The 69,415-nt window shown below is 36.0% G+C and overlaps 8 protein-coding genes and 1 long non-coding RNA gene across 23 annotated transcripts; 2 read left to right on the forward strand and 7 right to left on the reverse strand.

The window, feature by feature from the left end:
• Positions 1-2,576: 2,576 nt before the first annotated feature.
• On the reverse strand, positions 2,577-4,469 carry LOC113078528 (uncharacterized). 2 transcript variants are annotated; one of them, XR_003281547.1, is made up of 5 exons: positions 3,755-4,469; positions 3,513-3,686; positions 3,398-3,433; positions 2,744-3,298; positions 2,577-2,650 (listed from the first exon to the last, which is right to left on the reverse strand). It is a non-coding gene; the product is annotated as an uncharacterized LOC113078528 (long non-coding RNA). The 2 variants fall into 2 exon arrangements; XR_003281546.1 differs by having other exon boundaries at positions 2,578-3,298; positions 3,755-4,468.
• Positions 4,470-6,943: 2,474 nt separating this feature from the next.
• On the reverse strand, positions 6,944-8,007 carry LOC113078547 (C-X-C motif chemokine 11-6-like). Its single transcript, XM_026250847.1, has 4 exons — positions 7,880-8,007; positions 7,614-7,740; positions 7,413-7,502; positions 6,944-7,238 (listed from the first exon to the last, which is right to left on the reverse strand). Exons 1-4 carry the CDS (start codon positions 7,935-7,937, stop codon positions 7,223-7,225), a joined length of 291 nt encoding a protein of 96 aa, XP_026106632.1. The 5' UTR covers positions 7,938-8,007; the 3' UTR covers positions 6,944-7,222.
• A 2,252-nt stretch (positions 8,008-10,259) lies between these two features.
• Positions 10,260-11,319, reverse strand: LOC113078537 (C-X-C motif chemokine 11-6-like). The gene is made up of 4 exons (XM_026250838.1): positions 11,175-11,319; positions 10,931-11,057; positions 10,732-10,821; positions 10,260-10,570 (listed from the first exon to the last, which is right to left on the reverse strand). Exons 1-4 carry the CDS (start codon positions 11,302-11,304, stop codon positions 10,564-10,566), a joined length of 354 nt encoding a protein of 117 aa, XP_026106623.1. The 5' UTR covers positions 11,305-11,319; the 3' UTR covers positions 10,260-10,563.
• Positions 11,320-18,143: 6,824 nt separating this feature from the next.
• LOC113069226 (C-X-C motif chemokine 11-6-like) lies at positions 18,144-19,185 on the reverse strand. The gene is made up of 4 exons (XM_026242233.1): positions 19,110-19,185; positions 18,875-19,001; positions 18,628-18,714; positions 18,144-18,498 (listed from the first exon to the last, which is right to left on the reverse strand). The coding sequence occupies exons 1-4, from the start codon at positions 19,165-19,167 to the stop codon at positions 18,486-18,488; spliced, it is 285 nt and encodes a 94-aa protein (XP_026098018.1). The 5' UTR covers positions 19,168-19,185; the 3' UTR covers positions 18,144-18,485.
• A 1,891-nt stretch (positions 19,186-21,076) lies between these two features.
• LOC113069235 (C-X-C motif chemokine 11-1-like) lies at positions 21,077-21,897 on the reverse strand. The gene is made up of 4 exons (XM_026242260.1): positions 21,809-21,897; positions 21,579-21,705; positions 21,402-21,494; positions 21,077-21,297 (listed from the first exon to the last, which is right to left on the reverse strand). Exons 1-4 carry the CDS (start codon positions 21,864-21,866, stop codon positions 21,285-21,287), a joined length of 291 nt encoding a protein of 96 aa, XP_026098045.1. The 5' UTR covers positions 21,867-21,897; the 3' UTR covers positions 21,077-21,284.
• Positions 21,898-24,165: 2,268 nt separating this feature from the next.
• On the reverse strand, positions 24,166-25,630 carry cxcl20 (chemokine (C-X-C motif) ligand 20). The gene is made up of 4 exons (XM_026242247.1): positions 25,528-25,630; positions 24,807-24,933; positions 24,540-24,650; positions 24,166-24,418 (listed from the first exon to the last, which is right to left on the reverse strand). Exons 1-4 carry the CDS (start codon positions 25,592-25,594, stop codon positions 24,358-24,360), a joined length of 366 nt encoding a protein of 121 aa, XP_026098032.1. The 5' UTR covers positions 25,595-25,630; the 3' UTR covers positions 24,166-24,357.
• A 2,790-nt stretch (positions 25,631-28,420) lies between these two features.
• On the forward strand, positions 28,421-41,414 carry LOC113078555 (protein RUFY3-like). Of its 11 annotated transcripts, none has more exons than XM_026250889.1 (17): positions 30,132-30,491; positions 30,688-30,889; positions 33,868-34,041; positions 34,146-34,263; positions 34,358-34,459; positions 34,560-34,683; positions 34,848-34,912; positions 35,022-35,087; positions 35,186-35,255; positions 35,934-36,026; positions 36,220-36,303; positions 36,439-36,606; positions 36,882-36,979; positions 38,760-38,879; positions 39,842-39,968; positions 40,431-40,507; positions 40,684-41,414. In XM_026250889.1, the coding sequence occupies exons 2-17, from the start codon at positions 30,712-30,714 to the stop codon at positions 40,694-40,696; spliced, it is 1,677 nt and encodes a 558-aa protein (XP_026106674.1). In that variant the 5' UTR covers positions 30,132-30,491; positions 30,688-30,711; the 3' UTR covers positions 40,697-41,414. The 11 variants fall into 11 exon arrangements, 9 of the variants coding, with proteins under 9 accessions (XP_026106640.1, XP_026106655.1, XP_026106649.1 ...); XM_026250895.1 differs by having other exon boundaries at positions 30,132-30,489; positions 30,692-30,889; XM_026250903.1 differs by having other exon boundaries at positions 30,132-30,489; positions 30,695-30,889.
• A 271-nt stretch (positions 41,415-41,685) lies between these two features.
• LOC113078605 (G-rich sequence factor 1-like) lies at positions 41,686-45,118 on the reverse strand. 2 transcript variants are annotated; one of them, XM_026250935.1, is made up of 9 exons: positions 44,760-45,118; positions 44,540-44,669; positions 43,443-43,598; positions 43,235-43,369; positions 43,006-43,144; positions 42,432-42,550; positions 42,249-42,334; positions 41,971-42,106; positions 41,686-41,864 (listed from the first exon to the last, which is right to left on the reverse strand). In XM_026250935.1, the coding sequence occupies exons 1-9, from the start codon at positions 44,973-44,975 to the stop codon at positions 41,809-41,811; spliced, it is 1,173 nt and encodes a 390-aa protein (XP_026106720.1). In that variant the 5' UTR covers positions 44,976-45,118; the 3' UTR covers positions 41,686-41,808. The 2 variants fall into 2 exon arrangements, with proteins under 2 accessions (XP_026106720.1, XP_026106715.1); XM_026250930.1 differs by having other exon boundaries at positions 44,540-44,681.
• A 783-nt stretch (positions 45,119-45,901) lies between these two features.
• On the forward strand, positions 45,902-52,393 carry LOC113078620 (MOB kinase activator 1B). 3 transcript variants are annotated; one of them, XM_026250951.1, is made up of 7 exons: positions 45,902-45,950; positions 46,040-46,113; positions 48,230-48,396; positions 49,220-49,313; positions 50,328-50,461; positions 50,684-50,847; positions 50,963-52,393. In XM_026250951.1, the coding sequence occupies exons 2-7, from the start codon at positions 46,100-46,102 to the stop codon at positions 51,038-51,040; spliced, it is 651 nt and encodes a 216-aa protein (XP_026106736.1). In that variant the 5' UTR covers positions 45,902-45,950; positions 46,040-46,099; the 3' UTR covers positions 51,041-52,393. The 3 variants fall into 3 exon arrangements, with proteins under 3 accessions (XP_026106736.1, XP_026106730.1, XP_026106746.1); XM_026250945.1 differs by having other exon boundaries at positions 45,945-46,113; XM_026250961.1 differs by lacking the exons at positions 45,902-45,950; positions 46,040-46,113 and adding an exon at positions 47,504-47,558.
• Positions 52,394-69,415: the final 17,022 nt, after the last annotated feature.

A 69,415-nucleotide genomic window follows, 5' to 3' on the forward strand; every position in this document is an offset into this window, starting at 1 on the left:
CAAATGCTTTTATGACTTTTTAAAGAGTTTGGTTTAGGCTTTTTTATATTAATTATAGTTGACTACTTGTCCCTCAGCACATGACAAGCTCATGTCAAAGGCAATTATGAAGTCGGCTTTACCCATGATTTATATTTATTAATTGGATGTCGGGTTCTTAATTTTTTTGAAGATATTCAAGGACAGAAGTAACCACCTATAACATAAAAGTGTGAAATAGGTTACGTCCTTATCTGATCTTTTTGATTTGAAGCGTTTTATTGGCTACTCGTTCAGTTGCATTTCTCTTATCTGTGCCAGGCAGCAACATGCCCATCTTCCACCCAGAGCTTACCATCAAAGCACTGGTTCTCTACTTTAAGTTTCATAGAAAAGAGAAAAACATATCAGATATCTTGAGCTTGAGCCCTATCTCTTTGATTGTTTAGAAGACACTTTCAGAAATGCAGAAGCAAATATATATATTGTTTTCCTGTAGCTCAATTGGTAGAGCATTGATCTATCAAGGTTGGGGGTTCGATTCCCCGGGAACACATGGTAAAAAATTGATAGAGAGCAAACTTTTTTTTTTTTACAGCAAGCCGATTCTGTTTATACCAATTTTTTTACATTAAGGGATGTACATGCACTTTGTGGATCTGCTTTTGACACATGTAATATTTTATTTATGAAAATGAATAACCAGAGGAGCTTGTTGAATCCACATCATGGTTTTGGTAGTTCATAATATGTTATTCAAACATAATCTGTGCAGACCTGGGGCCTGTTGCACAAAAGTAGGATAAGGGATTAAGCCAGGATATCTTGGTGATCCTGGCTCAATTGATCCCTAATCCGGTTGCACTAAAGCTGGATAGGGGGCAGGAGGATATGTTATGGTATAAATTACCATGGAGATTTATTCTGTGGAGCTAGCCTGCTCCAGACCAGGCTAAATTCCAGGATCTATTTAATCTCATCCCTAATGTCAGTCAGCAGTCGCCACAAATGGAAACCAATAGTTATTTCACTGCTCACTATGCATTGTTATCACATATAACTAGACCCACTGTCATTATTTAAACGTTTGTGATCATTAATTTCAATCACTTTGGATAAATAATGATTTTTAGATGTTGCTATCATTAGATAGTTTACAGTTTCCCATAGACTATAAGGCTATATATAAAATGATAGAATATTAGGGCCACAGAGGGGAAAAAAAAGACAAATCATAATATTGTAACCAGTTGTTTTAAAGGAGGACAGTTGTTAAAATGACAGATGTGGGGCATTTCGTGAAATTGTACTTCAGTATGGTTTCATAAACAAAGACATGCTGATGTGCCAGAATATGAAGTATCACATTGTCATAACTATCAAAACTGTAAAAAGAATATGTTGCTTTTCTGCAGAAAGAACCATCCTCATAAATTTATGACTTTATCCTTTTTCCTCAGTGGGGCCCTAGTACTCTGTCATATAAACAAATACACATTCCATATGAATATAAAAACACAATGTGTAACATTATGTTCCTTTATTGAATAAGGACAAAACAAAGCAGGTAAACTATCAGCTCCTTTCGAAACTGAAGTCACAGTGACTCTACAAGATGGAAAGCTCAGAATCAAAGCATATTATACAAAATGATACGTACACATTCAAAGGTCTGTATATAACACACCCTGCATGTCTGCACACTAAAATAAATGCAGGACAAATCCATACACATCAACTGAACAGACAAATGAATGGATGCAGTAGCCTCCCTGCAGCCTTGTATTACACACAGTATACCGCACAAACATCATAAGAGGCCAAATTCCTAAAAAAGCAACCCAAAAAAACCCTATTTCCTCTGCCACAGCAGGACATTTTTTACCTAAATTGAAAGCACACATACGGACTAAAATAATTCAACACATATTGGTCCCTCAGCAGCCGACCACTGTCGTCATCAGGGAAGATTGCCGGATTGTCCCAGTCCATGGCTGGTGGCACTCTGGGGGCCCTCTCCTTCCTCAGGCAGGCCACATTGTGGAGGACAGCACAAGCCACAGTAATAATCACATGCCCTAACAGGGTTGACCCTTAATTTGTGAAGGCAGTGAAAGCGTGCCTTCAGGAGGCCAAAGGTCATTTCAACTCTGGCCCTGGTCCTGGCATGGGCATGGTTGTAGGCCTGCTGTGCTTCCTGGGGGTCTGTGAAAGGTGTCAGGAGAAAAGGCTGGCAGCCATACCCCCTGTCTCCCAGCAACACACCAGAGAATTCACCTGTCAAAACAAAATCTCATCATTACTACCTCATAAACACAGTGATGTTCTTGACACAGCCATGATGGTTATAAATAGGGGTTGTGTGGCTTACCTTGTGATAGGCACTGATAGATTTCAGAGGCCTGAAAGATTCTGGAGTCATGGACTGAGCCAGGCCATTTTGCCACAACATTGCTGATCACACAGTCAGCATTGCAGACCATCTGAAATCATAAGATGAGGAATATTACACCAATCAATGCTCATCATTGGCAATGCAGAGTGTTCGTCAATGGACAATATCAAAAAGTTATGTTCAGCTGAACATTAATGCTGTGAAAGGATTTCCTATTCACAAAATCTGCCTCATGGGCACCTGAGGGGGCTTTTATCCTTATGTGTGTGCAGTCCACTGCACCAATGACATTGGGGAAACCGGTCACACAAAGTAATGAGTATCCTACTATGTGTTAACAGTTGTCCTGTAATTTGTAGATCCTCTTACCTGCAATCCTATAGAACTCCCCTTTCATGTCACAGAGTCTTCTGTGGCCAGGGAAGGAGATGAAGACATCTGCTAATGCTTTGATAGCCAGACACGCACTCCTTATTGTGCGGCAAATTGTGGCCTTGTTCAGCTGTTCTGCATCCCCCACTGAGTACAGGAAGGCTCCACTAGCAAAAAAGCGCAAGGCCACACAAACCATTTGCTCCACACTCAGTGCATGGCTCCGTGCAGTGCGGTGCTTAATCCTGGGACCCAGTAGTCTGCATAGATACCTGATGCCATCTGCAGAAAACCTGTATCTTTCATATAGATGGTCATCAGGGAAGGCCAGTGGGTCCAACCGGTCCCTGAAGACCCTTTCTCGCCAGAAGGCTCTCCTCAGCACAAGTGCTTCTTCATCCACCACATCTCGCAAGAATGGGCATGCCATTGTCAGAGCAGAAAGGAACACACAATTTTGGGCCTTCATATAGGCTAGTGGCCACACCTGGTGCTGGGGAGGTGGGCAAAAGAGGCCGGTGCCTTATAACGATGACTTGGTTGTACTGATTGCTGTGAAAAAAAAAAAATACCTTAGAAAGATGCCACCGTCCTGTGTGCTCACAATAGGAGCTCATATGTCATGGCTCACTTGACTTTACGAGAATATACCTAATTTTTATTTTGAGCTGTGTCATCTTCTTGGAGCTGGGGGAGGAAAGAAAAATAATGATTAATACATTTGTGTTACAGTTAGCATACAGTGTACATTGAAGGCATATCTCACCTCCCTCTCAAGTTTTTTTATTTCAAGGTCCAGTTTCCTAATTGTCCTCTTTTTTATTTCGGACTCCAGTGCAAGATTTTCTATCTTTTTCTTCTTGTACTGAATGTCTATGTCTGCCAGTTCTATTTGGCGCCGGAGGTGGTTGCCATACAACTTTCTGATAGCTTGTGAGCTCTGTGAACAAAATACAATTAGCGCAGCTGGAATTTGGCAGGATGTGGTGTCCTTTTATTAATACGCACTATGTTGCCAGGCTGGTTTTCCCACTGTATAGCATCTGGGTCCTGTAAAAGAAATTAGATTTTTTGATTTTGATGAGGACTCCTCACCATTGTAGAGTAAATAGTACTTTCACAGTCTTAACATGATACCCCATGCCTTCTGGAATCCAGAGAGATGGTCTCCTCCTCATCATCGTCTCCATCATGTGCTGTTGCTGCTGCACTGGGGCTTTCACCCTATCACATTTAATCGGATTCATATTGAAGCTAGTAGACAAGACATGCCAGGCCTACAGTATGCCTTTGATGGAGTACTCACTGGATCAGCATCTAGAAAATATTAAAGATTTTTTTTAGATATTTTTTTTTACTGAAAACAAGACAAAAATACTAAGTAAGAAAGACATTTTTGCAGTGCAGTGAGCAACCGACCTTGGGTCCTTTGAAAGGCGCTATATAAATTAAAGTGATTATTATTATAGCTCATCTATGTATTCAAGAAAATTTTATTTATATAGCACTTTTCACAATTGTTTCATTCTGTCAAAGCTGCTTTACATTAATAAAAGCAGGGGAAACACAAAAAAAACCGGTGGACAACATAATAAGCAGAGTACAACGGCTAAGATTAAACCGTACTGAGCGTAGTAACGTAAAATAATAATGTAAGGCTTTAATAATAATATATCATAGCTTTATACAGTGTGATGGAGTTACGTTACACAACTTCACTCATATATGCAGTGCATTTCAATAAAAAAAATGTAACCGTTTCATAATTACAGTACAACTGCGTTTTTGGAGATGTGAATTAAATATTTGATTTGTAATTGTGATGTTTCAGCGGAGCGATGAGTGTGTAATTGTGCACTACTTTCGCATTCAGGCGGTCTGCAATACTTTGCCACGCTTTTTCTCTTTGCTTTATCACTGTGGCGGTGTTGCTTTTCTTCTTAATTATATCTTTTACCTCCTCGTATGCCTCCATGAGGATTTGTGCTTCCGACGGGGAAAAGTACACGGCTCTAGTTGCCATGGTAAATCAGTTAATCTGTGATCTGTGGCGGGCTCTATTTGAGTGAGCCGTGAGCGCGCACCTATCCAGGATTGGTTTCACCTGGCTTAATGAATCCGTGTCTGCTCATCCTGGCTTGGTCTTTGTGCAACCAATTAAGCCTGGACGCACATATTTTGGCTTTATTGAGCTCAGCTGAGTCATTTATCCCTGATGTCTTAATTCTACTTTTGTGCAACAGGCCCCTGGTGTTTCATTATTTAAGTGAAACCTTTATATTAAATAACACATAATAGCTTTATATCAGCCTTCACAGATGCTTATTTGGTAGTTACACTGTTTAGCTTTTCTTTCAACACTTTTCAACAAAAAATGTTTTTTAATTTGGTCTTCTGAAGTATTCTAATTTGTTTAAATTGTGAATTGGTGGGTTTTTGTTAAATGTGAGCCAAAATCATCACAATTAAAAAAACCAAAGACTTAAACTACTTCAGTCTGTGTGCAATTAATTTATTTAACAAACGAGTTTCACAATTTGAGTGGAATTACTGAAATAAATGAACTTTTTCACAACATTCTAATTAATTGAGAAGCACCTGATATGTCTGTTGTCGGTATGACCCAAGGAATATGTTGAGACCAGTTTCATTACAATACCCTAATGCGATCAAAAGTTATTAGCATTTTTGGAAATTTCATAACTAAAGGTTAATGAATGGTTTATTACTATTGGCCAATAGGTGGCGCTGTTACCAAATTGATGTGACATGGTCAGTGTGAGGTGACAACAAACACATACAAAGTTTGGTGTAAATATGGCAAACCTTTGAGAGATACAGCCTCAGATGCAGTTTGGCATCTATTCCGCAAATTCGTTCATGCGCTAAACGAAAATCGTTTTGTGTATCGACAGGAAATCCATTACTTCTGCCAGCTTGGTCAGCAGATGATCCGAGCCAAATTTGGTGAAAATCGGACCAATGTTCTAGGAGGAGTTCGAAAAAGTAGATTGTCAACATGAATCAAAATGGTGGACAGGAAATTCAGCCAATATTGGTAAAATTGGTATCTGTGTTTTCATCATGATCCAAGGAATCCATCAACAATAGATTACAACAGGTTAATATAAGCAACACTTTTTGAGTAGGGGAAGTTGTGGCTAAGTGGTTAGAGAGTTAGTCTCTTAAACCTAAGGTTGTGGGTTTGAGTCTTGAGCCGGCAATACCACCACTGAGGATGGGTTAAATGCAGAGCACGAATTATGAGGATGGGTCACCATACTTGGCTGTATGTCACATCACTTTGATTACCATGAGGGTATGGAGCTGAAGGCTAAGGTGTTTGTAAAATACAGCATTTTAGAACATAATTCAAAATGGCTGAAGCCTAAAATGTCTGACGTGGGAAAACTGGGTATCATTCAATTTGGCATGATGCACTGAATCTAAAGAGACCAGTTTTGATTGTGATTTTTGGCCAAGGCAAGTTATGAGGTCTCCTGACCACTAGGGGGCAAAGCGCCAAAACAATGCAGGTAGTCACACCACTGGCTCTGCACCCATTTATCCAAAAATCTTTACTTCAGACTTATGTTCCCTCTAGAAGCTTGCATTTTGCATGTGAACATCGCTTGATTATGCATCGCAAAAAGGCAGAAAATCCCTTTTACAAACTTTTAAATGAAATGTTCCCTCCTGGTGGAATGACCTCCTCAACTCAATCCAAGCAGCTGAGTCCTTAGCTATATTCAAGAATCTCTTCTCTTTCAGCTTTATTTGACCCTCCAACTTTAGCACTCACTATTCTAATTCTATTCTTTAAAAAAAACTTGTCCTTTTTAGACTGTTCATTTACTAACAGCTCAATATTAATAATAAAAAAGAACTTCTCTAATCTTTTTGTATTCTATCTGTTTTCTTTTTATTTATTATATAATACAAATAATAATAATAATAAAAAACCTTGCTGCGTGTACTGCGTTAAGCTGAGGCTTGTTATAGCACTTGCATATCGTTGCTCTCTTGTTGATTTTGATTGCTTCCAATGTCCTAATTTGTAAATAGCTTTGGATAAAATTATGGCTAATAGGTTAAATATAAATGTATGCAAATGTTTTTATTTAGTTTATTTTTTATTTATACTCCATAGAAATGAAAATAAGTACAAAAACAAACAAACAAACAAAAAACCAATACTGCAATGTCACAAAAGCTTTATTTTGCATGACTGTAAATATTACACTCTGTAATCATCAGGCATGTTTTCCATTACTATTTTAAGATGTATATCAGTGATTAGTGATCATATTTATCAGGTAAAAAAAAATCATTAAGGAAACATTAGGAAAAGATTTACATTGCAATATCAATTTCAGCTCAAGATTGGTCTTAAAGATGTTGGCTACTGATTGTAGGGTGTTAACATAATAAGTTCTTCACTTAACAATAGCTCATATGGATTCATATTTCAGGCTATCACTTCTGCAGGCTCCTAAAAATAATCAGAAACAGTTGACAGTGAGTCTTCTCTGATGGATAAGTAAAAGAGAAGTATTCATATTGTATTTCTCACTCTGTAGATCTGTGGTGTTTACTTCTTCTAGAAGTTGTGGACATCAAGTATAAACAAAATATAGTAATAAAAACAGTAAAGGGTTATACTAACCTCTTTTCAACAGCCTTCATTATGTAGTTCTGTGTGAATTTAGATTCTGGATTCAAGCATTTCTGCTCTGTACTATTTTTCAGAGTAACACTACAGAAGACCATGAGACAAAATAAGCTGCATGATTATTTGTCACTCAACATATTTAAACAGAGATGTACAGTATTTAGAGAATATATGTAAATAACGGTATGTGCTTACACAATCTCCTGGGATTTACAAGAGGGACTTGGTGGTATGATTTCAACCTTCTCAATCAGTTTTGGGGGAACCATTTTCACACCTTTGCCAGCACAAAAACACCTGCCTTTTGGAGCTCTAGCCTGGCCTGGAGGAGAAAAACAGAGCATTGTACCATTATCTACAACAGCCTGCCATGCAAGAAGGTTTCATGATATAAATGCACAACATCAAAAACCTGAATATTTGCATTTCTTCGATCTGCAAAGTTCAGAGATCAAACTCACCTTTCACCTCTACAACAAGCAGGCAGCCTAGAATAACCACAGCTGTAATGATTTTCATAATGTCGATCCTCACTGATCTCACTAATGGCTGATTAATGAAGTTGTGGGTGATTAAGGTCAGCTGCTTTATTTTTATGCTTTTATTAGGGATTTTCCCTCCCTGAGAATTTTTTATTTAGTTAGTTTTTGTTTCTATAGTCCAGCATCTGTACTTGTCTCATTTCTCAGAAACACTTTCTTTTCATGCAGACTTGACCTTTCCAAGAAAGAGGAAGGAATTATTTGAATAATAATTGTCTTTTGTCAATATTAGACTGTAATTACAATAAAATTGCAATTACATAATAAGCATAATAATAATTTGTATTAAATTACAATGATTATGTTTTTTTGTTTTTATGTTTTAATGCTTTTCGTGGCAATAATAGTGTAATATCGCAATTATAGTCAAACAGACTATAATTGAAATTTTACGTATTGCAATGCAGAAAGAATTAGGCCATTAAAAGAATAAAAAACTTAATCATTGTGTAATTTAATACACATTTGTATTTTGAATTTACAGACAGTCTGTGTATTAGTAGGGGACTTCCGGTGACTCTTTATGCAGGTGCATCAGTAGGTACTGTGGCAAGAAGTAAGTAGGTCACTGAACCATTTCTCAACACATTTGTTAAAAAACACTAGATTCAGGTACAAAACAAGTGTGAGTATGAGTGAGTCAGTGAATTATTTAATGATCTGAATCATTCAACAATTGGGGCATAGGTGGTGGATATTATTTTACTGTTGCACAAGGCCCATTGAAATGCCACTGTGCTCTAGTAAAATATTACCGAAACCTTTGTCTGACAATGGAGATGTCTGTATACCAACCTAAGAATCATTTACAGTCATGCACATGGGAAATTAGGTAATGTGTGTTTTTTGTCAGCTGTTCGGAAATCCGAACTAGGGATGCCAGATGGTGATTGAATCAGTCGGTCAAAGGGGTTTGCAAAAAGGTCTGAGATTGTTAGTAACAGGATGTTTTATATGGCAGAAAACAAAAAGAGATGCAGATTTTTTTTTGTTTTTAACCTAGAATCCTTTGTAGGGAACAAAACTGTCAGCTATGAAGCAGCTCTTTATTGCACATGCAGCTTGTGAATGGCTCTGCTCTACAGGAAAGACAATTTATATTCATCCAATAGTAGGGAAAAAAAAGTATCAAAATATGGTGACATGTTTTTGACGAGGGTGCTATGCCCAATTCATAAAGAAATGCTAGAAATAGTCCTGTGACATTTGAATCTGCTGTTGCTTAGTTTCAAACCGGTTTTCTTAGCTGATGAATAATAATCAAAAGTAACTGACAATATCGTATCAAAAATATACGTCACTCAGTAATAATTCCTTATTTCATGACCTGTGCTGTTGTTGTTCTGAATATCAGCCTGCGGTCTTTTGCAGGCACAAGACTGAATCACAGCGTGGTGATGTAAACCACAAACTAGTGCAGACAGTTCTTTTAAAAATAGAGCTTAATAGAAGACAGTGGTTAGCGGCTCTCACTACCCTTTTACTGTACATTGCATGTTCTATTTTAAAGTATTGGATAAAAACATGATTTATTGAAATTAGGGAATGCTGACATGCACGATTTACTTCAATACGAGAAAAACTTGTATATGAGTAGTATAACTGGTATAAACAGCTGTTTCAGGCATATCAATACAGTAGAGAAAAAAGATGGATGGATATAGAGATAGATAGATAGATGATAGATAGATAGATTCAAAAATAACAGTAAACACAAATTGCTTCACTAGTGTGGATTCGTGCTATTCACAAAACACTTTTTCATCACACAACATCATGAACTGTTGTCAGATATAAAATATCAAATGACTAATGATAATCTGTTTGAAGAATAGAGCAGAGAATGAGTGACCACCTCCTCTTTTCCTTTTTCAAGAGAGAATCATTTGTTTAAACTCTTTGTTCATTTAATGATGAGGCAACTAACAATTTTTTTTTTGTTATTATTATTTTTAAACCGCTTCTTCTGATCACAGTTAGAAGTAGTTGTCTATTTCAATTCATTTTTGGGATGGGGGATGGAAATGTAGCTTGCATCTCTTTCAGTTGATTGATTTATCCAGTGCAGTTGCAACCTACTTTAGTTTGCACTGGCAAAAGTCTTTCTGCTAGCCAGGTTGGTCAAAAATAACTGCTTATAACGGAGACACTGTTTACAGTAGTTGCAGTCTTTAAAGCTTTATGTTTTACCTCATGTTTTATATACCAATGGGACTATTGTGTTTGTAAATGGAGATGCATTTTCACTCAGAATTTCAGAATGCAAGAACTACTCTGAAAGGTCAGACGAAGTAATTAATATATTAAAAAGCTTTATTTGACAACTTTGTGGACAATGAAAATACAATCATACAGCAAATTATAACAAGACTGTACATATGACACATTGTTCAGTGGTCTTATTAAAATATGTTTGTGCAAACAACCTAGTGGTCACATAAAAAATTAATTTAATAGGCTTACAAATTATGAAATATTAATAATTAGGCAAAATATGAATACATCTTAAGTCAGTGAAGGAATTTGAAGGAAGCTGGTGCTTATGATGATGTCTTGGTGTTCTTCAGAGGCACAGAGACGGATGTACTGTGTGGCACAGTCTGTTAGCTCCTGTGAAGATCAGAAATCATTTCAATTTAGTTTATTTTGCCATTAATGCATTCTTTTTTATTTTTAATTGCCACGTGTCTGTCTCTGCCGCACAAATATACGTCTTTGCATTGAATATGTTTGTGAAGCAAGAGTAATATACTTAAAGCAGACATTCTCACCTCTTTTCAATAGCCTTTATGATGACATTTTTAGTGAATTTGGACTCTGGATTCATGCATTTCCGTCCTGCACCATTCTTCAGAGTCACACTGAAAGAACAAAAGTAATACGCCGGGTCTTACTCTTGATTGTTTTACAGTTGATGAATGAATTAAAAATTGAAATAAATCAATGTATACAAATGTGGGCTATGCTTACATAATCTCTTGTTTGCTACAAGATGGGCTTGGAGGGATGATTTCAACTTTCTCAATGTTCCTCACTAAAACCATGTTCGCACCTTTGTCTGCACACAGGCACCTGCCCTTTGAAGACCTGTCCTGTCCTGGAAGAGAAATGCCATATATTTCATTAGAATCAATCAGATCATCACCTAAACGCATATAAATCTCAAAGATATGCTGAATGCTCTTGATCTGCGACTCTCAGAGCTCAAACTCACCTTTCACTCCTACAGCGATCAGGCAGACGAGAAGAACAAAAGCTGCAATAGTCTTCATTGTGTTCTTGTTCTCGATGAGCTGTGCTTGTGTTATGTCTGGCTCAGTGAGATTATGACTTAAGGACTTCATGAATCCATTTAAATACTGTAGGGACAGGGTTTCCCCTTAGTGTTAGTTCCCATTTTTAGGTTTCAATACTCCCACCTTCCTCTCTTTTTTCTCTTTTTATTGCGATTTCTCGGAAGCACGGTCCTTAACCTTTATGAACAGAAGCCTTGACTTAGAGCACCTTAAGTGTAACTTTCCAAGAATGAGGAAGGAATTCATGCTTAATTATATTAGTGAGAATTATGATTTGGTGAGACAGACGTTAGGCTAAAATATTGAAAGTGGAAAAACTCTTGGGGAATTTGATTGAATTTGATTGCTTTTATTGTCCGTTTTTAAATACATGACAATCTGTTGTAAACATTTAGTGTATAAATTAAGGTAACAATACAAAGAAATGTAGAAAATTCACATTAAACCACTTACTAACACAGTCTTTTGCAAGAATTTTAAAGCTAATGAACCATTGTGCGAAAGACGAGTAGCACCCAACAATTTCTATGCATTCAATCTGGCTGAATCCTGCTGATTTAATAGTTAATAACTACACTTTGAAGCTGTAGTTTATTTCATTTATGACTGATTACCAACTGTATGTACTGTATAAGCTTACATGAAAATCAAGTTTTATAATCATTCTTAGTCACTCACTCCCTTTAACCACCAACACTCCTATCTGCTAGGACATTTTTTGCACTGTAGTTTTCCCAAAGAGGTCTATCATCCAAGTCCTAACAAGACCCGACCCTGTTTAACGGCAGAGTATTAGCCAAGGAGTCATTAGCCTGTTCCTGTTTTCTTCATTATCATTCTTCATTATCGAATTATCATTCATTAGTTTCCACCTTTGTTTGTTAATCATCTTGTTTGCTCCTTAGTTGCCTGTCCTTTATAAGCCCTTGGTTTCTAATCGTTTTTTGTCTTGGGTTCATGTTGTTTTTGTAATTGTGAAAGTGGTTTCTGTTAATAAAAAAAATAAAAAAATATTCCTTCGTTGTGTGCTTTCCTAAAAATGTACCGCCTGACAGTTACATTCAGCATGTGACATACTAGACAAAATGTTTTTAGCAAGTTGATAAAATTTACAAATGCTTATGTTTACATATTCAACACAAGGTCTATACAGCAACTTTTGGACTGTGAAATAAAAATAAAAAATAAAAATGACCCGTCTCCATCATGCCAAACTGTGGCTGGGATCTACTGGTTTTTCTGGTGTGCTTGTGGATGTTGAATTTATTTGTGAAGGCAGTGAGAAACCACAAAAAAGGATGTGGGACAAAATGTGTATTTTCTGTGGAATATTGTCAGTTGTTTTCACTACCTCTTTATTTTCAAGGCAGTCTAAACAACATTGTTTTAGCTGATGTAAAAAGATAATATTGGCCATAAATGTGTGCAAGTTATTTGTCAGGTATAAATTATTGTATAGTTATTCTCTAAGCATTCCTGGGTCATTTTTTAAAATGAGACATGCTTAGTAAACCAGATAATTTGAGGATAAGCTGGCATAAACCAAACCTTTAGTAAAAGTTTCCAGACAAAAATGTCTGGGTTATGCCATTTATTTTCATATGTTTGCAGATTATAAAAAATTCAATGACGAAAGATTTCTAATGATGAAATTCAGTGACTAATCAGAGTTACAATGTTGAGAAACCAAAGAGTTAAGATATAAACAAACCACAAATCAGGTCAATGGAGACAACTTTCCTTTTCACTGGAATATCATCAAATGTTTTCACTACCCTTTTCTTTATATAGGACCTTAACAAGATGTTATGTTGGGGTCAGCTAATGACAATTATAAAAATGAATGCAAAAAAAAAAAAAAAAAAAAAAAAACCTTTGAGAAATGGCACTTCAACTGCAACCTATTATTACAAAATGTTTTTTTTTTTTTTTTTTACGAATGATTATGCATAATATAATATACAAAGTTACTTTTTTTTAATAGACTTTTTGTCATTATCTGAGTTAAGAAAAAAATAAACTTTATGCACTGTCTATTAAACCATTTTTTCAATAATAAGATGAGGTCGATCCATATTTTGTCTTGTTGTGGAGTTAGTTTTCTGCATATCACAATACATTAACACTTGTATTCGTTGTCTTTTTACTTTGGAATTGTAAGTATGGACTCTTTAGAAAACTCCAAATAGCTGTAACAGTGACATTTTAAGCTTTAAAGCTTATCTACATTGTCTGGGACAGTCTTTAGTAATAAGGTAGACAGAGTAAGGTTTTGGACAGAAGCCCCCAGTTGTGTCTTTCATATAATAAACAAAAAAATAACTTTGGACCCCTCACATCCAGCTCACTTCTTTCTCTGAACATCGGGCATAAGAACAGCTGTACAGAACATCTCAAAACTGAACATTTTATCACAGTAGTATTATATTTTATATATAGTATACAGTAGTATTATATTTCTATATCTTTTCTAATCTGCTCTAGAATAATCTACTTTCTTATAATTAATGTTATGTTTCATTTTATTAGCTTAATTTAACAGGAATGCTTTCCTTAGCAAATTCTTTGTGTGCGTAAACACACATAATAATAATAATAATAATAATAATACATTTATTTTGTATAGCGCCTTTAAAAATTGTTTTCTTAAGGCGCTTTCTAAGAAAACTACATAAAAGAAAAACAAAACATTAAAATACGAGATAAAATACAAAGCAACAAAAATTACAAAACAATAAAATAAAAGCTTCCCTAAAAAAAGAATGTTGGTTTTAAAGACAGCTAAAGAAATAGTAGCCCTAATGTCAGTTGGGAGAGAGTTCCAGAGTTTTGGGCCATATGAAGAAAATGCTGTCACCCCTGGATCATAACCTTGTTTTGGGGACAGCTGCTGAGAATAGCTTAAATTGCAAGTTGGCATGTAAGATGTTAAAAGATCTGCCAAATACTGTGGAGCGAGTCCATGCAGAGCCTCATATGTAAGCATTACATTTTTTTAAATCTATACGGTATTTAACAGGCAGCCAGTGCAATGTCTTCAAAACAGGAGTTATATGGTCGCCAGCCCTAGCCCCAGTTAAAATTCTAGCTGCGGAATTCTGCAACTATTGCAATTTGTTAAGAGAGGATTTGGACACTCCAACATGGAGAGCATTGCAATATAGTCAATTCTTGAGAAAACAAAAGAATGAATACATTTTTCAGCTACAGACAAGGATAACATTGGCCGATTACGTGCAATATTTCTAAGATGGAACAATGCAGTCTTTACCGTGTTCTGGACAAAAGGCTCGAATGACAAAGTGGCGTCAAAGATAACACCAAGATTTTTTAGTTTACTGTGTAGCTCTAGGACAGCACCATCAACTGAAAAAAATGTTGAAGCAGCATTTCGCACTTGGTGGGGAGCGCCAAGGAGCATAACTTGTTTTAGAGCTGTTTAAACAAAGAACATTTTTAGCCATCCACATCTTAATCTCAGAAATACAGCTGGAAAGATGTGGGACATCCACAAATTGACCAGGTTGAGAATGTATGAGAATGAGAATGAGTATTGTCAGCATAGAAGTGATAGCTGAGGTTAAGGGATCTTAATAGTTGACCAAGAGGATAAATATAAATACTGAAAAGCAAGGGACCAAGAACTGAGCCCTGTGGGACACCAGTACAGACAGGGTCCACATCAGATCTGAAACCATCCATAAAAACAAATTAAGTGCAACCTGTAAAATATGACCTGAACCACTCAAGGGCAGTTCCAGATACACCGAAGACAGTTTCCAGTCTATTCAGTAAAAGCATATGGTCAACAATGTCAAAGGCTGAACTAAGATCGAGTAAAATGAAAATCGAGAGAGCGCCAGAATCAGAAACTAAGAGTAAATCATTAACAACTTTAACCAGGGCTGTTTCAGTACTGTGCTGATTCCTAAACCCAGATTGAAGGGGCTCAAACATATGGTTAGATGGTTGTGTAATTGAGACGAAAAAACACGCTCTAAAATTTTAGCAATAAATGGAAGATGAGAAATTGGCTTTTTTAGCATGGGAGTGACAGCAGCAGCTTTAAATGCTGTTGGCACAACACCAGTAGCCAAGGAGTCATTAATAATGGTAAGAACAGCAGGTACAAATAACCAAAACAGGATTTAAATAAAGTAGAAGGCAGGGGATCAAGTATGCAAGTGGAAGCTTTCATACCAGATACCTGTGCACAAAAAGACTCAAAGGTAACTAAAGAAAAATTAGTTACCATATGAATTTCCCTTTGTGGGACAATAAAGTTTACCTTGACCTTGACCTTGAGAAGGGTGTACAGAAAAAATTTAGCAGATGAACTAGAAGCATGATGACTAAAAGAACTAAGAATATCTTTGTGAACGTTATCAATTTTTAAATTGAATGATTTAAGAAAATCATTGGACATCTAAACTGATGCAGTTTGGGTATTCGTATAATCTACTTTCAATAGACTGTTAATAATATGAAAAAGCTGCCAGGGTTATTATGATTATTTTCCATAATCTGCGAAAAGTATGAAGACCTTGCAGTGTCAATTTATGCTTTATATTGGCCCAAACCGGTTTTCCAAGCTTGATAAAAAACTGACAAGTCTGAACCAAGGCATTTACATTCCAGTTTGCGACATTCCACCTTCTTTGAACGTAAATTGTCATTATACCAGGGAGCTTTATGTACTGTACAAAAGAGACAATGTGTGTTTTAATAGGTGCAAACCTGTCCAAATTGGCAGCAAGAGCATAATTAAGTTAAATGATTTTATGCTCAGAAGGGACAGAAGACAAATCACCCAGGCATGCATTAATTGAATTAGCAAGAGCCACAGGGTCAATTGATTGCCATTTACGGAAAGAGACAGTACGTGTAACTGACCTTAAAAGTGTTTGATACCTCCAAATTAAAAAGGATGGCTAGATGATCAGAGAGACCAACATTTACAGTAGAGATATTCGACCCAAAAGCATAATTTGCCATAACTAAATCAAGTGTATGGCCTTTGCAATGTGTAGGAACATTCACAAATTGTGTAAAGTTAAAACAGCAGCAGAGCTAAAAAGTCCTTGGCCAAAGCACAGTCTTTCTGATCAACATGTATGTCAAGATCACCAAGAATCAGAATTCTCTCAAACTTAAGTGACAGCATTGTCAGCAGATCCGCAAATTCTGACAGAAATTCAGCATTTGATTTTGGAGGTCTAAAGATTGTAGCAATAGCAGTAGAATGAGTAGCAGTTACACTGAGTATGTGGCATTCAAAAGATGTAAACTGAGGTACAGACACAGGGCATAATTTTCATTGCAGGTTATGAACCACAATAATACCCCCACCTCTGCGAGAAGGCCGCGGATCTGCTGGAGTCAGTTGGTTAAAAAGCAGTCAGTCATCTTGTTTGTCTCAAGTTTCAGTGAGAAACGCAGAACATGCATTAAATAATACCGCATTCAGAGGGTTTGGGTTTAATGCAGGGGCACCGTTATTAAGTTAACAAGGTCGACACCAGTTTGATAAAATCTTGTGATCCTCCTTTGGCTGTTTAGAACAGACAAAACGCACTAGCGTACCCAGTCAACCCAGTTCACTTGGCAATAAAGCTCTTTCTGATTCTTAAATGTTAGAATTCATTAAGTAATTATATTTTTATAAATCTATTACTGTATACATTAGAATCAATCATTCTGAATTCAGTTTACAGCTATTATGAAATCCCTTCAGTATATTTGAAAAATAGGCCTGTTTATGATTCATGCAATCATATGTAATCCAGACGTGTCACTTTGAAAAATATTTACACGTCATAAATGAATGAATGTATTAATGAATACATTAAATAATTAATTAAATAATTCATTCATTTATTTATTTAAACAAAGGCATATTTTTGTGCATATTCTCAAAAAATCTGACAGTTGGGATAAATTATACTGTACCTTAAGAGGCAACTTGTCCCAAGTACAAGGTCATCATTACCATCCTTTGATTATCAGGTGCTATGACATCTAAATTAGAGAATATTTCCATACCTTGAAGATGCACTATTGTCCTTTATGCTATAATATTTGAAATTATCTTGTTTTGGCATGTACAAACTGGGTAATTCAGTTTTTGCCCTAAGAATTAAGCAGCGTTTCACAAAAACCTAGGTTATGGCATAATTCCCTGTGGCCAAAGACAACATTCCTGAATGATAAACCCACATTACCTAAACAAAGTGCACGATGCACTACTAAATAAAATCCACAGTGAACAGCATTGAATGTAAAAACAAATGTCTTATTTTGTCTGTGTGATGGTGGGTAGTAGTGAGATGGGAGTTCATCAAAAAAGCATGCAATAATTAAAGCAAGTTAGACTATAAATATGTGGCTGTGTTAAATCATCCCCTTAAAGCTCTTTTCTTTTTCTCCCTTTCCATCTTTCTAATCCTTTTCTGCTCACATGTGATTGGAGATGAATGGGTAGTACCTCCCACTTTATTTTCAGATTTTTGGAAAATCACTGCTGTTTTGCTTTTCAAAAAAAAAAAAAATGGTTTCAGTTTAAAATGTTGCAGGCAAATTTTTTGTAATAAATAGTTGATAACAAATTATAATGATGATAATAAATAATCTAATAATATTGGGCTTGTTTTAAAGCTGCGGTTGCTTATTTGTCTTGCGAGAGTTGGCAACCGTGCATAAATTGTCACTGTTAGGAACCACGACCTAGCAATGTTCAGGTCTGTTCTGCTAAAAATATTTGGATTATATTTAACAAGCATCATCATGATGTTTTGTCTGAACTCTGAATGCTAGGGTACGGCAACTGCCAGAAATTGACAATGACAAAGACCATTCATTTATGGAAAGAATTATAATAATTTCTTTATTTTTGATAGTGGACACAGATGGTAATTAAATAAATAACAAACATCATAAGTGGATTGTAGAACAGCAACAACAGTGTTCATTAGTTATATGAACATAAACCAAGAATATAAACAAAATAATTTTATTATTATTATTATTAATTACTTCACAGTCAGTTGCATACTTTTAAATCCAGAAAATATTTACACTACTCAACAGTTTTTACGTACGCTTTCAAGTCAGACTCATTCAGTGCATACAAACTGTGTACTAGAAGTCTTATAGCGTATGATTTCATGGATATCAGCATGTTCTTCAGTGGTATTATAACACAGCAGCTAATCCAGAATCATACTGTGCATCTACTGGCGGGCCCTGTAAAGATCAGAAAAAGATCCGTTAATTAGATATTATTTTAAACATTCTATGTTATTTTTTAAATATTATTATTTATTTAAGAGATTGCAAACAGGTCAAGCAGACAACAAAAATGGTTACACTCACATCTTTCCAAGAGCCCTCTTGATTAAATTCTGGGTGAGTTTAGACTCTGGATTCATGCATTTCCGTTCTGCGCTTTTAAGAGTGACACTGGAAATAAAAAGGAAGAGATGAGCTGAAGGTGTTCAAGAGTGTCAAGATAGCAGCATGATCATTAATGTGTATCAGAATAAATGAATGGATATCAGTATAATGTATATTAGTATAAATCATTATTATGTCAGTATAAAATCATTGGTTTTGTCCTTACATAATCTCCTGTTTTCCACAAGACGGACTTGCAGGGATGATTTCAAACTTCTCAATGTTCTTCAGTAAAACCACATCCACTCCTTTGTCAGCACAGAAGCACCTGCCTCTGTGAAACTTGTTCTGCCCTGGAAGAAAAATTATCCTTTATTAGCTGCATGGTAATAAACTAAAATGTATAAGAGAGTTATACAATAAATGTAAAATGATAGGTCTTATTAATAGGCTACACTCACCTTGTACTTCTGTTGCAAGCAGACAGGCAAGAAAAACTAAAACTGTGACAGTCTTCATTATTTTTAAAAGTGTTGATGATTGTCTAAGACTGTTATTACCCGAGATGTTCAGCTACTTATATGGCCGTCAGAAGATCAGGGATTTACAGCACGGTCACAGTTCCCAGTTTCAGTTTCAGTTTCACAAGCACAACAGTTTTGATTTCCCATTTCTTTGAAATGCTTTGACTTTGTCTCAAGTTGTTTAGTGTAATGATTATTAGTGAAAAATTATTATTTGCTTTACTGCAATTTTGGAAATTTAAGGACCAAATGTAACATCCCTTCCCTGCATAAGTGCTAAAGCATCCAATATACTGACAATCATGCTTAGTTCTAAATTAAAATGAATCAAGTTTAATTATAAATCAAACAAGTTAACAGCAAACAATTAAAGTTGTTATTTTAATTTATAAACAATTAAAGTTGTCAAATTGGAGTTGTTCAACTCCAAGTGCTTACATTATTAAGATGTTTAAACTCTGATAATAAACTAAAAATGTTGGATTATGAAATGAACAATATTGTGATGATGAAAATCAGTGACATCACATCAAACACTAACCCTACTTCTTTTTTAATTCAGTTTTCACTTCCTCTGTATCTGAATTAGAGTCTTAATAAGAAGCTCACGCTTATAAGGGGGAATAACATTTTGTGAACTCAATGTGATACTGATGTCCTGAACCAAAGGTTTTCTTGGATGTTTTCTTTTTTTGTTTGTTTTTTGTTTTGTTATATTTCTAATGCAGAAGCAGACAAATAAATTTTTTTGTGAGTTTAAGTGTATGTGTACGTCTAGCATATACACAATTGCTGACTGATAAACTTTAGCTTTATATTACATCACCTACATGCTGTTTATTATGATTAACATATATATAAAACTTGACTTACATCATTTATACTTTATACTCCGTCAGCTTTGTTGGTTACTAGACACTTATGACATAAATAACCTTTTTTTTTACCTTCTACCGTGCTGGTTTTTTATGGGTTTTCTAAACATTTCAAATCTCGTTTGGCAAATTGTACAAATTCATAGTTTTGCCAAATTTGCCATCGATTTTCCATTATGTATTAAGTCTGAGTGAAATGGAGATTGTGATAATTTTTCTTTCCTATTTTTATCTGTAATGGCTTTTCACTAGCAATTAGTCAAGGGATATGTTTCATATTCAAATTAGACCAATATACATTTTCATGTGACTGATTTAAAAAAGTTATGACCAGTCTTAAATGAAACAGTTCTATAACTAGCTCATGAGCTCCGTGTATTTATAAGACATTGTGTGATGTTAAAAGAAGTTTAAAAACCGTTTTGCTTTTGTTTTGTCTTTTCATTTCACTGTGATACGTCATGTGTTTTTAAAGTGCGTTCTGTGTGAACTAAACCCTGTAGATCCCAAATCTGGATCGTCTTCTGAGAGGTTTCCATATAACCAGTGAACGTGCTCCCACAGACTCAAGGAAAAACTTCTTCACAGTGCTGTTATTGTCCCCTTACTAATCATGGCATTGGCATTGTGACATGAGAAATTTGATATTTCTGTGTTAACCCTTGCTTTGTGGTCTTGAGACATTTTCATTTACATCAATATTGTTTGTTGTTTTGTATTTAGTTTTGTTGTATTAACTTTAGTTTTAGGGTGATTTTATATAAATATGACTTTTTATCGTACTCGTATTCTTACTATTTTTTTTAAATAAAGCTAAATTCAAGATTATTTCAGTTATGTGTAAACCACGTATGGTTTTTACCTATTGAAGTAACCAAGTATTTCCAGGTTTTACATAATATGTAAAAAATTGTTCTGCTGCTGACCAGACAATGGCTTTGTGTCTCTATGTGTGGTTTCCTGATCTTCTGTTTACTTTTCACACACACTGAGACATGTAACATAAAATTAGGAAACATTTACTTTGATTACAAAGATTTTATTTGATGCTTTCCACTGACATTACACAACACTTTTCTTTTAAAAATTAAACTACTCATTATGTGTAAATGTAACATCTAAAATACTTTATTGTAATACATGAAAGAAACAATAAAGCTTTTAAAGGTCTTTGGAATGAGTCCACAGTGGCCACAACCTCCCTGCTTGAAATCACAGTTGAACCACTTCACATATTTTACTGAGCACTCCTAAATGAATAAACATAAATACAAATTACTCCATTATCCTTTATTCATTTTTAATGAAGCTCAGGTCTTCAATATCATATTGTAATGTCATTGATAAGACTCACCGGGTCTTTTTTGCAAGACTCTCAATGATATACTTGGTGAACCGTGACTCTGGGTTCAAGCATCTTCGTCCTGCACCATTCTTCAGCGTCACACTGTCCAGACACGTCATCAGGTTATTTAAAGAAAATATAGATTGATAATGTCTTAAACTCAGTTCTAAATAATCATGTACTTACACAACTTCCAGATGTCCACAGGTTGGACTAACAGGGTGAATTTCGACTTTCTCTATCAGCTTTGGCCTCACCGCTTCGAGACCAGCCCCATGACATAAACATCTTTGGATTCCAATCCCGGGCCTCCCTGGAGGATGATAGAAATAAATGATGGAAATGATTACTCTGACACAGCAAAGCAACAGAACAGTTAGTGAAATATATATAAAAAAAGCAGAAAAAAATCTTACCTTCAATAACAAAAATGGCCAAACTGACCAAAACAAGTAGAGTGGCTACAGTCTTCATTTTTCAGTCTCTTGATGTTCTTCACCTTAAGCCACTTGACTGACCAAATGAGCTGGCTGGCATCTTTTTATACACATGGCAGAGATATTCAGGGATTTCCCTGTCTGATGCCTAGTGGCGGATAAGATCTTGCTACTATCAAGTTCCAGTTACTCTTTTCTATATCAAACCCAGTTTCTGGGAAATACGATGAAGCTTTCAATATTTTATTTGGGTTTTATGTGCTGTGTCATGAGCTCTGTGTCACACATACAGGTATACAATATTACACCTATGTCATATCAGTTAGTCAGTTAGTTAATATCATTCTAATATTCTGATTTATCATGAGTGTTGGAAAAAGAACTGCATTTATTCAAAATATAAAACAATTTCTAATAATATATATTCTACTAATATATTTTTTTCTTTACTATGACTTTTTATCAATTTAACACATCCTTGCTGAATAAAAGTATTGGTTTTATTTAAAAAAAAGAAAACAAAAACATTACTGACCCCAAATTACTGACCAGTAGTGTATATTGTTATTACAAAACATTTATATTTTAAAAACATAGCTTCTTTTTTTTTACTTTTTATTCATCAAAGTATCCTAAAAAAGTATCACATGCTCTGAAAAATATTAAGCAGCAGAACTGTTTCCAACTTTGATAATTAATCATCATATTAGAATGATTTCTAAAGGATCATGTGATAATGATCCTAAAAATTCAGCTTTGCATCACAGAAATAAATGATAATTTAAAGTATAATACATTTAAAAACAATTATTTTAAATTGTAATAATATATCACACTATTATATTTTTCTCTGTATTTTTTATCAAATAAATGCAGGCTTGATGAGCAGAAGAAACTTCTTTCAAAAACATAAAAAATAGTAATGTTTCCAAACTTTTGGTCTGTACTGTGTGTATATATATATATATATATATATATATATATATATATATCAATTAAGTTAATAAAATTGTTAAATAGATAATTTAATAATACAAAAGTTAAAGGTCTATTGTTTATGTTCAGCGCTAATGTTTTGAGTGTTTTGAGTCATTTTATTTAATAAATAAATAAGTATAAAAAATGTCAAGTGTGTAAAAATTCATATTTCAGTAGATATTGGACACACAAATCCACTCATACCATAAACCTACCCCCAAAATCACAGGTATATATTGTATAAGTATTTATTTACGGGTATTTATTAATACTCCAATATGCAATGTCATCATGGTGATATTCCCATGCACATAACGTTTGTTTGACGCTAGAGGTTCCTTATTGAAAGCAATGGAGCACCCTGCATGTTGAGAAATGAAAAATGATGCCGTGGGATCTTGACCAAGTGTCATTTGGTAGTGAGAACATGTCGACCACAAACCCTCTCTGGTTAACTGCCTCTGCTAAGCTAACTGGAGATGGTCGTCAAGGGAATTTTTGTGAGTATGTGGACTAGGTGTTGCTGCAGTGTGGGTGAAAGGGACTTCATAACAAACCTGGAACCTAAGCCCATACAGGCCACTGACCCAGAGCCCATCCAGCCTCTCACCACTCCCACTAATACTACAGAACTAGAACCTGAACCAATGACTATAGAATAGTCTGAGAGGCGTTTCAAAGATGGCCGTCGAGTGACATGACTTGTCTTAAAGAGATTTTGCCTGACCCCTGACCCCACCGCAGACAGGGAACCAGAGCCACTGCCTAGGAGTCAGAACTCAGTCTCTTCAGTGTTCCTTTCTCCCTTCTCCTCCAGTTTCTGGTCCATCTCTGGTTCATCGTACACCTCTGAAAGACCCCCCAGTCTCACATATGGCACATGGATATGCCATCCCGCATGGAGGAGCTTGACTACCTCTGCAACCTGACTGGGAAATGTGTGCCATCAGTTTGGTTTCAACTGCTTTTCTAAAATGACATACTGTGTTACACGACTACAGTGGCTTTTGTGCTTTCACTTTCTGATAACTATGGTCTTATTTCATAAATTCACAATTCTTATCCTGTCTGAACAGCAGGATAAGAATTTCTAAGACGGATAAAGTTAAGAAGGTATTTTCCACGTAAGCTGATTTTCAGTTCATTGAAATCTTTTATCAGTAGATAGCAATAGACTAGACTGCAGAATGAGAGGACTTTGAATTATAATTTTTTTTTTGTTATAGAAGATATTGGAAGACTGAACTGACTAGTTCTGTTGTGATTCATCCTTAATAATCAAAAAAATATTTATTGTTGTTATAATATTAGTATATGTATTCTTCAGTAAACAAAACACCAAATTAGCATGCATTATTTTTTATTTCATGGCTCCATCACACACATATTTCAGGAAGAAAACATTCACTGGAATTAATTAAAACAAACCCATATTAGTTATAGTTTCATCAGAGAAATGTTTAAAATCACAAAGGATGTATTTATGGCCAAATGGCTTTGAAATCTTGTGAATTATAACAGAGTAACTTTAATAATAATCATCATTGTTGTTAGACATGTATAATCTTCTCTTTTCTTCCTCTGGTCTTTTTTTTGTTTTTGTTTTGCTTCCTAGGAATGATAGCACAACGGCACAGAATTTAAGTCTCACAACATAATACATAAACACATACATTATGATTGGTTGTTATACATTCAGTAAGTACTTGTATAGCAGTAGTGTATATCTCACCATTTGCCCTTCAGAAATCTCTGTCCTTGCCTCTTATTTGGATCCAAACACACCTTTAACTTTTTGTTCACCTCCTTTCCTTTACCCTTTCCTTTTCCAGTCACAGTCAATCTAAGGTCAGCAAATGCAATCGTTTCACTGCAGTTGCAATTGAGGACTTGCAATTGTTCATTGCAGTATTTATTAACTATATTGCAAACATGAATCTCTAGAAGAAATAAAGATGTATAAATATTATCATGTAACAGGACTTGTATGCAGACTTACATAATCTCCATCTTTGAGCAAGAGGGACTTGGAGGGAACAATTCAACTGCATGAATCCATCTGGACTTCACTGCTATCAGCGGTCTGCCTCTGCAGAAACAGCGTTGTGATAGCGCCCCTGCTTGCCCTAAACACAGTTATCTTAAGTTTAAGGACAAAACTATTGTTCCAAGAAAATAAGAAAATAAACCTCATTCTAAAACACGCAAACACATAAATTAAGTGATATTTGTTATGATGCATATTGAATATTTAACAGAGACACTTAACAGAATCTCAACAGACATGGTATCTGGTGGCTTTAGAATACTTAATTCTGATCGGACAATCACTGCATTCTGTGGTCAAGTATTTTTGTGTAAATGACTGATACACTATTTTTCAATAAGGACGGCTGTAGATTATCCATCACGGTCCATTAAAAGTTTAGAAATTTCATATTTTGATTCATATATGTTCATATACTTTCATTAATGACAAACCAACTTTTTGAAACATGATCTTTTAAGTTTTAATATTTTCTTAAATGTTTAACCGTGTTTCAGATTGACCTCAAACAGAAATTTTATTCGGACACCTTCCTGGATGACAATTACCTTTTTTAAAACACTGTTTTTTTTAAATATTAATTTTTTACACACGTGTTGACTGTGTGTTAAAGGTTAACTAAAAGGCTTTACTAATTGTTCTGTGTATATATGATGCAAATGTTTCAGCTCACCTGCAGAGTGTGTAAGAGTCACTCCAAACACAAGAGCGCACAGCAGTGTGAGAACAGCCTGATGCATGATTCACTTCACAGGCAGCTCCTGAGAAATGTTGCCTTCTTATACAGCCCATTCCTTATAAAGCACAGACTTACTTTCATTTTCCAATCTTCCAATGAAATGCTTTCAATAACACATCCATAATCCCTGAGGATAAAGATGCTTTGACGGAACAGAAATTACCACATTCTTACATAAAGTCTATGATTTTGCATTAAACAAGCAGGAAGCTTTATTTTTTGCCAGTCAGAATAAAGTTCACTTTATAAGTGAGTGTTGTGTTAACAAAGTTTTAGTCCTAGTAAAAGTATTGACGTTTATCAAACTCAAATGAATGATGAAAAGGTTCTGAGCATATGATTGGTTACTTAGATTGTTTGCCTTTTGGGAAGAGACTGTATTTCTTTAGAAAGTACTTCTCACATACTTTCCATACAGGAATGTATTTAATTTAGTTGAATTTAACTTGACCAGAGGACAGGGGACTTATGTTTGATTGGTCATACTAGTCTGACCAACTAGCAATTAGCCAAGCGATAATCAGTCAGGTATTTTTTTTTTTTTTTTTTTTTTGGATTCAGACGCTGGACCTTGTTGTTATTATTTAGACATGACATACAGTGTGTAATATCTCAGTGTGTATGAAAAGCACATGCATCTTGCTGAAGTGGTGTCAGATATACAGTATATTAAACAGATACATATCACCAGAGAAAACAATGCTTTCAGTTATAAGACAAGTGTTTTTCAAGATAAATTCTTCTAAATCGGACTTTTTTTAATCGCAAACAAAATTTTGATAATGATAAATGAAGGATAGCCATACCCACTTCATTTGAAAAGAAAAGGTATATTTTATCTTTTATATTTATTTTCTAGTATTTTTAGCTGCATTAAAAAAATGCATAAAAGGTTTAGACAGGTTTTACAAGTTAGTCATCAATGTTTTCTTTTTTATTTGCATTTAATTCTGTTACATAAAAGCATATGTAACATTTTTGGTGGCTTCTTGTTTTTATTTCCGTTCCTTGTTTCATCATGAAGATAAGGGAAAATTCAGCTCATCCCCTGTGCCAAGGTTACTGAGGGGGAGTGGATGGCTGAACTGAAAGAACTGAACTGACCTGAACTCTCCCTTGTGAGCGATAAAAATGAGCACTAATGTCCTGGTTTAGAAGTGTGAAATTTAATTGCATTTATACTACATTATACATTTAGGGTGCTGCAAATAATACGTTAGAGAAATTAAGATCCAGGCATATGTAACAAAATTCTGTTTAATAAAACCATTGTGTCATTGAGTAAACTAAGCAAACAAGCCAACAAACATAACCCGCAGTAATCAAAGAAAATGGAACAAAGCATATGTGAAAAGGAACAGAAAATCTAGGAACTAGTAACAAAGGAAATTTTTTATTCAGCATAAGAATGGAAATGCAGCTGTATTGTAGATCATTACAAGATTCACTATGTCTTATGACACAAAATCATGGTAGGGTAGAGTGTGCGTGTGTTGAAGGAATAACTGCTGTCTAGCAAAAACAACAACAACAACAACAACAACCTCCCCCCAAACACCCCGTTACGCTACTCTTTAAGAAATGGCCACCTGCATTATCCAAAGATTACAGAGAAAAACAAGCCCCAAATAAAATTCAGCTCATCCCCTGTGCCAAGGTTATTAAGGGGGAGTGGATTGCTGAAAAACTGAAATTAACTCTCCTTTGTGAGTGATAAAAATGGGCACGATGACCTGGCTTAGAAGTGATACTTGATAAGTTACTAAGGTTTAACTATTTGTAATTGGACATTTAACCAAAATGGTGCTGATGGCGCTCTCTAGTGGTGCATCTACATATTTGTAAAAATGAACTAAGCCAGTGGTTCTTAATCCTGGTCCTGGGGTAGGGACCACTTATTCTGCACAGTTTATGTCAGAGTGGGGGATCCCCAGGACCAGGATTAAGAACCACTGAACTAAAGTCAATGTATTTTGACGTTTATGGGAAATTATTACATAATTTAAGATAGGAATTATACTGTGTTGGTAAGGTTTGTGTATTTTTTTTTTAATGAAATGTTCCCTCCTGGTGGAATGACCTTCCCAACTCAATCCGGGCAGCTGAGTCCTTAGCCATCTTCAAGAATCGGCTTAAAACACATATCTTCTGTCTTTATTTGACCCTCTAACTTTAGCACTCACTATTCTAATTATATTCTTAAAAAAATCTGACTACCTTTCCAATCTTTTTGTATTCGATTTTCTTTTCATTTATTATGCAATTGTATGTGTGTGTGTGTGTGTGTGTGTGTAAAGATCTCTAACACTAGCTTGCTCTATTTTTTTATTCTATCTGTTTTCTTTTTCTTTTTTATATTATTTAAAATCCCATGTGTTAACCTAACTGATACATGTTACAGCACTTATATATCATATATTTATATATATATAGAGAGAGAGAGAGAGAGAGAGCAACTTAGGGCAACTTTGATTAACTTTTTAATGCACTTCAAATGCTGGCTACCGTATATATTTCTTTCCTTGATTGTTGGAGGCTTTTTTCAGTTACTATGAATAGAATAATGCATATATCTCTCAAAATATGTTTTATAATTGTAATTATTACAATATAATATAAAAGTTATTAAAGTTAAATGTAACATTTTGCCTGTCATGGAACTGTACAGTTGTGGTCCTCCCGTTGTATTGAGGCAAGACTTTTATTGATTTAGGTTAAAGAGCAATGATGCTGTGCCGCTGTTCCTTTAAATGCTCTCACCCAGCTGATGATGATATGCGTCACACCATATGATCCGTATTACAATAATATTGCATTTCTTTATTGTTTTCTCCACGGATTTAGGAACAACAGAAGTTATACAGTACGACTAAACAGTCTAGATAAACATGCGTTAGTTTCCACTGAGAGCTGGATGAAATGCTGGCGCACGGGCAGTAGGGGTGTGTGTTGACGCAGGGGTCACATGAATTTGAACGGAAGATGGCGGACCAGAGCTCAGGAGCATCGGAGCAACTAAGCACTGAAGTTTCAGAAACTCTAGTGTCATCTAATGAATTCCTCAAACCCCACACGCAGGACAGCGATGGACATACGGCCAACAGTCCAGAGGAGTCGCTTTCTCCTGCCTCGGTGATTTACTTCAAGGAGGCGCTAACTTATAACTCAAGTATACAGTTTACAAAGACGAGCTCTTCTCTTCCTTCCCCAGTGCGATATGAATTCCAAATTGAGAAGACTAACAAGAAAACAAGAAGTGAGTATGTATTATGATCGTCTGCATACAGGTCTGTGTGACAGGATCGGATAGTGTTTGCTTTGCTGCATTATTTGACACAAGCCTCGTTTCAATGTCAACAGCATTGCACAATGGCAGTCAAGCACTGCGGCGTTTGTGCAAGTTTGCCGTTTCAGACTCTTGTCTTTCTTTTTCCTTGAATTTATGACTTCTAATTCATCAGTGAATAAATAGGCTACAGCTAGCACAAACTGTCATCAGCTCGCATGTAAACAGTGTTACACCCACTGTATGGATGTAGATATCCACCCACAACCTATGTCCACAAACCAGAAAATGTTGGTGATATTCGTAGTTATTTAGCAGTATATGGCTCAAAAATTGGTATTTTCATTTATCTGCATAGTTTTAGAGATACACTACCGTACAAGAGTTTGGGGTGGGTAAGGTTTTTGTTTTTGAAAGAAGTCTTATGTACTTTCAGTTTTAAATGAAATGATAAAATAATACAATTAAACAGTAATTTTGTGAAATATTAATAATTTGTCATGATTTTGAATTAACTGTTTTCTATTTTAATATATATATTTTTTTTTAAACTATGTAATTTATTCCTGTGATGCCAAAACTTAATTTTTTAGGAGCCATTACTCTAGTCTTCAGTATCACTTTATCTTTTTGAAATAATTGTAATATGCGTATTTGATGCTGAAGAAACGTTTTTTTTTTTATTATTATTAATGTTGAAAACATTGCACTTTTTTCAGGATTAAAAAATAATAATAACAGCATTCGTTTGAATTCTGAATCTTTTCACTTGTCACTTTCGATTCAGTGTATCTATGCTGAATTCCTTCTTACTGACCTCAACCTTAGTCCACACCCAATTCAGGTTAATTATTGTTTTAATGTATAAGTGCTTTTCTTTTGTAAATAATGAATAAAATTTGACTAATAGTTTACTGCTAATATTCAAACCCCATTTTACATGACTCTGCACATGAGATTCTTCTCTTTTCAAAGGTACTGGTTTAACAAAAGAAAGTCTACCTGTTAATTCAGATTGTTACAGTACCACCCCATGATGTCTAGTTGCTGATATGTGTGACTGTTTTTACCAAATAACTTAAATAAGCATTATGTTTATTAATTTGACACAAAGTGCATGCTTGCTCCTCTTAAACTTGTTGTCCAGTAAAAAGCAGCTTCATCAGTAGTGTTCTAGTTCTCAATCAGTAGGATTTCCGCCCTTTTCTTGTGCGGCATGTGGATCACTGACAACAGCACCCCCACCCCCCACCTCCCCCCGCATCTGACAGTCCTCTCGGGAGCTGTGCCCCCCCTCCACCATCTGCTCACGTGATTCCCACAATCCTCCTCAGCATCACGGCAGCCATCTTGGTCAACACCCTCCCATTTGCAGCGCATGCAGCCAATCCGGTGAATGCCAGCAGCTGGGCTGTGAGGGAGGGACTGAGAGAGAGAAAAGAGACATCTCTGATTATAGCTGCGCTGAGGCTCACACGGCATCTCAAACCCCTGGCTGTGCTGAGCCAGAGAGCACTGAAGCCTTTATTCACACGGAGGATTTTAGCGGTCACTGCTTATTCACAAGGCACGGACATTGAGCCCCAGGAGAATAGCATCCCTTCAGTCAGGTTTGCCCTGGACTGCTTGTTTGTTTCCCCCCTTCCTTCCTCCCTTCTTTGTTTCCCTTGACTCTCTCTTTCCTTCTTTCTTTGTGCTGGAGAAGATTCTTGCTTGGATTGGTTTAAAAACAAAAATCGTCATTATTGCTATTCACTGCTCCTGACTCTTCCCTGAAGGCCACCATCGTAAGCATTGTTGTTGTCGTCGCAGCAGCTATCAGCTGAGTCACCATGTCTGATCTGACGCCCCAGAGCGAGGCCCCCACCCCCACTACTGACAAGATCACACAGGCTGCTAGAGAGACCATCTACCTATGTAACTTCCGCGTGTCGGTGGATGGCGAATGGCTGTGCCTGCGCGAGCTCAACGACATCTCGCTAACGCCAGATCCCGAGCCAGCTCATGAAGGTAGGTGCGCACAGCATCTCTAGGCCTCTGTGGCTGTTATTGCACTGGGCGGTGCTGGCCCAACCCTCCACCATCATGCTCTCAGCATCCCCACAGGCTTGCCTGGAAATGTAGTTTTTATGGAGCACAAGTGTGCATGAAGGTTTGTTTCCCACTGAATGATTTGAGAGAAGCTGTTCATGTGCGGTTTTATTCTAAGTAAAGTATTGTCACATTGAACAAATTATGTATGTGCACTGCACTGTCCGGAAAATCCCTCAGAATGAAAGTACCTCCAGTAAATGAAAATAAAAACAAGCCTTTAAAAATTTTTATATTGTTTGATATGTTATTTTTTTCTGTTGATTTTAATAAAAATAAAAGGCATTTAGCAAATTTGCTTATCTTTTGTTTTTCATTTATTAACTTTTCTAAAGGAAAAAATATGGCCATAAATAGATTTCTAGAGTAGTGATGGTGTCAGAGCACACGATTATTCTGCTCATCCGGTGCATTACTGGAGAGTCACGGCTTACCCTGCCAAAGGTTAAAAGAGGACATCATATGGACACACTACTGCTGCCCTGGAGATTCCCACTCAATCAAACGTCTTGAAGGCATGTGATCAACGGGCAGAGAAGATGTGACCAGGAGCCACTAACAGCAACAGTTCAGTCTAATGTGTTTTATCTGCATTGGGTGAGCAAGAAACCGGCATGTGGCAAGACCAGGATTAGAAAACATTATCTGATAAGGTCTGCTTACAGAGTCATCCTCTGAGATGTTTGTTTACTACAGAAGTAGTTATTTGTTTGTAGTGTTTTTTTCACGAATGGCATCACCTTTGAACCGTGTGACTTGTTGGTCTCCTCACTATCACACTGTGATAAACAAATGACTTTTTTTAGTGTCACCTTTGCACCCAGGGTTCAGAGATCTCTTTAGTAACTTGTTTTTTTTTTCATAGAAGATTTTCAAGAAATAATTTCTTCAATGATCAGTCAGTAATTGGTTAGTTGCGATGTTGCCCTTGATTTGTTTCACTGCATGCAGATGTTCTTTGAAATGGATTTGGTGTGCTCTGCCTTATTAAGTGTCATTTATGGTTTGATTTCGTTTTTGGTTTTTAGGTTTTACCCCCTCAGCCAAGTGACGTTACAAATCTTAGAGACTGTTAATCTAAAAATTACTTTTCTGTCATGATTTATTCATCCTCATGTCATTCCATCCAAACCTGTTTGACTTTCTTCTGCCATATATTTTATGGACAGAAAACCTTATTTTATATTCTACATAAAATAGAACATTATACAGGGATGTCTGGAACAATATGAGGTGAGTAAAATATGACAGTTTTATTTTTATTTTTTTTGGTGTGCTATCCCTTTACAGCTGTCTTGGAATTATTCTAACAAAAAAAATGTTATTCGAGTGCTGTGGATAAAAAGGCAATATTACATTCTTTCCCAAGGCTTTCTGTCAAACAAATCGGTTTGGATAATTTGCCACTGGAGTCTTGCAGAACAAGTAGAGCATTGTTTGAGCTCCTTTGTCTAGTGTGTTAAAATTACTTCATAGTAACTGTCCTCATCAGCACTCAGTTTGCTTTTAATAGTCACAGTTGTAGTGCTTCTGAAGTCATTCAGATTTGCACTGCATGAAAGTGAGAGAGAGTTTGCTTGGCTCTGTAGATTAGAGTCTACACCCAAATTTCCTACAACATAATGTGTATTCCCTCTTGTTGCTTTGGTTTACTCCCATGATGTGCATGACCCAATCCTTTTCTGATTCTATCAATAGGATTGTAGCTAGCAAAATATCTGGCCGCTCGTTTGGCTGGACTGCTCTTGTCTGGCCTGTTTTATTTGGCTGGCTCCCCGCCCCACCCATTTGGCATGTTGATCACATGGTTTTATCAGCATTATCAGTGATCAGTTTCTGGTTCTTCAGATGAATTCCCTGTAGACCTTGTGAGAGACATTAAATATTTATGATTCAGAGACTTCTTATACACTAAAATAACCTCTGTTCTTACAGTGAGAATATGGTTTCTGTGATTTGTATAACCTTTGCATAGACATGATGCTATGAAGCTAACTCACTCTTTGCTGTGTGACTGTGTGAAGCTACAAGGAGGACTTTAATAAATGGTACAAACTGAAACCAGTAAAAATCTGTTGGTTTTACTGTTCATTTTTGTTGTTGCATTAGCAGTTCAATATTATTGAATGAGTAATGGCCATGAAATCTCTCCAATAAACCTGGGCTAAAATGATAAGACTGTACTGTGTTATCATTAATTTTAAAAGTTAAATTGGTGTGAAAATGACCCACTGCCACCTGGAACATTTCTCCTGTCACAACACCTGAAAAAGAAAAATATATTTATAATATTTATATAACATGTTATACTCCATAGCAGCTTTTTATCTTGCCAGTCCTTGCACGTCCTCATGAAAAGGGTCACTGCTATTGGTGACAGACATGGATTGAGAGTCATGATGATGAAATGATTGCATTACTGTTGGGTGTGTTTTGGTTTATACAGGGTCAGCCTTGAGAACTCCAAAATCCTGTTCAGTAAAAAAAGATTTTCTGTAGTTTATCTACTTTGTGATGCATTGCATGGTTAAACTGAGATTGTCCTGAAAACAACAGCTTTCAAAACAATCATCCGTTCAGTTAAAAAACACACTTTTGTTATTTATTCATGATTGACATGGTGGGTTGAAATCTCTCTGCATTTGGTGCATTACACACCTCTTCAACCAGAATTTCATAAATCTTTCCAGACACGGAGGAAACCACGTAGCCGCAGTCAATAGAAAGTTCTCATGATTTCTTTCTCTGAAAAAATCTCCAGTCCAAAACATCATATATTTCTTATATCTCATGCTGAAACCTGTTAAATACTGTGTGTAGGAGAAGTCTCGGTGAGAGAATTGAATCATATTTTGCCATAATTGTTTAATTTATGCTTGAATTTTTTGGATTTCCAGATCCCAAGGACCCCATTGCCATCGAGAGGCTTAACCTGATGAATATGGCCAAGCTGAGCATCAAGGGCTTGATCGAGTCTGCACTGAACCTGGGCCGCACACTGGACTCCGACTATGCCCCACTGCAGCAGTTTTTTGTCGTGATGGAGCACTGCCTGAAACATGGGCTGAAAAGTCAGTACAACAAATCCCACTGTCCTCAGTACTCATTCATTTGTGTTCTTTATACAATAATCCTGTGTATACTTTCTCTAAAGAAATCAGTTTTTTTTTAAAAGGTAAGAAGACTTTCCTTGGTCAAAATAAGTCTTTTTGGGGTCCTTTGGAGCTTGTGGAAAAGTTGACTCCAGAGGCTGGTGAGATCACAGCCAGCGTCAAAGACCTTCCTGGGCTCAAGTAAGAAAACATTTTCAACTTGAGCATGTTTTCGTTTTTTTTCGTTTTTAATTCATACTGCGTTTCTGATTCTAAAGTTGTTCTTTTATACCAGAACCCCTTTAGGAAGAGGCAGAGCCTGGCTTCGTCTGGCTTTGATGCAAAAGAAGCTCTCAGACTACATGAAGACCATCATCAACCGAAAGGACCTTCTCAGGTACACTACCAGCTTTTGGTCTTTAATATAAAAGCCATAACTTTGGTTTTATGACCCTGTTTTGTAAATGTCTTCTACTTGCTGTTGTTGTGTTCCTCAGTGAATTCTATGAGCCCAATGCTCTTATGATGGAGGAGGAAGGAGCTGTGATCGCTGGGCTGTTAGTGGGCCTGAATGTCATTGATGCTAATTTGTGCATGAAGGGAGAAGATTTAGACTCACAGGTATTTGTTAATTACTTTAACTCTACACAAGTAATTAAGGACGAAATATGATGGTACAATGCATTATCTTTGTTACTTTTTTTTTAAATTCTTTCAGTGTTTTTCTCCCAAGTGTGTTGGCCAACAGCTGATAGCGGGTAATAAGATCTCTACTTTCTCAATAGGTTGGAGTCATAGATTTTTCAATGTATCTGAAAGACGGTGCGCACGGCAGCAAAAGCACAGAGGGGTGAGTCCATATTCAACTTCCTCTGTGGAGCTAATTGTGTTAGTCTGACAGGTTTTGGACTCCTGGTGAAAATCTCTGTGCTTCCTCTAAAGCTGCTTTTTGTTTGCAGTGATGGGCAAATCACAGCTATTCTTGACCAGAAGAATTATGTTGAGGAGCTGAACAGACATTTAAGGTGCAGTCCATCATTCATGTGGGGTGTTTTTGTGACTAGCTGCTTATTTGGAAAGCATGAGCAATCTCACATTGTGACTGTAAATTCCCCTTTCCCAGTGCGTCGGTGAATAACTTGCAAGCCAAAGTGGATGCGCTGGAAAAATCCAACACAAAACTCACAGAGGAGGTGAGTAGAAAAAACTGAAATTTAATGGATTACTGAAGTTAAGTTAGGTTAATTCAATGATTTACATAACTGATAGATAATTTACATGTTAGCAGAAATGAATTCACACTATATATTCATGCACACAGCTGTGTGTACACAACTGTTCAAAAGTTTGGGGTCAGTAAGATTTTTTATTTTTTTGTATTTATTTATTTATTAGATCAAAAATATAATATAGCGAAATATTACAATTGAAAATGGCTGTTTTATATTTTAATATTTTTTACAATGTAATTTATCCCTGTGATGCAAAGCTGAATTTTCAGCATCAAATAAAAATCTTTGGTAGCATTATAACTTTACTATCCGTCTTTACTATTACTTTTGATCAGTTTAATGCATCCTTGTGATTAGAAGTATTGAATTATTTCCCAAAAAAAAAGTGCTGATTTCCAGATTTTTTTATGGTAGTGTATGTGGTTTATTGACACACTTACTGTAGTTTGCTGGACTAAATAGAGAGAGTATGATGCACATGACATCCCCGTATATATACAGTATCAGTTCAGCGGCTGCGTTCCAGTGGGAAAGTGACGTCAATGCATACCCTCTATAAAGTAAAGAGAGAGCTAGCTGTGAATAGATGATCAATTTGTTGTTCCAACTCTCTGTGCATGTGTTGTTTTTGGTGTCTAGCTTGCTGTGGCAAACAACAGGATCATCACTCTGCAGGAGGAGCTGGAGAGGGTGAAGGAGGAAGACTCTTACTTAGTGGAGACTGGTCGCAAGGTGAACAACATTGTTTTGATCCCACTGTACTGATTGTTATCAAGCATTCAATAGAGCAACAGTGTTTGTTACTCATTACTCAAAAGTTAGACACAAGCTTATAGTAGTTTACAGTAGGGTTGCTGTTATAACATACTTTTGTTTGTTTTGTCACATTCTTTGCTCTGATATTTGACCTGTGCTTGTCTTGAAGGCACCTAGGGCAGATGGTACTGCAAACGGTCAAGTGCTTGGGGAAACTCGCAAACAGCTCAAAGAGGAAACTCAGCTCAGACTGGTGAGTGAGACATTAATGTCTTCAGATTCATCTCTGATGTGGGGTTTTCCCAAGTATCAAGTCTTTGTTCTTTCGAGGAGAAGTCTGGAGAACCTGAATCCTTAAGAAACCGAGCGTGTTTGTGTGTTTGTGTAGGATGTCGAGAAGGAGCTGGAGGTGCAGATAGGGATGAAGCAAGAGATGGAGCTGTCCATGAAGATGCTAGAGAAGGACATCTGTGAAAAACACGATGCTTTGGTGGAGCTCCGACAGCAGTTAGATGAAATGCGTGTACTCAACCATGAGCTCTCCGTTAAGTCACAGGTATGTTTAAACATCTTACTTAGTGACATTTTTTTATAACTAAACCTAGCTCTCATCAAGAACATAGCCACAGAAGCTGGCATGGTGTTAACACAGGAAGAAAAAAAGTCACAGGGTATAAGAGAAATGCATTTCCCTTAAAAATCGCTTATCTCAATTGACAGGTTAAACACTGGAGCGTCGACTTGTTCGACACATGGAAGCTACGTGTAAGCAGGACATGCAAAACTGCATTTATTTTTGACACAGTGTGCTTGTGTTTGTCTGGCTTGTAGAGCTCAGAGGCCAGCGGGAAACAGAAGAGTGACATCATCAGCCGCTTGGAGGAGAAAACAAACCAGATGGGGAGCACTATTAAACAGCTGGAGAGCAGGTAAAGGCATTTAAACATGACATGTACACTGCAAATCAAAGAGTGGGATCCAAAAGTCTAATATATATATATATATATATATATATATATATATATATATATATATATATATATATATATATATATATGTTAGACGTAAATACACACAAACACAATTTTATTAGTTAATATTGACATTTTAATAAATGCTTTAAAAAGTTTACATTTTTATAGTTTGTCATTTATTTTTTAAAATCAAATTTAATCTTAAAGCATTATACACCTGTACAGTTTTTATCAAAACATTTTTTACTGAAAAAGAATTTGTAAATGAAAAATTTGACTTTGAATCAGAAATTTTTACTGTAAATAAAATACTAAAGGAAAATGATGATTTTTGTGAACTTTTGAATCCCTCCGAATAAAGCTGTCATTTTCCAAGGAAGGTTATTGTTTAGGATGGACAGTTTTCCTTGATCAGTGGATGTGCAGATCACATGTATTGTGCACAAACAAGACAAGTCCACTCTTTTCTGTTTCAGTTCTGTTACCAAGCTGTAGAAGGCAGCAGATCTTCTGTTTCTAATAACGTCCGCTCTCTGTCTCTGTGTTCTCTCAAAAACGTATTTGCTTTTACCTGTTTATTTGACATTTTTCACATGCTCATTCTTTTGTGTTTCTACTCCTTTTTCCTGAGCAGTGAGAAAGACATGGCTAAAGAGGCACGAAACTTGAACACAGCTGCAGAAAAACTCCTTCAGAGGCACCAATAAAATGATGGCAAACACTGGATAGTTTCCAAAAAAATAAACCTAAAATAAAAAAAATCTTCAGTTTGATTTTGCATAACATACTGTAGGGTATTTATTTTACTACTGAGTTTCAGATCCATTGCCGTTATTTTTGTCTTTAAACCGGACTGATCCTCATCTTTCGATATTGTCCGCCTGATCCAGTGCTCCTGTCTCTAGTCTCCCTCTGTATGTTTTAGTCAAAGTAAAATTGCAGCTGTTTTGGCCAGTCTTAGAACAAAGATGGCAGACATTTACATTTTAAGTAATGGAAATGCATTTCTCTTATATCTTCTCAATACTGAAAAAAAGAGGCTAGCAGGATACTACTCAAAGTTGGTGCATTATAAAAACAAAACCAAGTTCAGTACAGCACGGGGAAACATTCCTAACAAAAATGTACAATCATTTTATACTCCCTATATAAGTATGCAATGCAACACCATATTGATCGGTTAATTTTGGTTAGTCTCTTAAAATTCTTGGATATTAATATTTGACCAAGCGGCTTAAGCTTCAGGATGTCCGAGCTAACAAACTCAGTGTGTTTATTGCAGGCATATTCAGGAGGTTATGTTAGCTTTTTTGCAAGAAATGCTGTTGAGTGAATTATTTTACAGCTTATTATAAACTAAATTGAAATCTGAATTTGATGCAGTGGTAGTCGACGCCAAATGTCAAAGCTTTGGAAAGAAATTTGTGACTCCAAGCTTTATGGATTCTTCCAAAAGTCTGGATGATGAAATTGTGAACGGACTTAAGTGTATGTAGACATTAATTTAGATGTGAAATGTAGTACAAACATGGCTTAATAAAAAATAAAAATAAATAAAAATCAGACACTTGTCAGACTACTTTGCCTTCTTGAGCTTTCCGTTTCTGCTCTAGCCACATGCTTCCTCCTGTCCTCCCTTTGTTCTTCTTTATGCTTTTATTATTCAATTCATCTTCATTTCCCATGGCTTTTAGTTTTCATTTCACCTCATTAAGTTAATGTGGCCCAAATTCAGATGTAAGAAGGCGGAGCGAGAGCGGGACCTGGCTGATGAGGCCAACCGACTCTTCAAGCAGGAGTTTGGAGACAAGATTGGGAGTCTGCAGGAAGAGGTGGAGCAGTTACGGAAACAGAGGTACTGAGATTGACTTACTGTTGTGAACAACTACTAGTCAACCAATATATTTTGTTTCAGTGAAGCAGATGTTATACATATATTATTATTTAGTTGTTTTATAGATTTTATAGAAAGATACAGTTTTTCGGCATTAAGCATCATGAACTAACAATGAATCATCCAGGTTAATGTTAGTGTGCATATACACTACTCTTTAAAAGTGTGGGTTCAGTGAGGAATTTCTTCTTTTTTTTTTTTTAAGAAATAAATACTTTAATTCAGCAGGGATGCACTAGATGTTTGATTATATTCTGTCTCAATTGTTCACAAAAAATTTTTTAAAGGAACACTCCACATTAAAAAAAAATAAATAAATAAAAATAGGCTAATTTTCCAACTCCCCTAGAGTTAGAGTTTTGGAAAATTGGGATTTTATAGGAGCTATACTCTCATTCCGGCGTAATAATCAAGAAACTTTCCCGCCGTACCACGGGTGCAGCAGGCACAATGATATCACGCAGCGCCTGAATGAGCCATATCAGCCTAGAAAATCACAACTTTTCATTTTCTATGGGTCTTAGTACACGATGTAACTACAGAAGAGTCAAGTTCTTATAGGAAAAATATCAAAACTCTTTGGTCATTTTTGAGTGAGATGCTAATGGTCTAATCAGATTTAATGATCTATGCTAAGCTAAGCTGAAAGTGCTACCGCCAGACCCAGAGATCGGCTGAATCAATTAGAAAACGGTAAAATTCAACTCTAGGGGAGATGGAAAATTATCAGATTAAAAAAAAAAAAAAAAAAAAAAAAAAAAAAAAAGTGGAGTTTTCCTTTAAACTTGTTTTGAACCGATTAAAGCACAAATGTAAGTTGTCATGGTGATTGAATCAGATCACACAGTCACATTGTGAAAATGACAAACGCAGTTTTATGAAAGTGGTATGTTGTTAAGCCCTTGTCTTTCTTAATTTGATAGATTGCTTTTGGAACAGGAGCTCAGGAAATGGAGGGAGCAGCATCCTGGAGGACACATGTCTGAAGCTCTTCTAGGAAACACGCCGCCTCAGAGAGACATGAGACAACATGTGGAGGACATTAGAAGGGTGAGACCTGCTTTCCACTAACCGTATTTTTCGGACTATAAGTCGCACCTACGTATAAGTTGCATCAGTCCAAAAATATACGTCATGATGATGAAAAAAAACTAAAGTCGCACTGGACTATAAGTCACATTTATTTAGAACCAAGCACCAAGAGAAAACATTACCGTCTCCAGCTGCAAGAGGGCCCTCTATTTCTTCAGTGTAGACTACAGGAGAACTGAGCAGCATAGAGCGCCCTCTCGTGGCTGTAGACTGTAATGTTTTCTCTTGGTTCATTTCTCTCGGTTCATGTTAAATTAATTTTGCTAAATAAGTCGCACCTGACTATAAGTCGCAGGATCAGCCAAACTATGAAAAAAGGTGCGACTTATAGTCCGGAAAATATGGTACGTGTCATTCAGTTGCTTTCTTTATATGTAGAGTGTGCTGTTCCCTGAAATTCAGGATTGTGTTTTTCTATAGGAGTTAGAGTCTGTCAAAAAAGAAAACGATATATTGCGTACTGCACTTGAGGAAAAGTCAAGTCTAAGTTCCAGTTTGTAAGTCTTGTCTTAAATGCTGGACCAGTTACATACAACTCTATTTATTCACTGCAGTGTTTTTAAATTAAACTAAAACTGTATTTTTCTTAGGATGTTGTCACATGAAGATAAACAGGTACTCTACATTTAATCAGTAAATCTTTTTTCTTCTTCTTCTTTTTTTTTTTTATCAGTGAGGTTATGTGAGAACTGCATGGCAAATGAACTCCCTCTGCCCTCCTCCATCAACCCTGAACACCTGTGATGCCTGCTACGCTCAGTTAATGCAGCAGTACGCATCCTCCCCACCCTGAGGGGGCGCTCATCTCTGCTATTCTGGCAGTAGATTCAACGGGTTATCTTAGATCAGCATTTCAGTTTAGTAACATATCTGTTATTTTGCTAGTGTACAACATTTGCCAAAAAGGGATGATTTTTACAAGTTCTTTGTTGAAAAAGTTTTTCTCAATGTCATATAATTCTTGAGGATGAGTGAAGCTGTCCACCAAGTGGATTTATGAGGTTCTAGTACTTAACTGTATCAGTGCCATTCAATATTGCAAGCAGAAAGATACCATGAGTCCATTAAGATAGCATTAATAACATAAGTCATCTTTTAAATAATATATATATATATATATATTAAAAGACTGTAGACAGGATTGTGTCAGCTTTTTGAAAATTATGGCACTAAACAAGGCACATACACTAAAATTTTAAACATTTGAGTCATAATTCATAAATGATGCAAAAAAAAAAAAAGATTCAGTTCAGACAAACCTGCATATTATGGAGCTCGTCACAGAGAAGACTTTAATAACCCTACAATACTGAAAGTATGTAAAGAGATAAAAAGGTAGTTTTATGCCTGTGTAATGTATTTTATTCTTACTATCTGAAGAATAAAATTGTATTATAATTTGGATTTCTCAGTTTAAGTCATTTTATACTTCCATGAGCAAAATTAAAGCTTGGTGGAAGACAGGAATTACTTTGCATGTCTGGGTGCTGCAGGGATAAAAAGCACTTATATCTAACGCTCTGTATCAAGGCTTTTCCAAAGTTAGAAGTAAAACAAAGCAATAGTTTCTTTTTTTTATTAACTTTGCACACTTCTACTACATATGAATGTTTTGTTAACATTGCGTTGATCTGAAATCAGAAATGAATATCCAAAAAGAAAACACAACAGGCTATAAGTTTTTAAAAGTCTTTTAATGTTGGTTCTGTGTATTCTTGTAATATAGACTGAATTACTTTCATTAAATAGACTGGGCTGCAATGCAATACATTGACAGTTTAAATAGTTTACTTTCAACTCATTGTTCGTCCCCTGATGGTGAGGAGTTCAGGAACAGCTTAATATATCGCTTCACTGGACAACGGGAAACAAACAAACAAAAAACAAGATTAATCGTCATGTTTGTATTTAACATTTTGGACCACATCTGGGTTATTTCAGATGAACGCATATTGCTTACTTATATACTCTCTGTCTTTGGACATGGCTAAAACGGCATCTTGATGTGTTCTGAAGTAGGCATCTGCCCCACCGGTGGGTCGTCCGTCTGGACCGTACTCTACAAGAACCTTCACCAGTCTGGTGGGAGCGAAAAACTGGAACAGAAATGACACCTCAGTCATTCAGTGTAGATTATATACCAGCAACATCAGTTGAGGTCTCAAGGAGTTATTCCACTCCTCTTGTCCACCTCATTGACAACGAAGCACACAGTATCTTAAATAGGATAAATTCAACCTTTACAATGTCCTCTCCTGTGGCTTCATATGGCAGACCTCTCATGTGAATCAGGTTCTCTGTTGCTGATATAGAGCTGCTGTTTGCTGTCCAGAAAAATACAGATGTTCAGGACTGCACACAGTATACAACATATGCATTAATGTTTCAAGCCTGGTTGTAAAGGAACACTGTAATAAACACCTGTTTTCATTGTCCGTGGCGTGTCTTCAGCTCCTGGTGTGAAAGCTGGTGTCTCATTTCGCCCTCTTCCATACAGGACTTGGAATTCATTTTTCCTGCTGGGGTAAATCTCAATATACCTGCATATGAGGAAAAAAATAACGTATCTGAAATTAGTAAATATTTCATTTGAAATCTTTTGGTATTTCAAGACAGCTACAAGAATTAAAAAAAGCCTAAATTACAAGAATAAAGTCAGCAATACAAAAGGTTGAAATATTTTGAGAATACTTGGAATAAAGTTAAAATTATGAATAGGTGGTGGAATTTTCACATTAACGTTATTCACACAACATACTGGTCTTGTTATGGCTTTATTCTCAAAATATAATGACTTTAATCTTGTATTTCTAGGACCTTGTGTTCTGACTTTATTCTCATACTACAGCTTATTATTACGGTTGTAAAAAACACATACAAGTTCCAGAGAGAGAGAGAGAGAAAAAAAAGATATATATATATATATATATATATATATATTTTTTTTTTTTTTTTTTTTGTGTGTATGTCAAGTATTCCTTGATGAAATACCAACCTGTTTCCCATGACTTCTCGGTCTTTCTTTAGGGCCTTCTCAGCCATTTCCTTGGTGGCAAAATGCACAAAGGCATCGCCTGAGTTTCTTCCTTTCCTGTTCAGGACTATTGTAACTCCATCTTCCACAATCTCCAGTCCTGTTTTGAGAATTTTAACACACACAAATGAAGCATATGGGTTTTATCAGTGCAATGCCATTCAAATGTCACATTTTTAAAGGATCTCACCGGAGAAAAACTGAATGATGTCTTCCTCTGTGCAGCTGAAGGGAAGTCCTCTGAGTCGCACCACTTCGTCTGACTCTGTAAACTGCTGTTTAGTGTTTAATATGGCTTCGGCATCTTTCTTTGTTACCTCATACACTGAAACACATGATACTAAAAATGAGGTCTGTAATAAACTTTGGCAGGAGAAAAACACAAAAATAGTGCTTACCTTCAACAAAGCGCTGTCCCAGGTAATGCTTGTGCAGATCCAGTGCTTTGCAAATGTCCTCCTCGTGCTCCAGTTCAATAAACGCCCGTCCCGTCGACCTGCCGTTCCTGTTGTGAATTATATGGATTCCCTCAACTCCACCTCTGATCCTACAATCTACAAGAATCAAATATATAAGTAAAATTTGTACTTCACAACATTATCAGATCATATCAGAACATCTTCAGGAGCCGGAAATCCATACATGTGGTTATTATTGATGGAACCCTATAAAACCTACTCCATCATATTTGATCAAATCATTTCTAAGGCCTCTGAATAATCAGCATTATAGAAACTTTCCTGGAATATCTTCTACTTTCCACTGATTGAAAGTTTTTACTTTTTAATCAAGTAAAATGCATTTTAGTACAATTCTGAAAACGTCCACCTTCTGTTTGTGGTGCATGTGTTTTTCTAATGGAATCTTTAAAGATTTTTATAAAGTAAATGTAATAATTTTTATATTATTATAATTTCAAGGTTATTATTTTCCTCAATGGAAGTAACTGATTATCCATATAAACATTATTTAAAAAAATCAAATTCGGATTGGAGTATCAAGTTTGACACATCAGGCTTTTAAACATTTAGCACTGGACTAAGTTTTGCCCTCCAAAATGAACGCTACAGGGCTTTGATAATAAAACTAAGCATTGACATATCATCTTACAATGCCATATTATTAAGAGATACAGTGTGATAACTTATAATCAATTAACGTTTTATTTTTTTAATCACTAGCTAATGCCATAAAAAAATTGCTCCAAATTGCATATTTTCGCTTAGTTTGAGGCTCTTAGTAAAAATAAATACTACTGAAGTGTGAGCTCTATATACTCCTATATTCCTAAATCATGTGTCATACAAGCCTGATGTTTCAAATATGATGCAAAACATAAAATACGCATTCAAACTTTTTAAAGGGATTATTTTATATTTTACCCTTTATGTATGACTATTATTTCATATATCAGGTTTTACATTTTAAATATCTTGACTTGATCAAGTAACGTTTTAGGTGAAGCATGTCTGAAAAAAGACTTGAGTAACATTACCAGAAAAGAAGTTCATTAAGTCCTCTGCAGTGCATGAATAAGGAAAACCCCTGGCCTGGATGATGAACACTTCCTTTGAATGGGGCTCTTCATCGGGGGTGTATTTTGTTACTGGTGGGTACTCATCTTCCTTGGATGGTGCCTAAAACATTAAAAGCGTCAGACGAAAACAATTATACAACGTATTGTGTCTGGAAAGGACTTTTCTGGAAAAAGGTACCTCAGTAAATAGTGTTCGTTGATATATTGTCCATGGATGCTGGACTTGACGGTCTGCTAAACATCTCGCTGACCATGAATGAACATCTCGACCTCGTGCTGCTGTAAACTGCGCAGTTTTCGTCTGACTCCGAGCATGCACGCATGGAAACTGCTGGTGCCTCCTGACACAACGAACAAGAGACAACAAGAGCGCGCTCCTGCTCAATACAGACATATTGCACTGTACAAACAAAACCTGCACGAAAACCTTAAGTGTTGAGACAGCTTTGAGTTAACACGGTATTTCGGCTCAGTTGCCCTAAAATCGCGTTGACATGCGGCATCAGAGGACAACATGACGTAAACAACACGCGCCTTTGCCCTTGACACATCTTTCAAAATAATAGTTCCTTGTAGTTAAAAACAGCAACACACCGTTGTTTGATTTGGAAGCAAATTATAACAGTATTTTCTGAAATGTGTTTACTTTTTATTAAGAGGAAGAATATTGTGTACACACTAAGGCAGTATTAGATATTGTTGTTTGTAAAATTATTATTATTTTGTTATTATGATTGTACTAAATGTAATACAATTTATCATAATGTCATTTGACAAATATACATTTTATAATGTTAACAGTTAAAAGTTATTGTCGTCTAACAGTTATAAGATAATAATACCATTTTCATTTAAAATAAGCATTTTCATTCAAAATTAGTTCTGTAGGCCATTTACATTACAATAATTAATTAAGATAGCTTTCATCAAAAACGACTTCGGGGACACTCAATGCATCAAAAAGAGGCAAATAAACACAGGAAGTGCTCATAACACAAAGTTGTTACTAAATTGTTTCGATTAGAAGAAGCTAGACATGTGGGTTAAAGAAAAAGCATTTATTAATTTTCTTTATTATTATTACTATTTATTATTTATTAATTATTATTGATGGAGTCAAATGTAGACGAAAGAGATTTCAACTGTCGCTTGAAAATTGTCATAATAAACACTTTTTAGATCTGTTTATTTTATTAGGACTGAGAAAAAAAAACATAATTTTAATAAAAAAAAATCCAGTTAACGTCAATTACAGTAATAGAATTTGAATTTGAATTTCCAAAACGGTCTTATATCCTAATGCTAGCGTGACTCTTATTTGAGGTCATGATCTCGCGAGATTTGGGGCTCTCTGGAGAGACTTTGGATGGTAAGGAGAACTTTTGCACGGGCAGGATCAGTGTTGTTGTAGTGTGAGTGGATTATAAGGCGCAAATTCTTTGCTTTTTCACCTTCCAGAACGCAAAATAACGGACTAGTGTCGATTTCTCACCTACAGCGTATTTTCTTCAAGGAGAGATGAGCTTTTTATTGTAAGTATGAGTGGTTTCTGTAAATAGGAGCACTGATGGCTAGTTAGCAAGCGTAGAAATACTGCTTTTGTCCCGAAGATGCATGTACAGAAACAATCTTGACTCACAGCCGTCATTTATTAGCAGCTAACTGTGATGATATATATATACAAATCTGATAGAAGCACAGTCTGATCCTGTCGCAGCAGATTAGTATGTGACCATCATAACACAGAACTGCAGTCGGGCTAACGAAGAACACTCAGCCAGTAACGTTACATGAGGCCACCAACAGCTGCATGGACTTGGGTTTGGTTACTCCTCATTATGACTGTGCTTGGACTCATTGTACAGTAATTTGACTCTGAACACAGCTGTATGTCCCAACATTATGTCATTAATGCAAACTGGAAATGTCGTGTTTTGTGGATAGATTCCAGTAGCTTTGTCTCAAGTGTAACCCAAAGATGTTGTAATTGTAATATATCGTTTTTATTACAAAATCCTATTATCATCAATGACTGCTACCTAATAAGTGTTCTGTCGCCATCACAAAACCTACCAAAATGATTTGATATCATATGAAATCCAGATATGAATATAATACCAGTATACTGTATACTGTATTATATCCCAGTGTAGAAAGTCAAAAAACAATATACTTTGCTTTTAAATCTTGATTTGTTGTCAGCTGCAGTGTGTTGATGTTCACATTGGTATTTTTTAAATTATGCCTCTCTCTCAATTCTACACCTCCATGTAGAATTGTTCATCTCCCTTTATTTATATATATATATGTATAAGGGAGATGCTACCATGGATTTAAATGTTGTGACCGCTAAATTATAGAAACAATTATAATCTTTTGCTGTAAAGTCTCTAACAGCATAAAAATGATCATGTCAGCAATGTAAAGTGTTATGTATTTCTCTATTCTTCTGCTTTCCACTGAAAATGGGAAGTAGGCTGTGCTGTAATAAACCAGGCTGTATGAATCGCAGGATAATTCAGTGAAGCATCTTAAGTGGAATCATGGCTTCAATATTTGGGTTAATTTTAAATTGTGTAATATATATATATATTTTTTAACCATTGTTTTGTCGCTAAAATAGCATAATTATGCCTAAAGGGTTTGTGCATGCACATGTTTTCTCTTTGTGAATTCTGGAATTCCCCATCTGACTTCTGCTTGATGCTTTGATTCAGTTGCCTGACTCATGAAAAATAACATTATATGGGTAAAAGGTGATGTCATTTGGGTCCATCATCACAACCTGAAACTCTTTATTGTTGGCTTGAACATGTTGGTCAGTCAAGTGAGTACTTCAGAAATTTGCCTGTATTTGTTAATCACTTCCAGTGTCCTTTCATTGTTTGCTGTGCAAATTCTGTCCTGTTTGTGTCCAAACAGGTGGACATACTGAACAGAGCAGCTGTTGAATTGGTGAAGACAGGCTCACTTTGAGGTGTTGATATATACCAGTATGTAGGGTCAGCTCAGAGGAGTTGTTATTTACTGGGTGTTATATGGAGCTGCTTCGGTGTCAAGCTTGGGGAGTTTTATATGTATAGTCTTCAGGAGGAGTTGAACACCCTCATGTAGAATTGTTCACTATCCTTGTGGCTTGTCCAAAGAGCTAAAGGCAAAAGCAGCTCTTAGTAGCATTGGTACCACATTTTGGAGTGACATACTTTAATAAAAGCAAAAATAAAAGTATTTTAGGCACTAGCGATTTGAATTTGTGTTGTTTTTGGAAATAAACACACTGCTGACTTCATTAAGTTTTCTAGTCAAATGTAATTCCTCTTCTTCATGAGTTTAATTTTAATATATATATATATATATATATATATATATATATATATATATATATATATATATATATATATATATATATATATATTAATATATATGAATGCCACAACAATTGTAGCTTCTGTAATTTGCAGTAAGGAAGGCACATTTATCAGAGGTTTAGATTTACCTTTTATATTTTCACTGTTGTAAAGTGGGTTTATAAATGTAAAGGTCCAGCGACTTGTAATTTTGCTTGACCAAGTTTAGTATCTTTTGGTTCAATGTAAGTTTGCAGCCGTTATTAAAGTCTTAATATCTTGCATTTTTACTCCTCTAAAGTGGAAGCCGCTCTTCAAAGACGTTCAAGCCGAAGAAGAACATTCCCGAGGGCTCACACCAGTATGAGCTTCTGAAGCATGCGGAGGCCACGCTGGGCAGCGGGAACCTGCGCATGGCTGTCATGCTGCCCGATGGAGAGGACCTCAATGAATGGGTGGCAGTCAACAGTAAGCATCTGACTTTAATTTAGGAAAAAAATAACCTGTGTGTGCATCCTCAGCATGTGCTAAAAGGCTGAAACTTTGCTGTAGTTTTAAAGGCTTTTATTTTTTGTTCTTAATTGAATATAGGTCTACCGCTGCAGAATTAAAAATTGCATGTTGCATGTTTTTCCTTATTAATAATTGTAGATACAACCTCAGCCTAAACATATGTCACTTTCCGTTCCATGGCTTCAAATAAATATAAAAACATAACCTAAAAATAAAATAACCTATTTCCTCTTAATATTAAACATTTTGCATAATATCAGTGTTTTCACAAATATTATTTGTGTACGAATGCGAACACCTAAAAGTTAGCCAACACCCTTTAAAACAGGTGCAGTCGAAATCGGGACTCTCGTGTGTTTGAAGGGGTCTTTCCACTAAACATCCATTTTATAAGGCCTGCTTGTAGGTCAGTTTTGCAACATTTGCTTGGATTCATTCTTACCCCCTAGCCTTCTTCTATTTTTAACAATAAAGACAGTGGAGCTTTCTTAGATCATAAGCCGCAGGGACAGAGGCCTGAATACTGACTCGGGCAGCGCTGATGTTGCTAGGGTTTAGGGTTTCATCTAATTGCTGCAGCTCATGAAATATTGGGTGTACCCAACTTCTGATATATAATTAGAGCAGGATTTTCCAAACCCTTTGAGGTCTGCGATGGAACTGCAGGCATAGATATATATGCTGTTTTTTATTTTATTTTATTTATTTATTTATTTTTTAACATGGTTAAAGATGCTGGCGTAGGATTGTATTATAATGCTGTTTCATGTGCTTATAGCTGTGGACTTCTTTAACCAGATCAACATGCTGTATGGGACTATCACAGACTTCTGCACTGAGGAAAGCTGCCCGCTAATGTCTGCTGGACCCAAGTAAGTAATAACAGGGGTTTATCGTGTGAAATATTTTGAGTATACTTCTGTTCAATCTTCCGGGATTAGTCTCTTAATACAGTACTGTAATAATGTGGAATATCATTGCAATTTAAAATAACTGTTTTCTGTAATCTCAAAATATATTATATAATATAATCTATACTATATTTTAAAATGTTTATTTTTTTTCTGTGATTGCAAAGCTGAATTTTTAGCAGTCTTCAGTGTCACATGATCCTTCAGAAATGATTTTGATATGCTGACTTGGTGCCTTTACGCCTGTTTGAGCTTCCCGTCAGCTTCACATCATCACTCAGACTCGCAAGAAACATTTGTACAGCGTCACTACAGCGGCTCCAAAGCTGCTTATTTCTTTACAAAGACAACTATAAATTTGTTTTTAGAGCATAAACTTGAAGGTTTTAAAGTCTTGAAAGTTTGTTAACAAGGGAATTCGGATGTAAATTCTAAACCGCAAACACAACCAAGAAAACTGCTCCGATCATGTCGTTTCAGACATGCTGTTTACAATGCTTTTTATAATACACCTTACTTTCACCCAAACTGAAAAATTTAAAACAAGTTTAAATGGGTAAATCTTTCATAAATCTTTGTGATTCTTCATTTTCGTTTTTGGCATACTTAATTTCTTGTTAAAACACACTAGACATGAGTATTCTGTGCATTTTCACCACTTTTTGTGTGCAATCATATATATTTTGTCCATCAAAAGTGAGTTGTCACTTTAATTGAGTGAAGCAGTGCAGCCACTCTGCGGCGAAACCATTGCTTCAGTGCTGCTCACACGCTGCTCCTGCTCCCGGTGTCAATGCACTCATTTGTTAACATGCACACCGAAAAATATCGCTCATGCATGCTTTAATTATCATGCATTCTTGGTGAATACAAGTTTGAATTTCTTAAAAGAAACAAACAAACAAACAAAAAACAAACATCTTTCTAATGTGTATGTTGCATGTTTAATGTAAATTTCTTGTATGTTTTCTGCAGGTATGAATATCACTGGGCTGATGGAACCAACATTAAAAAGCCAATTAAATGTTCGGCTCCAAAGTACATTGATTACCTGATGACTTGGGTCCAGGATCAGCTTGATGATGAGACTCTTTTCCCTTCAAAAATAGGTGTGCTTCTTCAGTTTCTTGTGCATGATCTAGAAATTTGGCATGCTTTTTCTTTGTATAGCTCGTTATAGTCATGGAGGGATTTGTCCACATGGTGGCGATATTAAAGCATGCTTTCCACAGCATATATTCTATTGATCATTTGGTCATCCAGCATTCTGTGCTGCTTGGATTCTGAAGAAAACAACAGATTTTTTAGTTGTTTTTCTATTAAATTTATAGGGGTCCCTTTCCCAAAGAACTTTATGTCAGTGGCCAAGACCATTTTGAAGAGACTGTTCCGCGTTTACGCTCACATCTACCATCAGCACTTTGACTCTGTTATCCAGCTGCAGGAGGAGGCGCACCTCAACACCTCCTTCAAGCACTTTATCTTCTTCGTTCAGGTGTGTTCTTGTGGCCTTGAGATGTGTGAGTTGGTGTTTGGCTGAATTTTGCTTAGCACAAGGAGATTAATATTTGGCTAACTCTAATATAAACATTGCTCTCTCTTTTTTTCAGGAGTTTAATTTGATTGACCGGAAGGAACTAGCACCCCTTCAGGAGCTGATCGAGAAGCTCACGTCCAAGGACAGATAAATCTGCTCTTAACATCATCTTCTCTCATTTTTCAGTACAGGCAGTCCAGCTCTGTTCCCTCTATGTTTGACAAGTGTGTGGGAATGTTTCCTTCAAGAGTTAGGAAAAAGCTGACCCCCCTCCCCCCCAAAAAAAATCCTCAACCGTAGGTCAAGTTCATAGTGGAATTAAGCTTCTTTTGATGTCATCTCAAACATGATCTTCAGTAAGTGCCTGATACGTCCACTTTCAAAATTGCTACTTTGTATAAAAGTGCTACCACTGCTATAAAACGTCTTTATGATTATGCTTTTACTTTTTTTTTTTTTTTAAGGAGTACATTGATTATTATTATTAGTGGTATGTTAGCTTTTTTCCTCGTAATGTATTTATTTAGAAGTGCATAGTGCATTACAAAAAATACTGAATGAAGCATTCAGAGATGAAGATGTCTTGGCTTCTCTTAAGTTTTTTCATTTTAACTGCCCCTTGTGTCTCATGACATGTTTGGGATTTATCCGTTATCCATTTCAAAAGTAGAAATGCTTTGTTCACTTCAGATTTTATGCAGTCCTTAATGAATCTCTCCTTATTGTAACACATTTCAGTCATCACTGAAGAGCACTGGGCACACAGTTTGCCTGCCAATGCTATCAAACCACTACATTACATTTGAATAAGTACTAATGTTGATGAGGCAGACGTCAGGGCTTTGTCTGTTAGAAGCTGGGATGAAATGAGCTGACTATGCAAGATCGGTATGTCCTATCTGATCTAATTTTTTCATACACTATAAAACACAAGGGTTTTGCATTCTTCTATTCACAGATGTGGAAACCACGGGCACCTTTTAAGCGAATAACAACAATAAATCTAATGAGAAAGATGCATTTTCCTCTAGATCTTAATGAATCTGCCCCAGTCTGTATTAGTATTTCAAAGATCCAGAACTTTGATTTGAAACAGGCTATTTTATGAGGAGGTGAATGCAAGTTGTGTAAAATCTATGATTCAAACTTGATGCTTGTTTAATAACACTTATATTGCTGTCAAAATAGTTGGTGGTCCTCGGTATAATTTAAGCAGCGCATATGTTTGGTCTTTATGAAGAAACCCCATGAATGTTTATTTTTCTGAATGTTACAGAAGAATTTTATTCTGAATAACATGTGCTGAAAATGTTTCTCAGAGATTTTCACCTCGCTTTATGAGACTGATTCTAAACAAATGTACTAAACCTTTTTGATGGCAAGTTGTAAATACTGTAAACCGAGATGGTGTGCAATTGGAATAACACGAGATGTGTAACTTGCTGAACTTTTATGGTACAATGCTGAATACTGTTTATAGGATAATAAACCTGTTTGAACAAAATTTGGTGTTGTTCTTTTTTAATAATACACGCAACAGTATGTATCTGCTTTTTCTTGAAAGGAGCACCAATACATGTAGAATTATAAAAACATATTTACAATTATATAAGATATAATATTTTTTGTCCCAAATTAATATGCAAAATTGTATTTTATATAAAGTACAGACCAAAGGTTTGGACACGCCTTCTCATTCAAAGAGTTTTCTTTATTTTCATGACTATGAAAATTGTAGATTCACACTGAAGGCATCAAAACTATGAATTAACACATGTGGAATTATATACATAACAAAAAAGTGTGAAACAACTGGAAATATGTCTTATTCTAGGTTCTTCAAAGTAGCCACCTTTTGCTTTGATTACTGCTTTGCACACTCTTGGTATTCTCTTGATGAGCTTCAAGAGGTAGTCACCTGAAATGGTCTTCAAACAGTCTGGAAGGAGTTCCCTGAGAGATGCTTAGCACTTGTTGGCCCTTTTGCCTTCTGTCTGCGGTCCAGCTCACCCCTAAACCATCTGGATTGGGTTCAGGTCCGGTGACTGTGGAGGCCAGGTCATCTGGCGCAGCACCCCATCACTCTCCTTCTTGGTCAAATAGCCCATGATGCCTTCAGTGACTCTACAATTTTCATAGTCATAAAAATAAAGAAAACTCTTTGAATGAGAAGGTGTGTCCACACTTTTGGTCTATATTGTAAATAAGCGGGGGCTGGGTTAGATCAAGTTTTTTCAAGAAAAAATACTTTTTATAAAGTCTACTTATTATTGTAATGCTAGTCTGGCCTTTCCCATAACTCCTCCTTTAATAATAATAATAAAAAAAGGTAGGTGCACACATCATGGTAGTCTCATTTGGGTGTGACATAATCTGCTGTCTTCATGTCAGTTTAGTCATTTGGTTCATCCCTCAGGCCTGTGGTGTTGCTAATCATTTTCTTGTCCTGGCTAATGTTGGTCGAAATGAGATGTAAAGCACAACAATCAGTCATAATCTATGAGCTAGCATCAACCCATAACAATGAGAAAGTTACTTCAGGTGTGTTTCTCGCGATTTATTGTTTTAAACGGCAAACATCAGCTTTAAAGGTCTTCTCACAGAAGTAGGTTTGGTGATCAGAAAACTTCAGTTTATGATCTCTTGGTCATGTTTTTCCTCCACTTCGACCATAGCACTTCATCTTAACCAACCTTGTATTTTGCAACTGCAGGGTTGAGCACTAAGGAGAAATAGGCATCTACTTCTGATAATCATGATAAATAACAAAAATATCAGCCATTTATTATGTTGGTTCCTGTATGATAATCTGTGTGCATTTGTTGTCACTAATCATTCAAACATAACATTATGAACATTATGAAAGTAAAGCTGTGTACTCTTTCTGGAACAAAGTCTACAGCGGTAGACATGAGCTCACAGTAGAGGGAGACAAAACATCTGTGATCGAAAACTGATTCATTGAACATCTCATGACTGACCTCAGGCTGATGCTGAATTTATGAAAACAATTTTCAATAAAAAGTAAGTAGCAGCGACAAGAACAAAAAGACCATCTAAAATCACTTTTGTTCATGAAGGGCACAAGTTTCAATGGAGCTGATTGTTAAAGGCCAGAGATTCAGTAATTATAATAATCTTTCACATTCTTAAATTTTCCTCAAGAACGGGTTAGTCTCAGTAGCAGCTAACATGAGCTCAGTAATGTCATCAAGAATTAATACGATCATTTGTTGTCCTGACATGTGAGTTGTATTAGCTGGAACCAGCTATAGCCCAGAGCTTGGATTCCTTGCAGTTCAAGAAAACAAGAAACATCGAGAAAATCAAGACAGAAATATTTATCTTAATTTATTTGATATATTTCTCTAGTCAGAGGTAAAATCCCATAATCCATGCAAAACAGTTTTGTCCTGCTCACATAATTGTGTAATATTGCGTAAATGTCCCCAGTGCTAGACACTGTACTTTCTCAAATGTCTTACGTCTGCAGTTTTACTGGAAGTGTGAGGAAGTGTTTTTCCTCCATTATTGCATATGCTTTGTGTTGATTAAAATCTGCACACTAGACTTGACCCCTGGGCTTCTGGTTTCTTTTCAGCCTCTGAGTGACTTCATCTTGACATTATTCTAATATTCTGTCTGTTTCTTTTGTTTATTCCTTGAAGGTTTGGTTCTATGCCATCTCGCTGTCTGCACTAAGCCAGCTCACATTTTCTTGTATTAGGATTTAATCTTGAGCATATTTGAGTATTTGCTTAAAGGGATATTGCACTGTACCATAAAATTGTTTTTTACAATCCCTTTTATTCCCACTTAATGTGTAGCTTTAGGACATCATTACTTATTCTGTAGGACTCCCAGCGTTCACAGAAGTTTAATGTATTCAGTTTACCATAATGACAGCTGGCAAAGCTAAATTTTCAGCAGCCATTAATCCAGTATTCAGTGTCACATGATCCTTCAGAAATCATTAAAATATGCTGGTTTGCTGCTCAAACATTTATTATTGTCAAAGTTTAAAACATTTATGGTTTTTGTGGACACACACACACACAAAACTCTCTAAAAAATATTTATTTTAAATATAATATATATAATTATATATATAATATGACCCTAACTTTTGAGTGTTATTCTGCATTATTCTAAGTCTTTAGTCAAAGTACTGTATATTGAGTTGTTTTGTTTAATATTTGCATGCACAAGACATTTAAAAATGGCTATAATTAATCCATATTTAAAATAAACATTCATCAATAGATTCTGGCATGTACTATGAAATTATATGAATGGAGGATAGGTTAGAGCACATCACAATCACGAAACACCATGAGGTGATATGCATTAGCGTGACAACAGTCAATAAGGTTACAGTGACTAACTTTATTAAGTATATATAGAATAAAGCTTTTTAATGCTTCTGTAAACTACTGTGAACATATAAATCAGTTTAACAATAGAATTCTGTAATAGAATTGATTTATTGAGTTATTGCTCATGTGTGGCAATCATTCTGAATGGAGGTAATAATCGTCTGCTGAGATTTGGGAGTTGACTTTATGAACATGAAGTGCATGTCCATGAATAATTTTTTTCCTGAGAACTAGAAGGGTAAAAGCCTTCGATTAGCCTTTGTGAGTGACATTTAACATGTAAAACCAGTGTTGTCACTCTGACAGGAATATATTACACATATTGTATGTATGATGACTTGAACATTCTGACTCAACATTATTGCAGAGTGCTGTGCCCTCAGAACTACATTAAACCTCAGTAATAAGGACTCTTAACACTTTACCCGTCAGCATTTAAACAAACAAACACTTGCCAGCAACCACCAGCATGTTTCAGAATTTTCCCCAAAATTTTCATGGCCCCCAGTATATTTTATTGTATTAATATTTTGAACATGTGATGAATATTCTGAACATGTCGAAAGAAAGAACAGAGGTTCTGCTTTAAAAAAAATAAATCTAGCTTAATTAGCATTAAAGCATTAAAGTTTGTAATAAAGTATTTACACTGATTTCTATTGGGCTATATCAAAGTGCATGCAAGTGCTGATTGGTTTATTAGAAATTGGTTAAATCTGCACATATAGGTTTTCCAACTGTCAACAGGAGATGAAGCAGGCAAATACCTCATATCATTCCTTCTCTGTTATTGTTTGACTGCTGAATCTCCATGGTAATTCAACCAAGATGTTTTGCCCCCCCCCCCCCCCCCCCTTCAATAGGAAAGTCAATAGGTGAAGACTTTTATGTCTTCTTTGTGTTTGAAATCCTCACCAAATCATTTCAGTTCTACAAAACAGCAGTGAACAGATTTCTCTGAGCCTGCCAGAGGATAAAAGTATAAACCAGATCAAAAAAACTTATAGCAAGGCTCGATCTTTGTGTGTATACTGTTCAGGGCTTTCTTTTTTGTTATTGACTTTTTATTTATTATATCACCCCTGTAGCGTATTTTACGCAGAGGCTCACTTATAAGAGAACTGGCATTTTTCACATTCTTTACAAAATGGCTAGCAAAACAATATAAAATCAATATCAGTTCTTAATGTGGAAACATTACCATCATGCCTGTTACTGACATACATGTTCTTCACTGCAGTAATAAGCAGGAAAAGCACTGAACGGATGCAAGGTCAGTGACCTGAGGTGGTGTGCAAGTGCTCTTTAAGTTTTAACATGCATGCTTCATGAGCGTTATTGACAAATAAACCCCCCAAACTAAGCATTATACATTTAAACAAAACTTTAAATTTCCACTCAGAAATTGATAGTAAATTTAATAAACAATTAAAATGAAATGGCAAGTAAAACATTGGATTAAAAATGAAATTTTGAAGTAGATAAACTGAGACATAATCTGATAAAAAAAAATGTAAATATATATTTTATTGAAAACTTTATTTTAAATATTCTTACAGTGAATTAAAGTGCTTTATTTGCATATTTTCCTGTTTCTAGTTTTTAAACCACCAACTTTCTACAACACTGTCCCCTCATTATGTTTTTAGAAGAAGTTTTCAGAACTAAGCCAACTTTCCTTTCCAAAAAATATGAGGAGTATGATTATGAATGTATCAAATGCACAAGCTTTACAAGTACAGGCTCATGGATTCCTGTGAGGGCAATGAGAACCTAAAATAACAGCTTTAGCCATACTTAAAGGTGAAACTGAAACACCCATTTAATATAAAACAACAGTGAAATGAGTAAGAACTCACAAGAGAACATTCCTGGCTTTATCACAGTATGTTTAATAAACACACTCTCGGATGATTTTTAGCTTAATAATGAACATCTGGAGGTTTGGATTCCTCCATGGTCTTTAGGAATCAAACGATGTGCAATCAATTCAAAATAATTTGAGTGATATTTTGATGCACATTGCAACCCAAGCTGAGGAAATGCTCCTGAGCCCCAAGAGAAACAACCTTTGTGATTTGCAACTTAAAATGAAGAACCTTCTTCCTATTTATAATCTCCCAATCACATTTGCATATCATTATGATAATTAACATTTGAATCTGAAAATGTGCCAGCTTAAGTACTACTTATGAAAAATATGCTTCATATCAAACACTTGTCTTTTGAATTTCATCACATGAAGTTTCCTTTAAAACAAGACCCTTCCGGAGACAAGTTGTTTGAGGAAAGCATGAATGGAAATTTGGAGTGATATGCTGCTATAAATAAGTTCATGCCAGTCTATGTTCAGACATGCCTCTGTAACAACAATATGTCAGTATGTCTGTATTTTATCGCTTGATTTTGATCTAAAGAGGGAGGGTATTCTTGAAAATCTAAAACTTTCGGTTTTGATTTGATTCAGCCACTTCCTGTGTACATACAATAAATGCAAAATTCATAAAGAATAAAGTATATCTCAACTTAAAAATAAAAATAAAAATTGATTTGTTTAATGGTCCCTGCATTTTTTGGATGTACAGTTTCATTAAATAAATACAGGTTTTCAGTCTTCCTTTAAGTATTTATCTGACATATATGCATTAGCTATTTTTTTCTTTATTTCTATTTTTGGACCAGTAGGAATGATATTAGGAGAACAGGAATGTGATATTTAGTTGTTGTTTTCTTCACCTCCTAATGCAGACTGATTCAAGATTTATTTGAATCCTTTCCTGTGCTGTTGTTTTTGCTTCGAGTTGGAAAGCAGTGTGCTGGCCTGTTGTTACTTTTCCAGGAACACTTCATTCCATTCTTTGTCTCCCAGGAAAGATTGATGTCGGACTCTTTAGAACTTTGATGAGTTTCAGGTGGTAATATGTAGATTATGTAATCTCTATCCTACACTGAGCTGATCTCAGCTTCTCTCCTTATTTTAAAATCTCTCAAAGCTGTATTTATAGGTATGGTTTTGTTTAATATTGTTGAATTTAGATTAAGAAGAAGGAATGATAATCCCACTAAAGGTGCAGATTCATGGACAGTTCACACATTCTCTTCAGCACATGCCTCCTACATTGCCTCTTTTTAGGAGAAGAGACTGAAAATGCTAATAAGCAAGCAAACTTTTTCCATTGGCATGTCAAAGAAAAAGCACCTCAGGAAAGTAGTGTAGGGTGATTGGCAGAGACCAGTCAAAATAGAGGATCAGAACTAACTGTTGTATAATAATTAATACATGATTTAAACATGGACATCTTGTATAGTTATAAGAGTGTCACAGATTTGAGTTGCAAATCAAAGAAAGGCTTACTGAAGCGAAGTGTGTATGCAGCAGCTCTTATTAAAGGACAAGCCAAGACATTGGTGGCTGAAAGTGGTATTTGAATGATGATTTGATACTGGATGAGATAGAAACCAGTGTAAAATATATGAGGCAGGGATAAAAGCTTATACTACTGCGTGATCTGTATGAGAACTCTTGATCATTTTAAATACGTAGTGTAGCACTGTTTGTTTCAGATAGGCATATAAAATGTCATTGTAATGAACACAGTGCATGGAGTTAAAGAGAGCATGCAACTATACAGTTTTATAATACATAATTTAATCTAAGCAATCTAAGTTTCTTAATTAGGTTGCAGCATCTAACACGGCTATAACTCAGCACACTTGAGTAAAACATTGAGCTGCGGATTCCTTTGTAAACAAGACACAGGTCGACGCTGGATTTGTAGAGAGACTAGAATGCAGTGCTGTCTATATTGGATCCGACAGGAATGGCACAGCACACTTATGCGAGAAGAAAATATTTATACAGTGTCACTGTTGCTTTGTTCCAGATCGCTTGAGATGTCCTGATTATGTGTGTGTGTCTAATCGAAGTCACAGAAGGCTACAACTATGAAAGACGTAGCTTGTCAAAAAGACACACAGAGAGTTAGTTTACTGTGCAAAACTGATATCCAATAATAGCAGTGGGCGTTTGAAACACACTTCTGCATCACCTTAAAGGAATAATTCACCCAAAATGAAAATCCTAATTACTCACTCTCATGTCGTTCCAAACCTCTAACATGCTCTTTCGTCTTCAGAACACAAATTAAGATATCTTTGATGACATCTGAGAGCTTTCTGAAACTCCATAGACAGCAAGGTAATTACCACAGTCAAGGTCCAGAAAGTTTGTAAGTGCATCATTAAACTAGTCCATGTGACATCAGGCGTTCAACCGAAAGTGAAAAATAAATTTTTCACACAAAGATAAGAAACAGTAGATTCCAATGTTACATTAAAGTACCTGGACAAAAGAGCATTACAGGGGTAAAAAAAATGTTTGTCTTGAAGTGAGCTAATCCTTTAAAAAGGCAGATGAGCACTGGTTTACATGAATGGTACAGTATAATGCATTATGGGAAATCATGGACAGAATCAAGGACTAAAATTCTTTTTGCACTGATTAAATAATGTAGATGTAGTGACCACCTAATTTCACCAGGGAAAGAGTTAAGTAATAACTTCTGAATGAATGGGATTTTCTTAAAACCACCCCCCACCCCCCAAAACAAAAAGCATACCTCAAAAAAACTACAGTGGTCACCCCTAGGTCAGCGTTTTCACACTTCTATCATGAGACAGATGCTACAGAAGTACAGAACATCAAGGCTGAACCTTTTTTTACCCACAGGCCATCAGGCTTGTGCACTACACCTATCTGCTGCCTCTCCCCCATCACTGCAGACACACATTATATTTACAAGCACTAAGCCCTTGCTTAACACATCCTAACACAGCTCCTTTGTACTGCATGGCCTCCCTGATGCATTTGCAAATAGAAAATGACATGACCAAACAGAAAGCTTTCACACAGATTAACCGTGTAGAAGATAAATAATGGGAAAATATTTACACTCTCATTTATGGTGTAGACTGTGGGTCAAATGGTTATAGATAATAATGTTAGTATATACATATTAAATTAAATAAAAAACGATGTTATTTATATTATATATATTCATTTTGTTTATACCTTTCATATGTATTAAATTGAATCTGTCGGTTATTATGATCGATTTAAAATTCAGGAGCACTCTGAAACCTGATCAATTGTTGTGTTCTTCATGTAGACTTAATTGTATGCAGGTAAGGTTTATATTTGCAGTCTTTACATTAGCAGGGGAGGTCGGGTACAGATTCAATCAGTGCTGCTGTTCTGTTAAATCCTGTAGGTGCATATACATTTAACAGGACCCATGCACAAGCACATAGAACAAGCACAAAATATAATCCATGTTTTTTTTTGTTTTTTTTTAAATGACTAATGAATTATGGACCAAGCTGTCAATTTACCTCTTTAGTTAAGTACATTTCTCTGTTGGTCACCTTTTTGTCCTTGTTTGCCATTTACAAGGCTTGAATGTTTTGATTCTATTAACAAGATACGAGTAGGGCATTTAATTTAGAGCTTGTAATTAAAAGACTAGGTAACTTAAAGAGAATGATAAAAGGCAAGGATTTGCATGAGAAGCATAGCCTTGGCTGTTTAAGGTGGTTCAACCCTTGTCTTATATTTAACATGGCAGCCTATAAAATCAGTATTTATTAAGTTACAACACATATGTCATGATAAATATGGTCTTCCAGCCAGTTCGATCAAACCTCTGTAACTAATCCAGAATGTGGCAAGAGTATAGTCTTTAATATGCAGATAAGTGTGCATGTCAAACCTCTTTTCATCAGTTTGCACTGGCTACCAATAGCTCTAACACTAGCTCTATCTATTCTATCTTATTTCTGTCTACTTTAATTATTTATCAAGAAAAAACTTGCTATGTGCACTGTGTTAGACAACACACACACACACACACACACACACACACACACACACACACACATATATATATATATATATATATATATATATATATATATATATATATATATATATATATATATATATTTGCCCCTTTGATAAATTTATCACTTCTATTGCCTTCATTTGTAAGTCACTTTGGATATGAGCGTCTGCTAAAAGATTAAATGTAAATCATATGTGATGTTCCTCATTTCTATGTCAGTTTAAATAAAAATATCAGCTAAATGCAAAAACCAAAGGACATGAACTGCAAAGCAGAATGTGCAAAAACTTTTTACAAATCCTTGCAGTTTTTCTATTCTCAGAAAACAGAACATTTTAGATTTTAATAAGTTAAGTATCTCCGAATGCTCCTTGGTCACCGTCATTGTTTCATTTTTAAAAAGCAACTTTTTTAATAGATTTAACCCTAAGAGGGGCAAGACCATTAAGAGACTTCAGAAAATGTTTTTATTGATATTTTCTTTCTTACTAGGGCACAAATTATAACTTTCTCTAGCTCATAATTTTTAGTATTCAATATTATTATTATTATTATTACTATTACTACTACTATTATTATTATTATTATTATTATTTTAAATTTTTTGTGTTAAAATGTCAATGTCAAATATAACACAGCAGGCATTTTTAGTATGGTTTATATTGCATATATGAGCCATAAAGGCCTGATGTATTAAATTAAATTTTTAACTACACACACACACACACACACACACACACACACACACGTACATGTCATTGGTTAATGTTGTTAATTTCTTTCAGGCAGTTCTATCAAACCTCTGCAGCTAATCAGAATGTGGCAGCAAGAGTAATCTTTGACTAGAGGCTAAAGTTTGTAATATAGTGTCTATAGACCCATGCTTTTTTGTATTCTAAAAAAAAAAAGAAAAAAAAAGCTTATCATGACAGTAACATTTTTCAATACCAGATACATTTCACAATAAGCTAATTACAAATGACTGAACAAAAAAGCAGGTCTGTAGGTCTTTGTTCAGAAATGTAGATGTAATGCAAAGTATGTAAAATAAAACTGTATAGTCTTCATTAAAAATAGCGTGTTCCTTGTGAATGATACATACGTTATTCAGTTATGAGCAATGCAGGATTTTATATTTTCTTTGGTGGATTAATTATATATTAAACATATTATTATTATTAATATTACAAAAAATAATAAGTATTATTATATTTCTGTATTAAGCTAACTGAGACTTTTGTAACATTTGTATATCATTAATCGTTTGTTGATTTTAATTGCTTCCATTGTCCTAATATGTAAGTCGTTTTGGATAAAAGAATCTGCCAAACTAATAAATGTAAATCTAAATGTAATAAATATATTAATCCATTAAAAAGAGAAAATCGCTCATTGCTCAGATAGACAGCTACTAGTAAATGGAGTCAATGTAATGCACAAATCCAATATAATGATCAACATCCAATTCATTTCTCAACAGTTTATGTTAATTTGAGACATAAACAACTGTTTCCAATGATATTCAACAAGATACAGTATCATGTATTTTTAAGTGATCTTGAATGTATGTGTCCATTCTAACGGCAAATGAAGAGGAAGTGAGCGTCCCGCAGGTGCAATCATTGTTAGAGACCTAACACGTTTCTGTGTGTCACACAAAACCGTTCGCAAGAACTGAATTTGTGCTGAACACCAGTCCCTGAAGACTGACCATTTAAGGGCGTAAAGTTGTTTTGTAGACGGAGCGCTGGCCTCTAGAATGGTATTAGTGACTATTGCTGGTGCTGGCTAGACTCCCATCGAGGGGCTAAACATTAAGGCTGCACAGCTGCGGCTGGGGATACCAAATCTTTCCCTCCGCTTGCAAGATATTTGCCAGGGGGGCTGCAGACAGCTGCTGAATCAGCTCTGGGCATATTTGCGCATTGGTCTGTTTTAAAGTTGACATTCAGAACGGCCATTGCATGAGAGCACGATTCTGAGATCTGAGAATTGGTCTGAGCCCCGCCATCTTTCTTGGGTACGAGGGAGTAGTGGCTGTAAAAACCTGACTCACTGTTAACTAATGGGACCATTTATATTGCACGCTTTGCAAGCATTGTTTTCTACTTCGGACCAAAGAACATGAACTTCTCTGTCCCGTACCGAAGTCTGAACCACTCCTCTGAAACGAGGCGGCCTGTGAGTGTACTGGAGCGGGTTCTGGTTCCATGACTTTAAGAATCCATCTTGACATGCCGGGGATTGCTTTCCAAGCCAAAAGCCTAGTGGCAAGATGTTGCATTTTTAGTGATAATGGCAGTTTGCCATGCGGGGACATGGAACTGACATTAGTGATTGCAGGGAGAGGAGAAATGTGGGTCCGCTCTCTCAGCAGTAGTTTGCTGGGGCACACGCTGAGCTTGCAGGATGTGCCCGGCTAAAGACCTGACTCTGTCCTGTTCCTCTCAAAGTATTTCACAGTGGGAACAGCCTGGCCCCAAGAGCGCAGCTTTACTGTGGGCATGGCCCAGACACATTAAAGTCTGTCGCTGCCAGTGATAATAATCAGTGACAGCATTATCTTCAGTCTGTCTGATAAAGATTAAACCGCTCATTAAAAGAGGGTCACTGATCCTCACGTGTAAGCAAACTGGTGGATCAAGTGCTACGGGGAGAGTGAAGCATGCAGGACCTGTGCTGGACTAGACAGGATTCACATTTACACTATTACTGTTTGTACTGTAATTTGTGGACAGACCATGTCATTGCGCTACAGAAAATAAAAACAGCTCTGCATAGCACAAAGAAAAAAAAAAAAACTACAGTAGAAATGTGAACGTAGGACAATCTCCTTTGGGAAAACTGTGCATGCAGTGCTGTAGGAATTACAGTGCAGTCTTCCTACAGATCCTGACATTCCGGTCTGTTGGGCCACAAATTCTAATAGACATCACAATGAATATCTTTTCTTGCGATGCAGTGTGGAAAGAATCTTTTAGGGTGTCTTATCCAGCCTCTGCAGGCATCTGCTGTGATGTCATCACACGCTGCATCTGTGGCAGCCAGAAGGGTCATCTGTGTATGTGGCTGGCGATCATATACTTTCCATAACCATGGTGAGAAAATTCTTCAGTGGGATTAAGGAATGGAGAGTAGGGTAAGAGGAACTCAGCATCCTGTTGTGGGCTGCAAACCATTGCCACTGATTTTGGAACGATGGAAACTGACACTGTCCCAAACTATCATGTATTTGACAGGTCATCTCCAATCTGACCCCTCTTTTGTTCAGGGATGAGATCCCTGTAATCAGTGTCTAAAAAGGTGACAAAACACTCTGTATTGTATGGCCCAATAAGGGAATATGTGTAAGCACACCATTCTCAGAGATAGCAGCACCCCATGCTGCTATCTTATGTTCCCACCCCATTGGCCTGGCACATCAACTGTAGCTCTGTGGCCGATGATATTTCGATCACACCTTCTGTGTTTCATTAGGTTGAAGCCAGCCTCATCCATGTAGATGGTTCACTTGCTTCTAGTTCCATTTATATGCTATATCCAGAAGACACAAAATGAGTTTTATGAATTACATGCATTTTCATTTTGGCCAAGATACAGTTACATCAAATGTATACAGCACATATTGAATCTTCTTTTCTACAGCCATAGACAATGTGTAAAGGTCACACTTACTGTACTGTTTATCACTATACGATGTTGTACTTTTTTCTGTGAGGTACAGTTGCTGCATGCTCACACACGTTTTACCTGTACATACTGGTAGCGCAGTTCCTTTACTGTTTCACCATTTCTTTCAAACCGAACAGTGTACACCTGCTTCATATTCATTTGGTGTCTTTTCAGCAACTTGTCACTGGTTGAGATGCAGACTGTTTGGATGTTTTCAAAGATGTTGTTCTCCTCTATAATGGTACTCTTTATCTCCCTTAGTCTTATGGCATTGTTTTCTACAATCATGGTGCAAATAGCCTCCTCGTGTTCAGGTGTGAAAAGGGGCCCTCTGCCACACCTGTAAAGTTGTCTTGCAGTCCTATGTGTAAAAATATAGTAATGCAAAACACGGAATTGAGTAAGATAAAATGTCATTGTTTAAAGTATATGCCGCATTTCCATTGAAATTACCTGAAACAATTGTACCAGAAACTTTATTTCCAAGAAATTATTTTCCGCCCAGACCTGTTGCTGTCTGCGTTTCCACCATAGTCAAAAATAATATGAAGATTAGGCAAATAGTCTGCTGACGTAGATATGCGCGCGTTTCTCAATACAAAGTATGCCTTGGCTACTGCAATTTTCCTCTCTGTACATTTATAATAAGACGAAATATGATATCAAATACTACTGCCCACTTTCGTTTTCATTTAATCATATTAATAGCAGCAGAAATGTAGTTCAGGGAAATGTGTATATACTGTAGCCTGTGTATATACTGTACTGTACAGCCTGCATTACAATAAAACTAAATATTATAACAATTGCCTCTTTTTATTTTCATTTTAACATAAATAAACTGTATAAAGCCCAAAGATTACCTGTTAGATGTACCCAAAACAAATTATATGTTATTTTTAACCACTAAAGATATATAAATATTTTGAAAGTGATCCGAATAAATTGGTTGAAATCACAATGCTGGTGAACTCAACCAAGCAGCATGTTTAGCGCCCAAGTCCCGCCCCCGAAAGTTCCGGACCTTTGAATCAGAATCAGAAGAGCTTTATTACCAATTATGTCTACACCTGTTTTTATACAGTTTATGACTTACACATTGCAAGGTCTGCCCACTGGTCCAATGACGGTAGCCAATGATCCGGTAGAAGGATTCTTGCGTGTTGCGGTCTTTCCTTTTATACAATGCAATAATATTAAAGTAAACACATTTTCTTATATGTTTTACCTCTTTTATTCATCTGACTCCAAAAATGTAAAAGGTTTAGAAGATATATTTGTTACTCATTAAATTTAAGTGGATGTTAAATCATAATGTTTTACTCTTTATATTTACTTGTTCATTAGGAATCTATGTTCTACGTGTGCCTGAAGATCACAAACTCGCCAGTCTAAACATTAGCCAGAGGTTATGACTAATAATATTTAATAGGTTGCCCATGCTTACCATTCTTTTCCAGAGTGTTTCTGTATAGTCCCCCTCAGTTACCCATTTACAACTTACATAAATCTCAAAACAATAATCAGTGGTTATGCTAGTACTATTTGTCTAGCCCCGAAAGTTAAAAGTAACTATGTACAACTTAAATAAAGTTAAAAAAAAAAAATCAGCGGTTATGCTAGCACTATCTATCTAGCCCCCCGACTATTATATAACTACGTACAACTTAATTAAAGCGGAGACAATAACCAGCGGTTATGACAAGTACTATGACTAGCCCCCCATAGTTAATTCAACTGCGTACAACTGTACAACAGTGTACAATTAAATATCCAGAAGAACCCCAACGTTACCAAATGGTATTGTTTATTTATTGCATGGTTTTAGCATGTCACCTTTGGGGGTTTCTAGTGAATTACTTTGGTTTCTATGGGAGGCTGTATTTCATTTACATACAGGATATAATTTGTGTGAAAGATCTGGGAGTAGTCAGTTTACAATATTTATCGCTACCTGTTCTACAGTTAATAGAATGAGACCCCTTTACCAGACACAGAGAGACCTTTTAAACTACATCCCACATAGCAAACGGACTTGGCTCAAATGTGGCTTCAAGCTGGCACTGCTGGCTTCCTGTCGCCAATGGCATGTACCCTTTCAGCCAGAGCTGGGCCATCTGTGGCAATGATCCAGCAAACAACATGAGGGCCGATTGTTGGTGGGAGGATTGTGGCCCAGATCAGTCAGGTGATATGCGGCCCAAATCAGGCTAAGATCTGGCATATTATGTGACCCATGATAAACAAGATAAATACAATATTGCTTGATAATGGTTAAATGATCACAGACATTTTAATGAAGTGTAGTATTGTAAAAATGTAGTCTTTGAAATGGTTAGAACCCTTAAATGAAAAGAGAGAGAGAGAGAGAGAGAGAGAGATCATTTAGCCATTACATGTAATATTGGTATCGATAATAAAACCTGTTTTAACTGGCTGAGATTCAGGCAGGTTATGGCCCATGTGTGGCCCTAGTATTTAATCCAGTTCTGGGCCACTTCAGGGCCATCATTCAGGTACTTGGGCCGAGGGAAAAGTGATTGTGTGGCCTGGATCTGGGCCAGAAGACATTTGCTATGAGGGATGACACATGAATTGTTGCATTGTAATAAACTCTGATAAAGAAAGGTGGTTTCAATGATTTCTGTAGTGTCCTGTGTTTGGATGTTAATGAGGGGAGAGAGGGGGAGACTGAGGAAAGGAAGTAGAGGTCGAGGGTTATGCATAGGGTGTGGACCTTTTGTTTTTCTCACCGTTGGGTGTGTTGCAAGTATGCAGTTTATTATAAATATGTCAGATAACTATTTTAGTTGTGATGGATGTTGTATAGTTCTGGTTGAATAAAGCCTGAGGGAAAAATGTTTTTGTGCCTGGCTGTTCTGGTGGTTAGTGCTCTGTAGCGCTGATCAGAAGGCAACAGTTTGAGGAGAGACTGGGCTTGGTGTGAGGGGTCCAAGGTGATTTTTTTTGCCCTTTTCCTCACTCTGGAGGCTGGGCAGAGGGGCAACATTAATCCTTTCAGCAGTCCTGACTGTCTGCTGTAGTCTCTTGATGAAAATGTAGTACCTCGCAAGCAGGGACTTTGTGAGGGGCAATTTTTACCTGGAACTTTATTTAGATCCTGGCTCCTGTGGTAGAAACACACCAAGTACCAGCCCAAAGTCCCTTTGTTTCTGGGTAAAGTTCCAGCGGTGGAAACACAGCTTTACTGTATATTGTAATATGCAAGTGGAATACTGTAATATTGTATACAGTATTACAGTACAGTGCCCATTGTTAGATTGCATACCTGTTCTGTCAACGAAAAGTCTGAAACCATAGAAATTTGGTTAACTGGCCCGAATCTAAGCCAGTTAATCAGCCTTAGCTGGCCCTGAACTGGGCCAAAACTGGTTTTATTATCGGTACCAATTCAATACATAGTAAATCAGCATGACAGAAGCAATTGGTAATGTAGGAAACAGCAAAGAAATATACATAATCATTTGCATGGCTGTACCAAAGCATGTGCAACTTGTTCACAGAAATGAGAAACTGCTTTTTTGATGTGCATACTGTAAGTGACACAATGATGTGAAGATTGAACAGGTAGTTTTGAGAATTTCAATTCTGATCTTAGAGATGTACCAAAGCGACTGAGAAAAACTGTGATACTTGAATCACAGGGATAAAACCACAACAGGAACACGGCAAAGACACAACATCAAACAAGTAGACCCGACAAATCCGAACTGAACCGACTGGGTCTTCTAAACACAGGGCAATCAGGCAAAACAGGTCCAAAAGTCTGACATCATCACTGTTTATTTATCTTCAGTGAGCTTGAGGTTTTTTTTTTTTTTTGGTCTCTTTTTAAGCTTGCATTATTTTAATACTGACATTGGTGACAAGGATTATAAAAAATTATATGGTATCAAAGATTTGAATATCATAAAAACAATATCATAAAAAAGTTTCTGCCTAAAAAGAATGTAATGCTCTTATTCACCAATTATTTTTTATGTTTACCACTGTTTCCACAAAAATATTAAGCAGCACGAATATTTTTTAACAATGATAGTAATAATAAGAAATGTTTTTTGAGCACCAAATCAGCAATATACAGCATGTCACAATATTATTAATGGGATATAACATACAGTAGCAGACCTGTTAATCGGGTCTTAACTGTACTTTCATATTTTAAATTTGATTCTGTCACCAGCTATTTCTTCTACTCCTTTATACAGAAGAATGTAGCTTTTCAGAACAGCCACACCTGTCATGTCTGGATGCATTATGGTTCGAAAGCTTGTTCTAGCCTGTTGCTGTCACAACCCTAGATAGACCATAAACAGGTCTATCTCTAGAAATGCACAACAGATTCTTAGAAACACTATGCCCATGAGCAAGATTCATATGTCAGGTTGATACTGGCTCATTATGTTTCCTTAAGGTATCTCATGCAAAACCAAGATGTTATCAAGTGTTATTCTTGCACATCTTGTTTACATGACAAGCATGGTATAAAAAAAGTTCCATAACAGGAACCTTGTCAGTAATGCAAAAGGTGCAAAGGTGCGAAGGCTGAAAACATCC

Source organism: Carassius auratus, chromosome 5 (assembly GCF_003368295.1).
Source record: "Carassius auratus strain Wakin chromosome 5, ASM336829v1, whole genome shotgun sequence".
NCBI classification, from domain to species: Eukaryota; Metazoa; Chordata; class Actinopteri; order Cypriniformes; family Cyprinidae; genus Carassius; species Carassius auratus.

Coding starts and splice junctions, on each gene's coding strand:
- LOC113078605 (XM_026250930.1), bottom strand. CDS start 44,975: ATGTCTGTATTGAGCAGGAGCGCGCTCTTGTTGTCTCTTGTTCGTTGT. Junction 43,599..44,539: donor CTTAATGAACTTCTTTTCTG/GTAATGTTACTC, acceptor TGATTCTTGTAG/ATTGTAGGATCAGAGGTGGA. Junction 43,370..43,442: donor GGGACAGCGCTTTGTTGAAG/GTAAGCACTATT, acceptor CATGTGTTTCAG/TGTATGAGGTAACAAAGAAA.
- LOC113069226 (XM_026242233.1), bottom strand. CDS start 19,167: ATGAAGACTGTCACAGTTTTAGTTTTTCTTGCCTGTCTGCTTGCAACA. Junction 19,002..19,109: donor GCTTGCAACAGAAGTACAAG/GTGAGTGTAGCC, acceptor TTTTTCTTCCAG/GGCAGAACAAGTTTCACAGA. Junction 18,715..18,874: donor TGTGGAAAACAGGAGATTAT/GTAAGGACAAAA, acceptor TTTTATTTCCAG/TGTCACTCTTAAAAGCGCAG.
- LOC113078537 (XM_026250838.1), bottom strand. CDS start 11,304: ATGAAGTCCTTAAGTCATAATCTCACTGAGCCAGACATAACACAAGCA. Junction 11,058..11,174: donor GATCGCTGTAGGAGTGAAAG/GTGAGTTTGAGC, acceptor TTTCTCTTCCAG/GACAGGACAGGTCTTCAAAG. Junction 10,822..10,930: donor TGTAGCAAACAAGAGATTAT/GTAAGCATAGCC, acceptor TTGTTCTTTCAG/TGTGACTCTGAAGAATGGTG.
- LOC113069235 (XM_026242260.1), bottom strand. CDS start 21,866: ATGAAGACTGTAGCCACTCTACTTGTTTTGGTCAGTTTGGCCATTTTT. Junction 21,706..21,808: donor GGCCATTTTTGTTATTGAAG/GTAAGATTTTTT, acceptor ATCATCCTCCAG/GGAGGCCCGGGATTGGAATC. Junction 21,495..21,578: donor TGTGGACATCTGGAAGTTGT/GTAAGTACATGA, acceptor GTGTCTGGACAG/TGTGACGCTGAAGAATGGTG.
- cxcl20 (XM_026242247.1), bottom strand. CDS start 25,594: ATGCATCAGGCTGTTCTCACACTGCTGTGCGCTCTTGTGTTTGGAGTG. Junction 24,651..24,806: donor TGCTCAAAGATGGAGATTAT/GTAAGTCTGCAT, acceptor TGCTGACCTTAG/ATTGACTGTGACTGGAAAAG. Junction 24,419..24,539: donor AGATTTCTGAAGGGCAAATG/GTGAGATATACA, acceptor TATCATTCCTAG/GAAGCAAAACAAAAACAAAA.
- LOC113078547 (XM_026250847.1), bottom strand. CDS start 7,937: ATGAAAATCATTACAGCTGTGGTTATTCTAGGCTGCCTGCTTGTTGTA. Junction 7,741..7,879: donor GCTTGTTGTAGAGGTGAAAG/GTGAGTTTGATC, acceptor TTTCTCCTCCAG/GCCAGGCTAGAGCTCCAAAA. Junction 7,503..7,613: donor TGTAAATCCCAGGAGATTGT/GTAAGCACATAC, acceptor GGTCTTCTGTAG/TGTTACTCTGAAAAATAGTA.
- LOC113078555 (XM_026250855.1), top strand. CDS start 28,576: ATGGCGGACCAGAGCTCAGGAGCATCGGAGCAACTAAGCACTGAAGTT. Junction 36,027..36,219: donor TAGTGGAGACTGGTCGCAAG/GTGAACAACATT, acceptor CTTGTCTTGAAG/GCACCTAGGGCAGATGGTAC. Junction 38,880..39,841: donor GAGCAGTTACGGAAACAGAG/GTACTGAGATTG, acceptor TTAATTTGATAG/ATTGCTTTTGGAACAGGAGC.
- LOC113078620 (XM_026250951.1), top strand. Junction 49,314..50,327: donor CTAATGTCTGCTGGACCCAA/GTAAGTAATAAC, acceptor TGTTTTCTGCAG/GTATGAATATCACTGGGCTG. Junction 50,462..50,683: donor TCTTTTCCCTTCAAAAATAG/GTGTGCTTCTTC, acceptor TTAAATTTATAG/GGGTCCCTTTCCCAAAGAAC.